The 70,870-nt window shown below is 38.8% G+C and overlaps 4 protein-coding genes across 4 annotated transcripts in view; 2 read left to right on the top strand and 2 right to left on the bottom strand.

The window, feature by feature from the left end:
* The window catches only part of LOC135480385 (putative protein-lysine deacylase ABHD14B), a 6,280-nt gene extending 519 nt beyond the window's left edge, over positions 1–5,761 (top strand). Inside the window, exons 2-4 of the mRNA XM_064760213.1 lie at positions 1,060–1,234; positions 3,298–3,506; positions 3,658–5,761. Of these exons, the coding sequence (XP_064616283.1) occupies positions 1,087–1,234; positions 3,298–3,506; positions 3,658–3,852 (552 nt within the window). The 5' untranslated portion in view covers positions 1,060–1,086 and the 3' untranslated portion in view covers positions 3,853–5,761. The remainder of the gene's footprint in view (positions 1–1,059; positions 1,235–3,297; positions 3,507–3,657) is intronic.
* A 14,147-nt stretch (positions 5,762–19,908) lies between these two features.
* LOC135480529 (NADPH-dependent diflavin oxidoreductase 1-like) lies at positions 19,909–44,810 on the top strand. The gene is given in 16 exon segments (XM_064760382.1): positions 19,909–19,939; positions 21,593–21,749; positions 22,581–22,658; positions 23,731–23,828; positions 24,658–24,756; positions 25,525–25,626; positions 25,882–26,109; positions 27,911–28,032; positions 29,413–29,585; positions 30,441–30,488; positions 37,198–37,320; positions 37,989–38,175; positions 39,222–39,266; positions 40,486–40,622; positions 41,098–41,192; positions 44,135–44,810. Coding segments are annotated over 15 exon segments (1,824 nt in total). The 5' UTR covers positions 19,909–19,939; positions 21,593–21,605; the 3' UTR covers positions 44,280–44,810.
* Positions 44,811–47,024: 2,214 nt separating this feature from the next.
* On the bottom strand, positions 47,025–54,422 carry LOC135480605 (uncharacterized). Its single transcript, XM_064760485.1, has 8 exons — positions 54,085–54,422; positions 53,267–53,370; positions 51,514–51,559; positions 50,685–50,836; positions 49,764–49,899; positions 48,172–48,296; positions 47,153–47,534; positions 47,025–47,111 (listed from the first exon to the last, which is right to left on the bottom strand). Exons 1-7 carry the CDS (start codon positions 54,392–54,394, stop codon positions 47,187–47,189), a joined length of 1,221 nt encoding a protein of 406 aa, XP_064616555.1. The 5' UTR covers positions 54,395–54,422; the 3' UTR covers positions 47,025–47,111; positions 47,153–47,186.
* A 662-nt stretch (positions 54,423–55,084) lies between these two features.
* Positions 55,085–63,709, bottom strand: LOC135480428 (uncharacterized). The gene is made up of 8 exons (XM_064760258.1): positions 63,452–63,709; positions 62,418–62,687; positions 60,665–61,844; positions 58,992–59,046; positions 57,832–57,964; positions 57,317–57,478; positions 55,453–55,557; positions 55,085–55,288 (listed from the first exon to the last, which is right to left on the bottom strand). Exons 1-8 carry the CDS (start codon positions 63,548–63,550, stop codon positions 55,085–55,087), a joined length of 2,208 nt encoding a protein of 735 aa, XP_064616328.1. The 5' UTR covers positions 63,551–63,709.
* Between the last annotated feature and the right edge of the window lie 7,161 nt (positions 63,710–70,870).

Below are 70,870 nucleotides of genomic sequence, written 5' to 3'. Positions count from 1 at the left end.
TTTCCTATCCAGTTGTATGTGGAAGGCCTGCCAGCAACCTATGGATGGTTGTGGGTTTCTTCCCACAATACATGTAATGGTGGTCACTGTTTCACAAATGAATAATTCTTGAGTATGGTGTACAAAAGTGATCAGATAAATAAATAAATAAATAAATATTTTAAATGAATTATTTTTGGAAATGACTTCAAAGCTCCTGTCCTTGAAGTGACAGGCACAGAAAGTGTTGGTTCAATTCCAGCTGCAAATTAAGAAATACTGATTATTTATCTAGTCATTGTTGTCATTTTAGTGCAGTAAATGTGGAAGAGTTGAAATGTTAATGTTTACATGAAGTTTGGTGAAGATCACTGAACCATTGCAAATACATTGACTTCATGTTGGAGATGAAAACATGCACGTGCAGGAAAGTTTATTATTTACTTGCCAAAGGCAGGTACTTTCCCCCCTAAGCACTTCCTACTCTCATGAAACTTGCCTCCAAGATGCATGACTCTCCAGTTGTACGTGGGAAGGTCTGGCAGCAACCTGCTGGTGGCGTGGGATTCCACTGGGCTGTGCCCTTTTTCCTCCCACCATATTGCTTATATAAGTGAAATATTCTAGAGTACGGCATAAAACACCAATCAAAGAAATAAAGAGATAAACTCAAGATGCATTGGTATGTAGAAATGTACTCTCAGAAGTACAAAAATCCTTAAAATGATACTATGTGCCAAGCCTTAAGTTTTTCTGATAAAAAGTGAATCAGGCTTCACAAAAAAGTGCCCCTACAAAATGGATGAATCAGTCAGAATCAAGCAATATGCTTTATTTGAAAACTGCTAAATTTTAGGTGAAATACAGTAATTAAAAATCAAAGTATGGTGTAATGCTTGCAATGAAAAGAAATTATATATATATATATTTTTTTTTTTTGTAGATGGAAACAATTTGGATGATATCCATGCCCAATAGTGTAAACTATAATCAGGTGTATGTCCCCTTCGTATACATGGAAACGGGGCCACCTTTGGACTCTTTGAGATTGTCAGTTAAGTAGCATAATATCTGTTACAGGAATTGGATGTCACTTACATTCAGGGTATGCCCACAACAAAGTCAAAACAAGATGTCCTTCTCTTGCACGGTGCCAGCTTTTCAGCTCAGAACTGGAAGGAAATCAAAACTCTGGAGACATTTGGGGCCTTGGGGTATAGAATGGTGGCCATAAACAGGCCTGACGAGTTAAAGGGTAAGCATATGAGGTGTGGCTTTCAACATTATATTATGTTGATAGTGATCTTCCGTCAACCAGATTACAAGGTTTATATCACTGGATGGTTTCCACAGACTGTCTGTTTTTTTCACTCTCTGTCTGGTTTTTTTGTTTCCTCACTTTCTGTCAGGCATGTCAGGTTTTTGTTACACTCTGCCTGGTGTTGATACCTTATTTCCTCAGACACAGTCTGGTTTCCTAAGTCTGCTTGATTTCTTCAGACTCATCAGTTCCAGTTACTCGGTGTCAGTCTGCATGTGATGTACAGTTGGTGTTTGCCAAATAAGCTGAGATGGGATATATGAGAAAGCCAGAAAGGAAGGATCATACTTGTGGGACTGGCTTCAGGTGCATGTTGTACAGGTGCATGTTGTACATGTCTTGTGCATGTTGTACATGTGCATGTTGTAAATGTCTTGTGCATGTTGTACATGTGCGTGTTGTAAATGTCTTGTGCATGTTGTACATATCTTGTGCATATGTTGTACATGTTTTGTGCGTGTTGTACATGTCTTGTGCATGTTGTAAATGTCTTGTGGATGTTGTAAATGTCTTGTGGATGTTGTACATGTCTTGTGGATGTTTTAAGTGTCTTGTGTTTGTTGTAAATGTCTTGTGCGTGTTGTACATGTCTTGAGCATGTTGTAGATGTGTTGAGCATGTTGGAAATGTCTTGTGGATGTTGTAAATGTCTTGTGGATGTTGTACATGTTTTGTGCATGTTATACATGTCTTGTGCGTGTTGTACATGTCTTGTGCGTGTTGTACATGTCTTGAGCATGTTGTAAATGTCTTGTGCATGTTGAAAATGTTGTAACTGTCTTGTGCATGTTGTACATGTCTTGTGAACCTTTGGGTGTCTGTGTTAGGAGACTACCAGCATCTCTCAGTGAACAGACACTCTTCATGTTTCCTGCCCTGTAGTACTTTAAAATGTTTGCAAACAATAGGGTCTGCATCACCATTACCAATACTACACTGTTACAATGATCTGTTCGAATCTCTCGATCTGATGCTCTGTCGAAACGCACCTGGTTTTCTGATACGATTTCTGACAGGAGTAATTGTGACATGTTGGGCAGACTGCGCACATACTAGTGCCAAAAAGAGCAGAGGAGGTGTGCTGTGGCCTCGGACCTGACACATCAGATTTGACCTCATCCGATTTACGGCTACAAAGTGGAGTGAGGAATGAGTAAAAGTGAATGTCAGGGTCTTTTATAAATTATTGAAGCGGTGAACATGGTACAGACCAGAGTGCTAAAGAAGTACATGTAAATATGCTGCCTGGTGCTGTTGTGTTAGTCCTAATGTTAATTGTACTGTACACTGACATGACTGATACTGATTTGTAAACGCCATGTTGCTTTGCTGGAAAACATACAGCATTCAAAGGTTGCCGAAAAATCTTCATTTTGGTATTTGAACCGTGTTATAAAGTGATGAAACTTTCAGCCTGTGGCCCAAAAGAAATTGGAGCATATTTTACTGCTTAATTTAAACTTCCATTTAATGTACATATCTATAGAATCATTTGTTGCGTATGTGGTAGTTCAGTGATTTGAACTTTTTTGGGTCATGATATGGAAATAGGGTCACAACCCGTTAGACCCGACTAAACAGGTTATCCATTTCTGCGGAGTCAAAGAAAGATTTATAAGAAAATCAGCTTACTCTCGTTTGACAAGCGACATCCATGCAGACAAGTATAAAGGAAAGCATTTAAATCCTGATCAGGGTTCTGCGTCTTTTCTTTTGTAAGTCAAACAACAGATACATACAATCTTGAAAGGTCAGACAGACATTTAGTTGATAGATGACACGTATAGCAACATCGCTTTTGGTACACACCAGTGATCTGGGCTTTAGATGGCCATATGGGGGAATGGCGTCGGTGTAAAAGAAATAGCAATCAATTGTAGGTCATTGTCTTCTGGTCAGAAGAGAGTAATTGCATGCTTGTAAAAGTACCTCTCTTTCAGGAGAAATTCAGCAGTGTGCGTTGGTTAATTGTACATGTATTGTTGTTACATTCACAGCATCTGTTAAAAAAACAATTGCACTGGAATTCCTGGTGAATCTGATCCAAGCCCTGAAGCTGGACAAGCCAATTGTGGTGAGCCCGTCTGCTAGTGGCGAATTGGCCATTCCTCTGCTGGGGATGGGAGAAGAACATATCCGAGGATTTGTATCATTGGCCCCGGTAACAACAGACCTATTCACTCCAGAACATTACAAGAATGTCAAGGTAAGAATTATGTATTTTGAGTTCATATACGAGACAGCATTCTCTTTAAATACAGCTGGCTCTGTTTTGGGTGGATATTGTGTCTAATAAAATCTATGAGTTTTATTTGTTTGTTTTATTAACTAATACTGATAAATATATCTGCTTGCAGGTGCCAATTTTGATTGTTTACGGTGAGAAGGACACAGGTTTGGGTCACCAATCACTGGAAAACCTGAAAAATATTCCCAACCACAAGACATATGTCATGAAGGACGGAGGCCATGCTGCTTACATCAGCAAACCAGATGTATTTCACCAGTGTTTGTACAGCTTTTTAGAAGACATCACTGCAAAGAACACCTGAGTTTATGTACCGGTACATGTGATATTTAGAGTGTGTGTCAGTTGTGTAGTCTGACTAATGTTTAGACTGCACCAACAGGTGTTTAGACTATGCACAAGTATTTAGACTGTAAACACAGGTGTTGAAGCCGGACATGCAAACAGACGTTTAGGGTATTTACCAGTGTTTAGACAGCACACACAAGTTTTTGCAGACGTTTGTGTTAGATGTCACAGACAGGTGTTTAGATGGTACAGACAGGTATTTAGACTGTACAGGTAGGTGTTTAGACTGTGCAAACAGGTTTTGAGAATGCACAAGCAAAGTGTTTACAGTGTACATACAGATGATTGGACTACACAGACAGACTACACAGGTGTTTTTAAATTTAAATTGAGAACTAATTTTATCTTCCACTAACAAGTGTGTAAATTGTCAATAAAAGAGGTGTGAAGGCTGTCGGAACAAACATATTTTACAGGCATTGAGAAGGCTGTAAAAAAAACAAGTGTTTATGGGGATGTGATGAGATAAATCGTCACTATCTCCTTGATGTATGCAATGTGAAATTGGTACATTTTTGTTTTCTTTTTTACTACTTTTAAATGTAGCTAAATATTCACAGAAAGTCTTTATTTTGTCAAACCCAGACCTATATTGTTAACTGTATCTTGTACAGTGATATCATACAGACATGTATACATTGCGTATGGTATAGACCCATTTTGGCAGTGAAACAAGAACGATATGTAAAAAGGTCTCACATTTAGAACAGTTTTCCAAGGATTTGTTTCTGTCAGTCATGTTATTTGGCATCAACATGCTGAGATTATTTCTTGGGACCTATGTTCTACAAATATTTAATCCTGCTTAAGAAATTGATACCTGTATAAAATGTCTTCTGGTGTAGAATGCAATTTGTCAGAAACAGAGGTCAGTATGGAACAAAGCAGTTAATTTTCTGCAGTTTCTAATGTTGTAGACTTTTATAGGCAAGAGTACAGACTGTGTCTGTAATTGTTCTCATTGAATGGGAAACTTTGCACGACAGTTTTTTTTTTGACAAATGTTTTATGGACTTATAGGTAAAAAGTTTTCCCAACATAAATTGTAGAATTATGGGCTGGAAAACAAAAGACAGACATCTGACACCATTGATCCTAATGTCATAATGGTCTATAAACCGAACTATGTGACTCAAACATCTCATTATGTTTGTGTGAAAATTAATTCCATGAGATTTTCTTCTCACTCATCCTTCAAGGATTCTGTCACAATCTTCTGAAAAGTGCGTCCAATTCACGGTACATTCTTACATTCTCATTCAGAGATGAATTCAGATGGGAATCATGTTTTTTTATGTGCAAGAGCTACATTAAATTTTCATGCTCTGCTTGTTTATATTTGTTGTGGTATTTAAAGTATCGGGGTATGTTTAGTACCTGTTGAATATTTTGTTGCATGCTTTTGCAGTGGTGGATGATTAATTTTTGTGCTTAGAACTTTGAGATTTGGGGCTTTTTGAGATTAGGGCATAACTTCAGCTTTATTGCTTAAAAATATGTGTTTTTTTTTTAAAGAAAAGCACACATTGTTGACAATTGAATATATTTTGAAGTCTCAAAGATCTTGTGCTACTTCGTGTGAAGCAAGGTAACTTTTGTTTTGTTTTTCCAAGTCTACACACTGTAGTCAAGTTACATTAATATTGGGACCTTGAGAGTTGTTGATTGTAGGAAACATTTCTATCGTGTTCTTACCACAAATGGTTAGCTGTGGATGGTGAGGAATAACTAGAAAAATCATTTTTTTGGAACATGAGGCTTAAATCCCAGTTTAAGTCATGTACTCGTGTGTCAAGTTTTTATTGTTGTCTAGTGTATGAATAAAGCCAGAAACTTTTCATGTTATGAGGACTGCCATTGTGTACACGTAAGGCAGGCTTAATGAAATGCCGTGAGTTCTAACTTTGTCCTCAAAGAACATAAGGTGACGGGTCTTTTTTTCCCCACAAACTCCTGCACTTAAACTTGTATCTGTTGGCCATGCCACTTCATGAGATATGTATTATAGGCTCTTATACACGGTGCTGTAAATCTTCAACCTTCTCAACCACTAAAATAAAATATGGAGGGTATGCATACAATTCTTTTGAAAATAATGGTAAAAATCATTGGTTTATGTCATTAAAGATGCAAGGTTCATAAAAATTGTCCAAATTATTTCTCTAAACCTCATAGTTCTCTTAGAATGTTTCAAAATATTGGTTGCAAAGGTGGTTGAAAAGATCAAAGAATTGGGGTATTAAAGTGGCCTAAGTTTTCACTGGTAACTAAGTTGTATATTTTCCTGATTCTGAGAGTTTTACTGATCTTAGATGTTTTGAGGATTGTGTGGAAGGAAGGGTGTTCTTCTTTTGGAAAATGTAATATTTTATGACAATAATTGGCCATTAGAATGGCTCATTTTTGGGGCAGATTTGGGTTATTTATCATGTACATCATAATAGCGTGAGAAATATTTGGATAGGGTTTTTGTGACAGACATAAGAATTTCATATTAATGTTTTAGGTGGGAAGACCACATCCTTTTCAGCATTTAGGCGATGATTTGTGGAGTATTGTCTAAGCTAATACAAGTTTTCCACTGACACTTCTTACGATGTTAAAAAAATCCATTAAATAACTGATATATATATGTAAAAAAAAAATCAATAAATACATCATAGCTAATATGCATGGAATATGTGAAAGAGCACTTTGGGGATAGACATGCGTGTTACAAATTTTATTTAGGGTATGACATGATCTCTGGTGTCCTTGTCTGAGCATTCCTGTTGTTTAGCATTATCAGTATTTGGACGTACTTTGGTGTTGCCTAAAGGCTGATTCAGAATGTTGGGTCTATTCTGAATATATATTCTGAATATCAGAATATAATAGGGTTTAGTAAGACAAATCTGTCTCTTTGAGTTGAAACATGAGCATGGTAAGTTGAACATTTTGCCCGATTCTGAGGTACATGTTTTGGGGCGAAATTTTAGGTCATTCCGCACAGGTGTTTGTTGAAGTTTAAAGGTATGGCTTGCTGTTAAAGCCCACTTTTTCTGTTCTGAACCCAGCCCCTGAAAACTGGCTCCCTAGCTTATGGGTAGTGAAATCTGAATCTGCTACCTGTGTTATATTCAAATGAGTATGAGCAACCAGTCCATCCTGTGTCTTCTTTCTTCTTTTGTACACATTCACGGCTCATACAAGTCAAGTACTTAGAATTGTGTTGCAGTGGGTTGAATCACGACAGATTGAGATCTGTAAGTTAAAACTTGGCATAAATAAGAGCTTTATAAGATGTGACTTAGATGCGTCAGTTGATCCAGGTCACTGATGCATGGCCATACAATTGTGGGTTGAACCAGAATATGCATGTAATGATTGGTGCAGGACTACAAATTTGGACAGAGCCGGAATACGCATGTAATGATTGGTGCAGGACAACAAATTTGGACTGAGCCGGAATACGCATGTAATGATGGTGCAGGACAACAAATTTGGACTGAGCCGGAATACGCATGTAATGATTGGTGCAGGACTACAACTTTGAACTGAGCCGGTATATGCATGTAATGATTGGTGCAGGACTACAACTTTGAACTGAGCCGGTACATGCATGTAATGATTGGTGCAGGACTACAACTTTGGACTGAGCCGGTATACACATGTAATGATTGGTGCAGGACCACAACGTTGGACTCAGCCGTCATACAATGTAATGATTGGTGCAAGACTACAACTTTGGACTGAGCTGGTATACACATATAATGATTGGTACAGGACTACAACTTTGGACTGAGCCGGCATACACATGTAATGATTGGTGCAGGACTAAAACTTTGGACTGAGCCGGCATACGATGTAATGATTGGTGCAACACAACAGCTTTGGACTGAGCCGGCATACGCATGTAATGATTGGTGCAGGACTACAACTTTGAACTGAGCCGGCATACGATGTAATGATTGGTGCAGGACCACAGCTTTGGACTGAGCTGGCATACAATGTAATGATTGGTGCAGGACTACAACTTTGGACTGAGTTCGGTATACACATGTAACGATTTGGACTGGGCCGGTACATGCGTATAATGATTGGTGCAGGACTACAACTTTGGACTGAACCGGCATTCGCATGTAATGATTGGTGCAGGACTACAACTTTGGACTGAGCCGGTATAACGCATGTAATGATTGGTGCAGGACTACAACTTTGGACTGGGCCGGTACATGCGTATAATGATTGGTGCAGGACATCGACTTGGGACTGAGCTGGCATATGATGTAATGATTGGTGCAGGACTACAACTTTGGACTGAGCCGGTATACACATGTAATGATTAGTGCAGGACTACAACTTTGGACTGAGCCGGCATACGCATATAGTGATTGGTGCAGGACTGGTCCAGTTGATTTGTATATTTGGTTGGAGTTTTATGCCGTAGTCAAGAATATTTTGCTTATTTGACAGCAGCCAGCATTATATGGTGATAGAAAACTGGGCAAAACCTCATGGGAATTACACAACCATCTGCAGGTTGCTGACAGACCTCTCCGCATACAACTGGACAGGAATTCAACATAAGCTATAAGCTTATGGGTCATTATGCTGCGCTCACTTGCTAGTGTCTTGAGCACCTGTGTATGCAGAGCATCAGACTGTGTAATCTCACATGTATGAACTTAGTATTGGTGTAATTGGTGCGTATTGTCCCTAGCTAACATATTGTTTGTTTATAGTTTTTGTTATGGTGTGTGTATATAATGTACATTTATTATGGTTGTTTGTTAGTATATTGGAGGCATTGTTTTTATTCTTCCAGCAAACTTACAGCTTTGTATGATGATGTAAACATGCTACCAGCCTGTGGCTAACAGTATGAAACCAGTGAATGATGCTACAGTTGTTCCTAAAGCTAAATATGCCATTTAATAGGCCTGCTGTGAATTATCTCCCTTGTTACACAACAGCGACTATAATGTAACGTGGATTAGTTACTGAGGCGTGAAGGTATGAGAAGTGGGACATGGTCTGTTAAAGCGTGCAGTATGTAGGTTATGCCATAACAATGACAAATATTTTCTGAGCAACAGGATGTAAACACACATTAAATCAGGCTTTAAGAGTTGCAGAAATGTCGGGACATCTTAAATGAAGTAAATGTTTTCCAGCTTAAGAGTTCACTGAAGCTGTTTATTGTATTCAACTAGGGCCAGAATTTTAAAATCATCTAAGAATTGGTTTAAAAAAATACATAATGTATATCCTAGGCTTTCCAAATAAGCTTACAAGATTAAAATCTGTCCAAAAGCTAGGTCTTCAAATAGCTTAGAGGTACAACCAAACCACAGCTTACTCCTAAAAAAAGGCACCTATTTAACGAGAGAGTGACATTAAGATAATTGAGTGCAGCCCTATTGATATTTCTGTCTGATGTCATGTTGGCGACATCATGAAATAGTGAGGCACTTCATAATTAGACTTCAGTCGAATGTACTTGGTCATCAGTCAACTAAATGCACTACTGTAATTCTTCAACCTGTTAACATGGAGGCAAGATGTTCATTCAAGCGTATTCTGCGGGCATTTTTGTGTGAAGCCAGTTGACTGGTACATCATCTGTATGAATAAACATCAGTGGAATGATCATAACAATTAACCGTCAAATAGACACCTATTTTGAGTCATCTTTAAATAAAAATGTTAGTGGAAGACTAGTACTGCTCACATGAGCCTTTCACTCGCCAGTTCCTACAGAAATATGCATACCTGGTTTTGGTGTAGGCAATGACTGACCATGTTCCATGAAATACATGCTTTTGGCTGAGCTATAAGGTGATTGATGCTGGACAGTGCAGAAGGCAGCTTATACATTCAGCTCACCAGAAGACACCAGACATAACACCCCATCCAACACAAGTCACCTGACATGAGACACTACCCAACGGAAGACACCTGACATGACCCCCTCACTCACAAGGCGACATGATCGGACATCCCACCTGCCAGAAAACAGCAGACATGACACTTATTTTGCCAAATGACATCACACAGAACACCTGTCGACCAGAATATTGCAGGCATGACATGCTGTCCACCTGAAGTCAACAGACTGCACACTCACCCATCATAAGACACCAGACATGACACCCAGCCCTTCAGAATATAGCAGATCTGATACTCATTCCACCTGAAATTATCTGGCATGAGATTCCACCCACAAGATAACACTCCACCCATCAGAAGACACCAGACATGACACCCAGCCCTTCAGAATATAGCAGACCTGATACCCAATCCACTGAAATTATCTGGCATGAGATTCCACCCACAAGATAACACTCCACCCATCAGAAAACACCAGACATGACACCCAGCCCTTCAGAATATAGCAGACCTGATACTCATTCCACCTGAAATTATCTGGCATGAGATTCCACCCACAAGATAACACTCCGCCCACCAGAAGACACCAGACATGACACCCAACCCTTCAGAATATAGCAGACCTGATACCCATTCCACCCTGAAATCATCTGGCATGAGATTCCACCCACAAGATAACACTCCACCCACCAGAAGACACCAGATATGATCCCCCTCATAAGGTGACCATGGACAGGACACCTCATCTACCAAATAGCACGGACCGCATCCACCAACTAGAAGGCATGTCCAATTCAGCAAGACACCAAACATGACACCTTGGCTATCAAATGGACACCTCGCCCACAACAGACAGACACTGCATAGACCAGTACTTGACTTCTTGACAGTCTCCTATGCTACTGAGCATTAGGCAAGAAGGAAAAATTACCGCAGTTTTTCATGAAGGTCCAACTAAGGTGGAACTACGCCAGGAGTTGATATGCTAATGAGATGGATACTTTAATGACCTAATATGTATGTAAGTACATGTGTACTTAGCATTTTACAATGTACTTAACAATTTTCCAGTCATACAACAACAAGGAATCATTAAGTATATGTACATATACTGTGTACAGGAGAGTCTACCTAAGTACTGCCCTCACTAAAGTATCATGCGGAAGACATCGACAGTCACATTATATGAACCAGTGAGAGTGCATTCTAGTCTGTAGATATAATACAAGGGGGTTTGTCAGCTATGTCTTGGTGAAGCACAATGGTTTACGCCAAGCAATTCCTCTACTCATAAGTCTGACTGCCAATACATGAATGTCCTGGTTTCCTCCCACCATATATAATAGTGGCTGCCACTGTATAAGTGAAATATTCTTGAGTACAGCATAAAACACCTATCAAACAAATAAATATATACCGACACTAATCACTAATCAAATCAAGCGACAAAACAAAAATTCCAAGTACAAGCACATGACAAAAAGAGACTTTATTCATGATCAAGGGAGGGAAAACCTCCCTGCCTCTTCATACCAAATGATTTAACATCGTCAATGCACATCTACCATTTCATATACCTACAACTGTACAAATGTGTATGTGAAAAAACTGCGGTAGAACTCTCCAGAAAACAAGCTCAGAGAACAGATCACCATTGCATGAATGATTTTTATGAACATTGAGATCAGTTGCGAGTTGCATTACGTGATGATACATGTATCTTAGATGAATAAAAATGAAGCTAGCTGTATATGATTTAAAATTTAATACACACATTTATACATACAAAGTACAAATACATTTTTACAGACTTCCTTTTCATGCATCTTTTACAACGCATTCACGCACACATATACATGAATGTATATAATATACCTACAGGGCAAAGCTAGAGCTGTTTTGCCTTTGGAAATGTTTTGACTTTGAACCGTCAGCATGGATTGACTTAAAAACTAATCAAGTTGCATTTACCCTAACAGGTGTTAAATTCAAAAGAAAATATAATGGTTTTAAACCCTAAAAAAAGTTTGTTCTAGGTCTGTTTGTATTGCGGGTAGCTGGGTAAGGATCAAGAGGTAGCGCGACAAAGTCGAGACCTTTATGTCTTAAAGGCAATGTGATGAGGACGAGTGGGAACTGATTTAAGTTGTGAAAAATTGTACTGTATGTAAACCACTGTTGTTATTTTGGATGATCATACAGAAACAATAGTTATCTGTCGTTTCCCATTTTTCCTGGTGCGAGGTCATGCAAGAAGGCTTGGTGATACCAACTCAGGGTTAGCTAGGAACAACATTGTTCTTTCATGGCCACGTATCATTCCAGCGTTTCAGCCTCACAACTGCAGGATTCATCTTCATGTAAGGAATGTCATCAGGTCATATCAGGAAAGTCACATGGCCAAACATTTTGTGTTTGAGGACTCCTCACTTTATACAGGTTTAATAGTGTTATCCTGCATAGATCTGTTTGAAGCATGGTGTTACCCGTGTTCCACAGGATATCTTTCATATCATGTCAAGATTTTTACCTGGTTTCTCTTGGGTCTGAGGTAGCACTTAAAGTGTTAGACTGTCAGTAAAGAGTCTGAGTGCAACAAACAGAAACATTGTTGAAGAAAAGATTCAGGGTCCCTGGTCAGTTATTAAGTCATGCTTATGCAATCTTGGTCAACAAAACATGTTTTTTTTTTATTCACAAGGCTGATAATGAAGCACAGATTCTTGACTTGACTAATACGTAAATCTAAGTAAACCTTGAACCAGATATTTCACCAATAGGTTAGCTGTGTAAAAATGCCCCATCTGAAGCAGCATTATGGTAAGGTGAAAGTGGGCAGAGCTCAGGGGTTTATGAATACACATGTAGATAAAATGTCTGACATATACATGTAGATCAACAGTTTGGAAATCTTTATTGGGAGTTGAAAGTTGAGGTATGGGGGCAATCAAAGTTACGGTGCAAATGTAGGCCAATTCACAATCACAACTACAGTCCACAGGAACCATTGGTTTGACATGGGTACAAATCTGGTCAGCCGTCATGTTGATTTGGTTTGTAAATACACGTACCTTCAGTCGCCATGATGTGAATCACGTGAAAATGATGTGAAATATGGCCGATGTGGCGTTCAGCCAGAATCCTCTAAATACCAGCAGCGTGTTCTTTTCCCAGTTATGTTCTGTTGTGATGTGAATCATGTGAAAATGTGGCGTTCAGCCAGAATCCTCTAAATACCAGCAGCGTGTTCTTTTCCCAGTAATGTTCTGTTATGATGGGCAAAAAATTCATACCGTACACTGTACATACATTTTAATTTTAATGAAGATGGTAAAGCATGATGTTGTAGAAAGTCTCTGACACACTGTCCTTCACCTAAACATGGGTATTTAAAATGCACTCTCAAAAGCGCATGAAGGCCGTAAAATGATACATTAGACGCCAACACTCAAATTTTTCTAATAAAACTCCTAAGTGGGACAAATCAATCAAAATCAAGCAAGTGTGTCACTTGAAAAAATGCCAACCTTAAGGTGAAATACAGCAAACCATAAATCATTCTTGAGAAAACACGAATGTGTAAATGAACAAAGCACAGAAAAAACAGAAGCAGAGTTTAACGGATAATCACATCTGAACACAGCTTAGAAACTACAGACTTTAGGACTGCATGTACATGTACCACAAGGCTGTGAAATCAGTTTAGAGTTTGGAGTTGTTCTCGAAGTTTGAACAGCAGGAATTTCACCTATATTCTCATTTGATGATTATCATGATTGTTGTCCTCATACATTTTGTTCAGTTCTTTCACAATCTAGTATACATCAAAATGAATCTACAATTACAGCACGCTCACATATTTTTATATGTACATGTACACATAAGCACAGAACATTCACATATTTATCCTATATTATGTACACACATTTGCAATATCCTCGCATATATATGCAGTCACATGAGTGTGATGTATGCTCACATATTTATATGCACATACATGTATGCCTATCAATTATGCTCAAATATGTATGTGCACACACATGAAGTATGATTACATATATATATATATATATATATGTGTGTGTGTGTGTGTGTGTGTGTGTGTGTGTATTTATATTAAATATACATAGTACATCCACATACAGATGCACCCAAAATCATGAACTAGCATAGACTAGGTGAACCGAAGCAAATATATTATTTTCTACTTATGAAATATAGCTGAGTATATTGAAATCTCTTCCTTAGGAATGGTGTATGCACGTAGCAGCATATGTCAAGAGTATCCGATGTAGCGTATACATACACATGGCAGTCTGTGTGATCTCAATATGCCCAGGCTCATGCATATAGTGACTCCAACTCTCCTTAATCTATCAACACAATAAAAGACAATTTCAGATGAAAACTCATCTTTGCCATCAGCCAAACTTTGTGAGTTGTCAAATCTCTGTGCTTAAACTAAAAATATACATCTATTCACATGTACATTAAAACATCATTTTATTTTTTTGTTATATATAAAATATGTACATGTAACAACATGTGCAGTAATTAATTACAGATGTAAAATGTGCAAAAAGGCTATCAGAACAAGGTATTAATAGAGTGCAAATAACCGTAGTCAGGTTAACAGTGGATACCATTTCACCCTGCTTGATTAATCTGACAAACCATCTGGGTACAACAAATCCTGCAAGAGCTGGATTTGAACCCAGCAACTCACTGGTTACAGACAAGTGCTTTGGTCTCAGTCTACCCGCTTCATCATTAAGGACTTCTGTACTTATGATTGATCAACTGCTTTACTGTTGTTGCCTTTGACAAATTTAGGGACTGTCACAGTGAAAAATGATTGTAAACTTAACTATGAGTTATCACAGACTAACTGTGGTCCTGAGACAGATCTGACCAACCACAAAACGTGTGCTAGTTTAACACACTCAAACACTTCATGAAAGGCCCCGATTCAACATGAGGAGGTACATGCATGTATGTAGTAAGTTTTTCTTCATTTCCCACATCTCAGGTGTGTGAAAATTTGCCTGAAATATCAATTTTCTTAAAATATGTACAGGTATCTTTTAAATAATGCTATGGTAAAAGGTGCATGTACTGAGGACAAAACCAAAACTTACATGTGCTTAGGTGATTAAGAAACGAAGGAAATAGAATATGTTTAATTTCCACAATTCCACAAGTAAATATATACCTTGGTCCAACAGAGGTTTGTGTGCAATTACAAAACTTAATACAGATTTACTACATGACTGGAAAACTTAATACAGATTTACTACATGACTGGAAAGTATTCATTACATTGTTATCATAATTAAAAACTCTAGTGTGCCAAAATTTTTTTTTTTCTTTTTCAGAAAATGTTTAAAAAGGCAAAATAGGCTTGTGACAAAAAAATTGAGATACCACTCTATCTATGCAGTCTTCGTCAGTAATCCTCTAATCACTTTCTATATGTCTGTTCAGATGGTAAAGCAAAATCAACACATGAAGGTGTATATCAACACGATATTATATGGTCTGACATGTCTGATGGTGTCACCTTACAACACTGAAGTAAATCAGTGCATTTTAAAATGGCCCCATACATATACAGCAATGAAAACTATCCACAAAATTTTCTAAAGAAAAGCTTATAACCTCCAAAATTGACCTCCTTGTATGACAGCCTAACATGTGCTAATACCAACAACTTGCGACCTGTAACCTTATCCATTGAATCGACATGGTTGAAAATCAGGGCCTAATCCAGCCCTTCTCAGCGTCAGATTACCGAACGCTGTCGTTCCCTCGAAGTGCCCTTTGCGTCATAAAAAAAAAGAAACAGCCTGAATTCATTTTAAGACTCGGATTATCTACAGTGATAGAAATGTATGAGAATGGAAATGTTCAACAATGAGGTTCCCTTCACCGATGGTTCCACCCCCTGTCTTTCTGGGGCAAGATTAGGCCCTGAAAATAGTCACAACAGTTTAAAATGATCTGGTGAAAGATTGTGTTTATAGTTTTTATTCTGGCATATTACATGTATGTTGTTTGTACATGTTCAAATGTACCATGTAAATTAATTGCGAGGAGAGCTATTCTAAGAGAGATAACTCTTTACTGATGGTATATATAGGCCTGTTTCACAGACAATAACTTTAATACAATCCATCACTAGGTATTCTCAGATTAGGCACAGATCTACCATTTCACAATACTAGGTTCATAAGAAATTATGAAATTTTACTCTCAGAATGGCTTAAGAATAAAGGAATGATTATGGCTTAGTGCTGGATTAGCAATATTTCACCCATATCGTGGCGAGAATGGCATAAGAAAGGAGTTCCTTACACACTTGACATTATTACAGGGTGGCAAGAATCTGTAACTCGACATGCAGAACTGTTGCTCCTGACTCAGCTCAGCTCAATACTCTGTGCCAAACACATACACGTATCATCAAAATACCGGTTACAGAATTGACTCTAGATAACAGTGAACTTTCAACCTTCGTCATACGTAAATAAATCTGTCATCAAGCACCTAAACTTCAGCTGTACATCCTCGGCATAGCCTGGACTTGCCTATCTCTCACACCACCCAATCAGTGACGACTCTGAATAAATTAAACATTTCCTGATGACCAACACACATGCAATCATTTAACCCCACCTCTGATGTACAGCCCACTACTGAATCTTCTTGTCTTATACTGAGACCATTACCTTGTCTGTGGTACAGTTCAATACTGAATCTCCTTGTCTTATACTGGGACCATTACATGTGGTGTGTGGTACAGCTCACTACTGAATCTCGTTGTCTTATACTGGGATCATCACATGTGGTGTGTGGTACAGCTCACTACTGAATCTCCTTGTCTTATACTGGGATCATTACATGTGGTGTGTGGTACAGTTCACTACTGAATCTCCTTGTCTTATACTGGAACCATTGCATGTGGTCTGTGGTACAGTTCACTACTGAATCTCCTTGTCTTACACTGGGATCATTGCATGTGGTGTGTGGTACAGCTCACTACTGAATCTCCTTGTCTTATACTGGGATCATTACATGTGGTGTGTGGTACAGCTCACTACTGAATCTCCTTGTCTTATACTGGGACCATTACATGTGGTGTGTGGTACAGCTCACTACTGAATCTCTTTGTCTTATACTGGGATCATTTCATGTGGTGTGTGGTACAGCTCACTACTGAATCTCCTTGTCTTATACTGGGACCATTACATGTGGTGTGTGGTACAGCTCACTGCTGAATCTCCTTGTCTTATACTGGGATCATTACATGCTCACTTCTGGATCTCCTTGTACATGTGGTGTGTGGTACAGCTCATAGACATCAACCTTAATTACCGTTTAACAGTAGTTAAGAGATTCAAAATACTGAATACAGAGTTTAAAAAACTCAAAAGTGTGCTATTTGGTACAGAAAAACTGAATATATTTTAGTAAAACTCAATTTGAAAAAGACACTTCCTGTGAAATATGTGAAGCACAGGACATCTCTAGTTTTATTTTGACTACGTGTTTGTGATACGTTCTCCCGCCCATGTGAAAGTCATCCCAAACTAATCTCTGCTGCCAGCCGTGCATCAGCTACAGTTTTCTTCTTACTTCTCTGTAATCTGGAGGAGACCACCCTCGGACGGATTTTCTTGTAATTAACATGAATATAGCTACCAAATGAAAGCACACCGTACTTGCCAATATGTCAAATTATTGCTCTCTTGGAGTTTGAATGGTGGTCGAGAATTTATATATACATGGTTTAGATTGACAGGCCATCGACCGCTTAGAATGGATGTATGAGATATTTTCAATCTGATATTTTCAGAATCTGAAAAACACAGATATTAATATAACTTTGTCTTTTTAAATTTAAAGGGTAGTTAGATATTTAAAACTCAAAATGGCTCTATTACAGGGCAGTTAGATCTGAAAAAATCTCAAAACGACGTTGGAAGAAACTCAATATTTCTGATAGGGTAGTTAACATTTTGAGGTGTATGAACCTCTGACACACATACATACATACATACATACATACATATGTATTACATGTAAATACGCATATTCATACACACACATGTACACTAGTGGCAATCTGGAATGAAACTCATCTGTCATTTTGCTGGGAATCAAACATCCCACCTAGAGCTGTTCCTTCGTGATATACTGGTCAGTGGAATTATCCTGCATTGGGTGAACGTACACAAGATCTATTTAAATGTGGCAAAAGTATAAAGTTATGACATATTTATCACAAATTTATGCTTCCCAATAAACTCGCTGTATGGGGGCAGCACACAGGCTCTAATCATGGAGTGTGTATAGAGTTAGGACTTATTCGTTCGAGTGGAATAATATTCTGACAAAATTTGCACCTGTTTGTACACTTGTCATGGTTGTAGCACATAATGGAATCTCACCAATCTTTATTCCATGATACACAGGGAACCTATTGACAAATGTCAACAACCTCAATGCACTCTGTGGCTGTATACATACTACTGTAGTAGGCACATCACAGTCTTCTCAGTAAATCTGCTGGCAAAATGACTTGAAGAGTAATGCATCTCCTTGTTGAACATATGGTTCTGACTGTAGCACACATGGAGATATTTTCAAACATTTTTCCCTCAGCCTGTTAAGAAACGTCGCTCGTTGGGCCTGTTTGCAATGCACATGCTTTGGTGCTGACACAAATGGGTATCTGTTCTTTCTCAGTAGGCATCTCAATAGGCCTGCTGTCAAATGTCAGCCTCTCAATGGGCCTGTTGACAAATGTAGAACTCACAGTTGACATTAAGCTTCTTAACGGGCCTACATCTAGGCCGACTTGTCATGAACAGATGCTATGGTTTTGGCACACATTGGAATCTCTCCTCCCATTCCTACCTTCAATGGACCTGCTGACATGCCCTAACCATAATGATCTGTAGCATAAGGAACATAGGGATCATTACTTCAGAATTGGACAGCTGCTTTCTGTCCGTCAGCTTCTGACAGATCAAGATCTTACTGGTGAACAGCATACTGATGCAAAGCATGGCCGCTAGAAAGCGCAAACCTGCTCGCCGGTATTCGCGTTCCCCATTCATTCGGATAAACACAATGACGCAGAAATAAGCGTTCAGTCCATCACAGATGAAGAGTGGGCTAAAGACGCCCCACCATGTGCCAGTACTGCACGTCGGGCACTCCACTTTAATCACCAACAGTATCGTGAACACCAACAGAGCGAGTAAGTGCAAGAACAGCTCAAATGCTGTCATCCAAAGCCAACGCACGATTTCTTTGAGTGTGAAAAACATGACAACAGCTTTCTCCCTATGGTTTCACAGACCTTTCAGCAGCTTAAAAAAATTAAAAACCTCTTACAAAAGCCTCAGAGAACACATTTCTGCGTCATTGATTACATCATCAGGAATCATGGACTTTGAACTGAGGATATATTGGTTGTGTTCTCAAGGCGATAGATCATGACACACATTCCTCTTCACCAACGACATCAAGGATGACATCTGAAAGAATGACACCTGAAAGAATGATGGATACAAGTCATCAAAACACGAAGATAATCCTGAGACAATGCATATGCATACTGAAAAAATAGATAAACACTCAGACAAGAAAGTTGCGACCATTATTATCATGTCGCCATATATCTTTTAGGAAAGATACGCAATTGGGTGAGTGGCGAATACTGAACCTTCTATAACACATTAATAACATGACAATATCCTATCCCCGTTTTAACGATTACTGATCTCAAGAACAACTGTAGTGCATAAAACCTGATATGCGTGAAACAATAATTAGAAAGTGACTTTACCTACAGAACCTCTGACAGAAGTGAGTATACATCGGATTCATCACACACTGTCGACGCCTGTGACTTCCGTTAAAATTAAAAGGTACATGTAAATTACAGCAAGCCGCATTAACGTAAACAATACGTCATTTACTTGCGCGTCTACTCACATGATGATGTTCACATAAACTTCACATGCCTCAACATAATTATTCCTGTATTGTTAACAGATTTTCATAGATTAACTTTAACATTAAGGAATACGTGGTGCGGCTAAACTTCATGTTTACTCGCGGTGAATGTCAAACGTGCGCAAAGAGCTTGGTCGAGAGATCGTGTAAGATGCTTTTAGACCTTTGACACATAAAAATTTTCGTTAGGCATTATAGTTAAGTACACTGTCTGCAATGATATAATTGCGCTGAAACTCAGGCTACGCGTAAACACAAACCTTGTCTTCACCACAGCCAACCAAAGCCGAGTTGCAAATTCACTCGATCGTTTAGATCCGGCGCTGACCTTTAGCATCCCAAATATACCAGCCTCAGGTGGGCCTAAATATCAGAAATTTTTGAAAGTGGACATCAACATTTAATTTATGTAATTGAACCCGTAAATAACCTGGAGCATTATCGGAGGCAAATAAATGTCCTGAGATATTACCTCTGGTGCTACAATTTTCAGCTTCCCAGCAGGATATCACCCAAACTTCCGAACACTTCTCAAAGCATTTTTCTAAAATCAGTAGAACGCCAAGAATCAGGAGAAATGAGAAATGAGAGTCATAGACAAAAACATACAGTAATGTCCACAGAGATTAGGAGATACCGTCATTTATTGTGCATTCTGCGATCTGCGGCTTTGAGCAGTCCTACTTGACCCCAGTATATCGCTTCAATAGTTTGAAGACACAGGATAAGTGCCTAAAGTGTGATGCGCAGAATTCCTAGCTAATGTAAGGCTCTGCTGTAGTCGCATCAAAATATCTGAGCTAGGGCGGCGTCAAGTAGGACTAGGCACAATTCAACACTGACACAGCTCAACATTAAAACTTTCTGCTGGTATGATTGATGGTACAGCTCCTCCCATGAAAACCATCCTGATTTATCACAGAATCTCAAGACTTTGTAACTGTCTTGCGGCAAGATGATGTTGATGTGCGTTTGAGTGTGATGTTACACCAGAGGTTTGGTGAAAACTGCTTACAGTTTCCACCAGTGTTTTATAATAAACCAAGTCGGCATTTCAGGAATCTCATGGGTTCATGCAGGTTGAGAGGAGACAGGGCGGGGGCTCTCGCAAACTAACACAACTAATAGGCATACTTTTATGGCAGCTGCTAACGCCGCCATTAAGGTGTCACCCGGCTGTCAGTGTAGTAAGTGTGGTAAAATCTCGCCTTTTGGCTGCGTGATTTTGCGAGAAACCACACCCTGTTTCGTCCATAACTGCGTGAACTTACTGGACTAATGAAATGCCAACTTGGCTTATTGGTATAGGACAGACCCTTTGTGTTACTTTCTCCCAGTAAACTGACTGCCAACTGAGTGCGTCTTCATTTAGCAATCAAGTAAATAAAAGTATCCACAGAAGAGCATGCATTTATTAATATTAATATTAATATTGTAGCATGTTAATCGCATGAATAGTCATCAGTAGATTTTTCTTGCGTTAGATTATTCCAGTCTGACAGTGAAATAACATTGTTGACTGGTGATAAATTGGTCTTCAGGCTTAGTTATTTGTATGGTTGAATTCATGAATTATTTATCAGGTTTAATTAAAAGTCGTATAAAAAGTCATGGATTTTTATTCTGAAAAAATTGTGGTAATTAGGCCCGATAAGTTGTTAGTATAGAGAAGAATAAGAAAATCAGTTGCCGTATTCTGTGATGGTCTTCAACTGATTGAATCACTTTTTTCTGTTTGTGATTATGTGACCCATGTGGCATGTGGTTCCATAGTCTTCATTTTTTTCTTCCGCGTGCAGTCTGAAGAGTATAATGCAGGGAGAGGAAGTTCGCAGACTGCTGGTTTTGTATGGGAGTCAAACTGGGACAGCTCAAGATGTAGCAGAGAGAATCAGACGAGAGGCCAAGTGTCGACACTTTGTCTGCTCAGTGCAGGCCCTCGACTCCTACCCTGTGGTACGTATTTCATGTATATATACCCTAATTCTTCAACATTTCAACAAATGAAAGGTCAGCTTTAAATGCATCTTTTTAGTTTGATTTTTATGGGTAAGGCTACTGTTGGTGAGTTGGTTAGCCTAATAGCTTTAAAACTGTAAATTTCATTAGTATAGACGTGGTAATGCTGGAAGAATGTACCCAAATAAGCACCAAGTACAAAAGGTTGAAGAGTTAAAGTACATACACATAAACATATAGGTTAGGTACACTGGTATGATGCCATGTCTAACATGTTCTCGTTCATGAGAAGGCCTGCAGCAACCTGCGGATGGTCGTTTCCATATAGCCCCATATACAAAGTAGATTACATTGTTATCAAATGTTACTGTACATGTATCTTCTCTCATCATTGCTGAGCCTCCAGCAACTTGCGGATGGTCGTGGGTTTCCCCTAGGGCTCTGCTTGGTTTCCTTTCACCTCAATGCTGGCCGCCATCATATAAGTGAAATATTCTTGAGTACGGCAATGAAAACCAATGGAATAAACAAAATAATATATTCTGGGTTGGGTATAACTTGACGCTTTTGAAAAAAAAAAAAAAATACTTGGGTGGGTTGGTAGGGAAATTTTTCAGTATCCAAGTGAATAAAAGAAAATTAATATTTTAAGGGGAAAAAATCCTATCAAAGTCTGAACAAAAACCTTACAGTATGGAACTCTGTCCAGTGAACTTAGATGTGCACATGTATTTTTATTGATGACCTGATGTGAATGTTATGCTGATGTGAATTCCAATCAACTGCATTTTTTGTTTATATGATACAAAGAAAGCTTTTGTTTTTCAGTCATGTCTGATAGAGGAGGAATTGGTGGTGTTTGTTTGTTCAACCACAGGACAAGGGGACCCTCCAGATAACATGAAAGTTTGTTCACATCTGTTATAAGTTCAGTACAGTGCAATGCATGAGTAGTGTAACTCTGGAAAATGAAAGACTCATTTTGACTCAGTATTTTGGCACTTTATTTTGTCATCATCAGGAGAACTAAATTTTGTGGTGAGCATTGCAATATATACGGATATGCAGACAAAGCCACAAAATGCAGACTACCTTAAATGACCTAAAATTTTGCCCACAAAGAGCCTTTTTAGAGGCAAATAAATGGCAGACAATATTATTTTTGGTGTTGAAACTTACAATTTTCCAGTAGAATATCATCTCATGTTCCAAACAAACCTCACAATACCTTTCTAAAATTAATAAAACTCTCAGAATCAGGAAAAATGGGCAGGAAATTTATGGTCATATGGGATAGGTGTTAAATCATCATAGTGTATAGATGATGGTAGTATTAGGTGCCAAAATGGTGGCTATGAATCTGCTGTGTTCCAACATGTAATTCAGGTCACAGTTTTAATAGGGACAATGTAAATATTTTATCCAAAGAGCCCCATTGGTTTGAGAGAGGGGTTAAGGAAGCCATTTTCCTAAAGGTTAAAAATCCCACTCTCTATTGCAATGGGGACTCAGACTTAACCTATCACACACCTCGGACACAGTGTTGAAAAAATGTTAATTAGCTTGTGCAAAATGTACCTCAACATGGTAAAATTAGTTCACTCATGTAAAACTGTATTATATTCAAATGCAGTCTTTATATACCAGCTCCTGTTGTCTCATTGTATTAAATTGTATCGACCCATTGTATACTTCAGCCGTGAACGTGAACTGTGTTCACCATGAAATTTGTACCTACTGATTTGTTCATTTTGTTTTTGTATGTAACTTCAGTATAAATAGAAATTCTTTTTGTTTAGCTCCTTACTCTGTTGAAGACGATAGGTTGTCACCGCAACATCTGTAAATAATATACATTGTCCAGTAGAACAGTTTTATAATGTTATCTTTTATAATATACTATCCGAGATGTCTAAAATCTACATTCCTATACAGTTATGACAGTTAAGCTCAGTTTTGTGTACTTTTTTTCTTGTAGAAGTTTTGGCGATTTATCTTGAGGAAGAATCTTCCCAGTCAGTCTCTATGTAAGATGATGTATGCTGTGGTAGGGCTTGGAGACTCGTCCTATCTCAAGTAAGCAAATCATACACACAAGTCACATATATAAGTCACATACACAAATAACATACACAAGTCACATGCACAAGTCGGGGCCTCCGTGGCTCAGTCGGTTAGCGCGCTAGCGCAGCGTAATGACCCAGGAGCCTCTCACCAATGCGGTCGCTGTGAGTTCAAGTCCAGCTCATGCTGGCTTTCTCTCCGGCCGTAAGTGGGAAGGTCTGCAGCAACCTGCGGATAGTCGTGGGTTTCCCCCGGGCTGTGCCCGGTTTCCACCCACCATAATGCTGGCCGCCGTCGTATAAGTGAAATATTCTTGAGTACGGCGTAAAACACCAATCAAAAAAAAAAAAAAAAAAAAAAAAAAAACATGCACAAGTCACATACACAAGTCACATATATAAGTCACATACACAAATAACATACACAAGTCACACACACATGTTTCACCCACAAGTCACACCCACAAGTCACACCCACAAGTTGCACGCACAAGTCACACCCACAAGTTGCACGCACAAGTCACACCCACAAGTTGCACGCACAAGTCTCATGCACAAGTCTCATACACAAGCCACAAACACAGGTCACATATAGGTCATATACTACCTGTCTTGTTACATGTACAATGAGTAGATTTTGGTGTTTAAAAAACTATTATTATTATTATTCTCAAACATTTTTGACTAAATGGATGTTGGCTTGTTTTCTATTGCCACCTCTAAGCCACATATACGCTACATGTATGTGTGTGTCTGCTGAAAATAAACCTAGGTGAAGGTCCAGTAAAGCTGCTGTAGTATTTAATGATGTTTTTTTCATGTTATTCAATGTCTTTTTAAAGGTTTAATGTCATCGCCAAGAAGCTTTTTAAGAGGTTTCAGCAACTGGGAGGTCAGCCATTGTTGCCGGTTGCCCTAGGTGATGATCAGCATGATTTAGGGTAGGTTATACCCTGGTAGTCACCACTACCATATTTGGTTGGTGGGTGGGTGGGTGGGTGGGGTGGGGGGTGGGGGTTGGAGGCAGGTGCTGAAACTGTTTTCAAGTGTACATGTACCTGTAGTTATTTATTGATTGGTGTTTTATGCCATACTCAAGAATGGTTAACTAATATGACAGCAACCAGTAACATGGTGTGAGGAAACTGGGCAGAGTGATGGGGAAACCCATGACCATCCGCAGGATGTTGACAGACCATGGGAAATGTTCATTCATACCCCTGCAACAGCTGTCAGTTTTAAGGTTGGCGTGAACCTGGAGTAAACCACCAGCGTTTAGCACTAACTGAAGAACTTTCCCATGTGTGAACTACAGAACTGTACCATATTAGTGGAAGGCAAATGATCTCAAACAAATTTCATGCAGGACTAACTAATCAGTCCAGTAATTGATTTTAACGGCTTTTTGCCACTAATTGGTGGCATGAGAATCTCAGGTTCTGTGTTCAAGGGCGGAGTAATGATTTGGGTATAGCCTAATCCTTCAACCGTTTCATTCTCCTCTATGACCAGTATTTTGAATCAGTCTGAGAGAACTATGGGCTGTCAAGAAATAATTTACACAGTTTTATGAAGCTTGCGTCTTTATTGACACAAACAAGTCATTTATTCGTAATAGTTGTATGCATAAATTCCTCTGAAAAAAGTGCATTACATGTTGAAAAGGTCGAAGATTTACAGTAGTCAAATAATGTCTGACCTTTCTCCAGTCCAGATGCTGTCCTTGACCCCTGGCTGAACTTGTTTTGGGAGAAAGCCTTACAGGTTAAACCCCTACCCCCTGGCAAGGAGATCATTAGTGCGGACATCCTGTAAGTGGTTTATCAATACCTGTATCCTCGTGTTTTGTCTCCTTTCTCTGGGAGGAAACCGGGCACAGCCCGAGGGAAACCAACAGTCATCCACAGCTGAAAGCTTTGTGGTTCATTAGGCTACCCCAAACTTATGCAGCTGTGTCCTTCACCCATGCTTTCCATCCAATTTTCGTCTTCCATTTTATCCTGTCTCAAAACTTTGATGACACTGTAATGATGCGCACTTCTTTCTAATCTCTTCATTATTCCCAGGTCACCCCCGCGGTACAACGTCACTCTGTTGCCATTGACAACCCCACCAGTTGACCTATCAAGATGGAGGCCGGTTCCCTTGCCGTCCACAACCTCTGAAGGGAGAACACCTTACTCACAGGATAATCCTTATTATGCTAAGCTGATCTCCAATCAGAGAGTTACCTCACCTGATCATTTCCAAGATGTCCGCTTGGTTACCTTTGATATATCAGTATCAAATTTAAGGTAAATTATTAATTTTCCTATCATTTCTGAGTTACACATATTCCTAAATATGACTGATAGAGAAAAAGTGCAGAACCCTTGTACATGTACATATATTACACTTAAATTTCAAACAAGGTCCAAATATGAGATCTGTCTGAAGATTTTCAGTTGGCAAATTTCACATCATTTTCCTTCATTATTTACAATGATTCATTTCTGAGATTTTTGAAATTTGCAAGTTTCAAGTTATTTGTGCATCATTTTTTACACATATAGTGTGGTGTTCTGTAATTACAGTTATTGTGTGCTGTATTCCAGTAATTACAGTTATTATTTGGCTGTATTTCAGTAACTACAGGTATTGTGTGCTATATTTCTGTAATTACAGTTATTGTGTGTTGTATTTCAGCTATTTCAGCTATTGTGTGCTGTGTTTCAGTTATTATAGTTGTTGTGTGTTGCATTTCTGGAACTACAATTGTTGTGTGCTGCATTTCAGTTATTACTGTTGTTGTGTGCTGCATTTCAGTTATTACTGTTGTTGTGTGCTCTTTTTCAGTAACTACAGTTATTCTGTGCTGTTTTTCAGTATTCACACTTATAATGAGCTTTATTTCTGTAATGACAGTTATTGGGCACTGTTTTTCAGTATTTATAGTTATTCTGTGCTGTATCTGAGGAATGACAGTTATTGGGCACTGTATTTCAGTATTTACAGTTATTCTGTGCTGTATCTGAGGAATGACAGTTGTTGGGCACTGTATTTCAGTATTTACAGTTATTCTGTGCTGTATTTGAGTAATGACAGTTATTGGGCACTGTATTTCAGTATTTACAGTTATTCTGTGCTGTATCTGAGGAATGACTGTTATTGGGCACTGTATTTCAGTATTTACAGTTATTCTGTGCTGTATCTGAGGAATGACAGTTATTGGGCACTGTATTTCAGTATTTACAGTTATTCTGTGCTGTATTTGAGTAATGACAGTTATTGGGCACTGTATTTCAGTATTTACAGTTATTCTGTGCTGTATTTGAGTAATGACAGTTATTGGGCACTGTATTTCAGTATTTACAGTTATTCAGTTCTGTATCTGAGGAATGACAGTTATTGGGCACTGTATTTCAGTATTTACAGTTATTCTGTGCTGTATCTGAGGAATGACAGTTATTGGGCACTGTATTTCAGTATTTACAGTTATTCTGTGCTGTATTTGAGTAATGACAGTTATTGGGCACTGTATTTCAGTATTTACAGTTATTCAGTTCTGTATCTGAGGAATGACAGTTATTGGGCACTGTATTTCAGTATTTACAGTTATTCTGTGCTGTATCTGAGGAATGACAGTTATTGGGCACTGTATTTCAGTATTTACAGTTATTCTGTGCTGTATCTGAGGAGTGACAGTTATTGGGCACTGTATTTCAGTATTTACAGTTATTCTGTGCTGTATCTGAGGAATGACAGTTATTGGGCACTGTATTTCAGTATTTACAGTTATTCTGTGCTGTATCTGAGGAATGACAGTTATTGGGCACTGTATTTCAGTATTTACAGTTATTCTGTGCTGTATCTGAGGAATGACAGTTATTGGGCACTGTATTTCAGTATTTACAGTTATTCTGTGCTGTATCTGAGGAATGACAGTTATTGGGCACTGTATTTCAGTATTTACAGTTATTCTGTGCTGTATTTGAGTAATGACAGTTATTGGGCACTGTATTTCAGTATTTACAGTTATTCGTTGCTGTATCTGAGGAATGACAGTTATTGGGCACTGTATTTCAGTATTTACAGTTAATCTGTGCTGCATTTCAGCCATGCAGAAGGAGAGGTGCTGATGGTGCAGCCAGACAACATGGAGGACACTGTTAAGGATTTTGTCAAACTGTTAAATCTCAACCCTGAGCAGATGTTTACTCTAGAGTCAACAGAACCAGGTACAAGCATGGTCAAACACATTGGTATTGCTATTCAAGTTTAGCCCATGGGGACTGTTTTACAAAGTTGTCTCAAATCACACCTTATTCTAGAACACGGTGTGTAAAACACCAATGAAATAAATAAACAAATCAACAAAATAAACAAAGTTACAAATGTGCTTGACACAGCATTGTAACAGATTTGTAAAATGGCCCCAAGTTGTTCTTTCTGACTTCATGCGCATGTATAACCAGTACAGTGATCTTCAGTGATTGATTGATTGATTGATTGATTTATCTGATTGGTGTTCTATGCCATACTCAAGACTATTTCAGTTATACATAGGTTGCAAGCATTATCATGATTATGGTAAGAGGAAACCAGGTAGAGCCTGGGAGGAAAGCCATGACCATCTGCAGGCTGCTGGCAGACTTGAGAGGAAGTCAACATCAGCTGCCTTTGAACTCACAGCAGTCGCATTGGTGAGTGGTGGTGCTCTGGCATGCTAACAAGAAGGCTACGAAGGATCTCTCAGTGATTGAGCACTCTAGGTGTGGGACAGTTGATACGTCAAATCGTTGGCTAATGAAAATGCCGCTAGGCTTTTGGTGGGCACTGTTCATGTACACTGTACTTAGCCAGAGCCAATATGTACATATAGCTTCCTCCACTTTCTGCTGTATTTCCATAGCGTCTTAATCTGTCTGTGCAAATGTCGTTTTGAGATGTGCCTTCTTGATCCTCTGACATGTAGGACAGTGTCCTAATACTAGTGGATTTTGTTTTAATCAACATGTAATCACATTATTGAATCACTGTTCAGCTAACACTAGAGGTGGTCATTTTGAAAAGAGAAACACTAGGCCAAAAATTCCATTTACTGTTTTATATGGCTGTATCATATTTTCATAGTGGACCTCTGTGGTGGAGGGGGTTAGCACACCAGCACAGCACGGTGACCCAGGGGCCTCAGTGGCTGAGGGGGTTAGCACGCCTGCACGGGGCAGTGACCCAGGGGCGTCCGTGGTGGAGGAGGTTACCACGCCAATGCGGCGCAGTGACCCAGGAGCTTCCTGCCAATGCCTTCGTCATGAGTTCGTCCAGCTCATGCTTGCTTCATCTCCACCAATACCTGGGAAGGTCTGCCAGCAACCTGGAGATGGGTTTCCCCTGGGTTGTGCCTGATTTCCTCGCACCATAAGTCTTGAGTAAGACATGAAACATCAATCAGATAAATAAATAAATATTATCATATTGTTATCAGCATTACATGCACTTTCTTGGAGTTCATGTATTTCCTTGCCCTGTAGAGAGTGTCCCCAAAAGCACTGTGGTGTTGAGCAGCAGATCCAAGTGGTTTGTGCTGAGCACAAATTTATGACACTTTTTGTTTTCAGACCTTCCTGTACCAGCCACCTTACCTGTGCCATGTACTGTGGATTACCTGGTCAGACATTACCTGGACATCAACTCTGTGCCCAGACGTTACTTCTTCCAGCTGTTGTCTTACTTCACGGACAGTGAATTGGAACAGGAGAAGCTGCAAGAGTTCAGCTCTGCTGAGGGTCAGGTATTAAGACAAACTGTTTTAGTATCTCAGGAACCATATATCTTAATAGTATTGCAGGAACTATATTTCTCAATAGTATCTCAGGAACCATATCTCAATAGTATCTCAGGAACCATATTTCTTAATAGTATCTTGGGAACCATATCTCAGTAGTATCTCAGGAACCATATATGTCAATAGTATCTCAGGAACCATATATCTCAATAGTATCTCGGGAACCATATCTCAGTAGTATCTCAGGAACATATGTCTCAGTAGTATCTCAGAAACCATATATCTCAATATTATCTTGGAACCATATATCTCAGTAGTATCTCAGGAACTATATCTCAGTAGTATCTCAGGAACCATATATCTCAGTAGTATCTCAGAAACCATATATCTCAATAGTATCTCAGGAACCATATATCTCAATAGTATCTCAGGAACCATATATCTCAATAGTATCTCAGGAACCATATATCTCAATAGTATCTCAGGAACCATATCTCAGTAGTATCTCGGGAACCATATATCTCAATACCCTGGCTTTGCCTTCTTGGGGATTATATTTATAAAGCATTGGTCATTTGTACATGTAATTTTTAAATTGGCTTTTTATTTAAAAGAAAAGGCAACAGATAATACAATGAGGGTGAAAACAGACCTAAACATTTCATTGATATATTTATACATTTAGTCTTAGTGTTGTTTTTAAATTCGTATACATGAAGTTACATGAGCATAAATGGATATGGCAGGTCCATACCCAAGACAGAGAAAGTTTAACATTACTGAGTATTTATTTTTCTTAATTCACTTTGAAGATAATATTTAATACACCAGTAATCATGACATAATTTCTGTGTTTTTCAGCAAGAGTTGTTTACTTATTGTAACAGGGTGAAGCGGTCAATATTGGAGGTGAGCTAAATTCATACCTTACACATTGATGTAGTGATCATTCCCATTGTCACGTACCAGGTATTCATACAAGATTACATAGTAGTGATCATTCCCATTGTCAAATACCAGGCATTCATACAAGATTACATAGTAGTGATCATTCCCATTGTCAAGTACCAGGTATTCATACAAGATTACATAGTAGTGATCATTCCCATTGTCACGTACCAGGTATTCATACAAGATTACATAGTAGTGATCATTCAGATTGTCTCGTACCAGGTATTCATACAAGATTACACAGTAGTGATCATTCCCATTGTCACGTACCAGGTATTCATACAAGATTACACAGTAGTGATCATTCCCATTGTCAAATACCAGGCATTCATACAAGATTACACAGTAGTGATCATTCCCATTGTCACGTACCAGGTATTCATACAAGATTACATAGTAGTGATCATTCCCATTGTCAAATACCAGGCATTCATACAAGATTACACAGTAGTGATCATTCCCATTGTCACGTACCAAGTATTCATACAAGATTACATAGTAGTGATCATTCCCATTGTCACGTACCAGATATTCATACAAGATTACACAGTAGTGATCATTCCCATTGTCACGTACCAGGTATTCATACAAGATTACACAGTAGTGATCATTCCCATTGTCACGTACCAGGTATTCATACAAGATTACACAGTAGTGATCATTCCCATTGTCAAATACCAGGCATTCATACAAGATTACACAGTAGTGATCATTCCCATTGTCACGTACCAGGTATTCCTACAAGATTACATAGTAGTGATCATTCCCATTGTCAAATACCAGGCATTCATACAAGATTACACAGTAGTGATCATTCCCATTGTCAAATACCAGGCATTCATACAAGATTACACAGTAGTGATCATTCCCATTGTCACGTACCAGGTATTCCTACAAGATTACATAGCAGTGATCATTCCCATTGTCACATACCAGGCATTCATACAAGATTACACAGTAGTGATCATTCCCATTGTCACGTACCAGGTATTCATACAAGATTACATGGTAGTGATCATTCAGTTTGTCACGTACCAGGTATTCATACAAGATTACATAGTAGTGATCATTCAGATTGTCATGTACCAGGTATTCCTACAAGATTACATAGTAGTGATCATTCCCATTGTCAAATACCAGGCATTCATACAAGATTACACAGTAGTGATCATTCCCATTGTCACGTACCAGGTATTCATACAAGATTACATAGTAGTGATCATTCCCATTGTCAAATACCAGGCATTCATACAAGATTACACAGTAGTGATCATTGCCATTGTCACGTACCAGGTATTCATACAAGATTACACAGTAGTGATCATTCCCATTGTCAAATACCAGGCATTCATACAAGATTACATAGTAGTGATCATTCCCATTGTCACGTACCAGGTATTCCTACAAGATTACATAGTAGTGATCATTCAGTTTGTCACGCACCAGGTATTCATACAAGATTACATAGTAGTGATCATTCAGTTTGTCACGTACCAGGTATTCATACAAGATTACATAGTAGTGATCATTCAGTTTGTCATGTACCAGGTATTCCTACAAGATTACATAGTAGTGATCATTCAGTTTGTCACGTACCAGGTATTCATACAAGATTACATAGTAGTGATCATTCCCATTGTCACGTACCAGGTATTCATACAAGATTACACAGTAGTGATCATTCAGTTTGTCATGTACCAGGTATTCCTACAAGATTACATAGTAGTGATCATTCAGTTTGTCACGTACCAGGTATTCATACAAGATTACATAGTAGTGATCATTCCCATTGTCACGTACCAGGTATTCATACAAGATTACACAGTAGTGATCATTCCCATTGTCACGTACCAGGTATTCATACAAGATTACATAGTAGTGATCATTCAGTTTGTCATGTACCAGGTATTCCTACAAGATTACATAGTAGTGATCATTCAGTTTGTCACGTACCAGGTATTCATACAAGATTACATAGTAGTGATCATTCCCATTGTCACGTACCAGGTATTCATACAAGATTACACAGTAGTGATCATTCCCATTGTCACGTACCAGATATTCCTACAAGATTACATAGTAGTGATCATTCAGTTTGTCACGTACCAGGTATTCATACAAGATTACATAGTAGTGATCATTCAGATTGTCATGTACCAGGTATTCCTACAAGATTACATAGTAGTGATCATTCCCATTGTCAAATACCAGGCATTCATACAAGATTACACAGTAGTGATCATTCAGATTGTCACGTACCAGGTATTCCCACAAGATTACATAGTAGTGATCATTCCCATTGTCACGTACCAGATATTCATACAAGATTACATAGCAGTGATCATTCCCATTGTCACATACCAGGCATTCATACAAGATTACACAGTAGTGATCATTCCCATTGTCACGTACCAGGTATTCCTACAAGATTACATAGTAGTGATCATTCCCATTGTCAAATACCAGGTATTCCTACAAGATTACATAGTAGTGATCATTCCCATTGTCAAATACCAGGCATTCCTACAAGATTACATAGTAGTGATCATTCCCATTGTCAAGTACCAGGTATTCATACAAGATTACATAGTAGTGATCATTCCCATTGTCACGTACCAGGTATTCATACAAGATTACATAGTAGTGATCATTCCCATTGTCAAATACCAGGCATTCCTACAAGATTACATAGTAGTGATCATTCAGTTTGTCACGTACCAGGTATTCATACAAGATTACATGGTAGTGATCATTCCCATTGTCACGTACCAGGTATTCATACAAGATTACACAGTAGTGATCATTCCCATTGTCACGAACCAGATATTCCTACAAGATTACGTAGTAGTGATCATTCCCATTGTCACGTACCAGGTATTCATACAAGATTACATAGTAGTGATCATTCCCATTGTCACGAACCAGATATTCCTACAAGATTACGTAGTAGTGATCATTCAGTTTGTCACGTACCAGGTATTCATACAAGATTACATAGTAGTGATCATTCCCATTGTCACGTACCAGGTATTCATACAAGATTACATAGTAGTGATCATTCAGATTGTCACGTACCAGGTATTCCTACAAGATTACATAGTAGTGATCATTCCCATTGTCAAATACCAGGAATTCATACAAGATTACATAGTAGTGATCATTCCCATTGTCACGTACCAGGTATTCCTACAAGATTACATAGTAGTGATCATTCCCATTGTCAAATACCAGGTATTCCCACAAGATTACATAGTAGTGATCACTCCCATTGTCACGTACCAGGTATTCATACAAGATTACATACTAGTGATCATTCCCATTGTCAAATACCAGGCATTCATACAAGATTACATAGTAGTGATCATTCAGATTGTCACGTACCAGGTATTCCTACAAGATTACATAGTAGTGATCATTCCCATTGTCACGTACCAGGTATTCATACAAGATTACATACTAGTGATCATTCCCATTGTCAAATACCAGGTATTCCTACAAGATTACATAGTAGTGATCATTCCCATTGTCACGTACCAGGTATTCCTACAAGATTACATAGTAGTGATCATTCCCATTGTCACGTACCAGGTATTCATACAAGATTACATAGTAGTGATCATTCCCATTGTCAAATACCAGGTATTCCTACAAGATTACATAGTAGTGATCATTCCCATTGTCAAATACCAGGCATTCATACAAGATTACATGGTAGTGATCATTCCCATTGTCACGTACCAGGTATTCCTGCAAGATTACATAGCAGTGATCATTCCCATTGTCACGAACCAGATATTTCTACAAGATTACATAGTAGTGATCATTCAGATTGTCACGTACCAGGTATTCATACAAGGTTACATAGTAGTGATCATTCCCATTGTCACGTACCAGGTATTCATACAAGATTACATAGTAGTGATCATTCCCATTGTCACGTACCAGGTATTCATACAAGATTACATAGTAGTGATCATTCAGATTGTCAAATACCAGGTATTCATACAAGATTACATAGTAGTGATCATTCAGATTGTCACGTACCAGGTATTCCTACAAGATTACATAGTAGTGATCATTCAGATTGTCACGTACCAGGTATTCATACAAGATTACATAGTAGTGATCATTCCCATTGTCACGTACCAGATATTCATACAAGATTACATGGTAGTGATCATTCCCATTGTCACATACCGGGCATTCCTACAAGATTACACAGTAGTGATCATTCCCATTGTCACGTACCAGGTATTCCTACAAGATTACATAGTAGTGATCATTCCCATTGTCAAATACCAGGCATTCATACAAGATTACACAGTAGTGATCATTCCCATTGTCAAATACCAGGTATTCATACAAGATTACACAGTAGTGATCATTCCCATTGTCAAATACCAGGTATTCATACAAGATTACATAGTAGTGATCATTCCCATTGTCACATACCAGGTATTCATACAAGATTACATAGTAGTGATCATTCCCATTGTCAAATACCAGGCATTCATACAAGATTACATAGTAGTGATCATTCCCATTGTCACGTACCAGATATTCATACAAGATTACATAGTAGTGATCATTCAGATTGTCAAATACCAGGCATTCATACAAGATTACATAGCAGTGATCATTCCCATTGTCACATACCGGGCATTCCTACAAGATTACACAGTAGTGATCATTCCCATTGTCACATACCAGGTATTCATACAAGATTACATGGTAGTGATCATTCCTATTGTCAAATACCAGGCATTCATACAAGATTACACAGTAGTGATCATTCCCATTGTCACGTACCAGGTATTCCTACAAGATTACATAGTAGTGATCATTCCCATTGTCACATACCAGGCATTCATACAAGATTACATAGTAGTGATCATTCAGATTGTCACATACCAGGTATTCATACAAAATTACATAGCAGTGATCATTCCCATTGTCACATACCAGGTATTCATACAAGATTACATAGTAGTGATCACTCCCATTGTCACGTACCAGGTATTCATACAAGATTACATAGCAGTGATCATTCCCATTGTCACGTACCAGGTATTCATACAAGATTACATAGTAGTGATCATTCCCATTGTCACGTACCAGGTATTCATACAAGATTACATGGTAGTGATCATTCCCATTGTCAAATACCAGGTATTCATACAAGATTACATAGCAGTGATCATTCAGATTGTCACGTACCAGGTATTCCTACAAGATTACATAGTAGTGATCATTCCCATTGTCACGTACCAGGTATTCATACAAGATTACATGGTAGTGATCATTCCCATTGTCAAATACCAGGCATTCAGACAAGATTACATAGTAGTGATCATTCAGATTGTCACGTACCAGGTATTCCTACAAGATTACATAGTAGTGATCATTCCCATTGTCACGTACCAGGTATTCATACAAGATTACATAGTAGTGATCATTCCCATTGTCACATACCAGATATTCATACAAGATTACATAGCAGTGATCATTCAGATTGTCACATACCGGGCATTCCTACAAGATTACACAGTAGTGATCATTCCCATTGTCACGTACCAGGTATTCATACAAGATTACACAGTAGTGATCATTCCCATTGTCAAATACCAGGTATTCATACAAGATTACATAGTAGTGATCATTCAGATTGTCACGTACCAGGTATTCATACAAGATTACATAGTAGTGATCATTCCCATTGTCACGTACCAGGCATTCATACAAGATTACACAGTAGTGATCATTCCCATTGTCACGAACCAGATATTCCTACAAGATTACATAGTAGTGATCATTCCCATTGTCAAATTTCAGGTATTCCTACAAGATTACCTGTATACTTATTCATACAAGATTATACTTATTCGTACAAGATTGTAATTATTCATACAAGATTATTAAAATTCATACAAGATTATACAAGATTATACTTATTCATATGAAATTATACTCAGTTATACTTACTAATACAAGATTATACTTATTCACACAAGATTATACTTATTCACCCATACACACAGTAAAGAGCTGTGCAAAATTCCACGAAGAGAACAAGAGTAGCTTACCCTGGAATTGTCATTCAGAAAAGGAAAAAAAGTCTGACATGTTTTGCTTGTAGTAACATGCATTCCACTTGTCGCTATGAAGGTAAAGAAATTCTCAGAATTGTTGCAGCAATATTTGCAAATGCCCACAAAGCTGTTTATATCTGGAGTATTTATTTATTTATTTCTGTGATTGGTGTTTTACACCTTCCTCAAGAATATTTCACCTGTACAACATCAGCCAGCATTATGGTGGGAGGAAACTGGACACAGCCCGGCAGAAACCCACGACCATCCGCAGGTTGTTGACAGACCTTCCAACATACTATATCTGGAGTAAAGGATGATGAAAATTAATCATATGATAATTAATAAGAATATAGTATTTTGATATTTTGACAAGGCTTGAATGGTAGAACAGAGGTTCACGTATTAAATATCTTGCTTATCGTCACCCACCATTGCTTCTTTCACGATTAGTTTCCGCTGTTACATGCCAAAATGTGCTTACATTATAACACTACAGACAGTTGTGACAAATTTTGCAGAATCATAACACAAATTCCACAACATTTACTGATTCATCTTATTTTGGCATTCCCCAGGTTTTGCAGGACTTCCCCCACGCCACGGCTAACGTCCCATTTTCATACCTGTTTGATCTTATCCCGCCTCTACAGCCCAGAGCATTTAGTATATGCATCATCGTTGAAGGTGAGCCAGATCTGGTAGTGTTCAATAGTCCTATTTTATTTCATTGGTGTTTTACGCCTCAGGAATATTTCACTTATATGACGGCTGTGAGCATTATGGAAGGAGGAGAGTAGTCTTATGATTGATTCTAGTCAGTCAGTCAGTCAGTCAGTCAGATGATGGTTCTGTCAGTAAGATAATGGGAAAAGAAAACATGTAATTCATAAGGCAACCATCTTGCAGACCACTGAAAACACAATTCCACTCCTCTTTGTGGTATTTTTTTATTTAAAAGCGGGGTTCATGGATCAGTATTACAATGACGTTTGATGTGATGGATTTTGTTTTCTTTCAAACTTTTATGTTGGAGCTGCTTTTTGCATGTGTGAGTAGCATAGGTAAAATGCCAAAAAATTCTTTGTTTCTGCAAATGTAAGAGAAATATAACACTATTAGTTTGGTTCATTAAAGCCTGCCATACAACCTAACTGTGGCTATTTAGTTTGCTGACACACATTCCAGACCAACTGAATCAAAACAAATGGATAGCCAGTTGAAATACGTATTGTAAAATAAAGATATAAAAATATGATCCTACCAGATCAAAGAGAGGTGTCGTTGATAAATAATTAAGTTTGAAGAGTCAGTAGTGTGTGTATCTTGATCTGCCTCTGGTGATTTGCCTCAGGCTCAGGAGAACAAGATTCAGATTCTGATGGCAGTTGTGGAGTACAGGACTAAGCTGCAGCGTCCCCGTCGTGGTGTGTGCTCTACCTGGCTGGCCAGTCTGGAACCCTGACTTCAGCCAGGTGTTTGTACCTGTGTGGGTAAAGCCTGCACAATCAGCTTCCCTTCTGATCCCAGCACACCTGTAATTATGGTGGGTCCGGGTAAGTAAAAGTCCTGCGTGTCATAAGCCAGATGAAATGCCCCCCCTGCTGTCACTAAAGTTGAAAAGTCACAGCTGTATAGGGTAAAAAATGCCGATGAAGTGAAATCAAGCAGTGAGTGACAAAAAAAAAAAAAATTGAATGATTAATGCAACTCCACAGAATGTTGTGCTGTTTCCACAGCTTATGTTCCCCTCACCATTGAGGTCATGGGTTCAAATCCAGCTTTTGCTGTTTTAGCTGTGGCTTTAAGTCAGAAGGTTTGTAAGGTGTGTGTACGTGTAGCTGGTGGAGGATGGTGATTTTTCCAGGACTCCAGGTTTGGTGGGTTTCATTATCTTAATACTGCAGTCATATAAGAGAAAATTCTTCAATCCTACATTAAACACCAGTCAAATAAGTAAGTAAACATACAAAGTTTACATAAGAATATTTGTCAGCTTCTTGTGTTAGTGTCATGCAAAAGTCTGTCTTTGTTATCTGTCATGTTCATCTAAATTGCCCATTGGGAAATCATGTAATCTGAACTTGAAAAAGCGAAGAACTAAGTGTGAAATAAATGGAGCATATTGCATGGTGAAGGTTGAATTACCATAAATATTTTTTGGTGAGGAGTGAAAACGATAAGCCCACAAGACGCGACTTTCAGTAACCTTTTTATTATTTATGTTTTTACAATATCATGATTATGTGTATCTGAACAACATGAGCTGTGTTTTTGGCTGTATAACAGTGCGGGTTACACAGATGTTTATATAGCGTGATTTGGCTTGTGATGTGTTGTACAACATGGTAGAAAATATAAATCGTAGAAATGAGTGGTTGAAGATGTATTACGACCTCATCCCACTGAGCTCAGATCCGAACGTCATGAAAAAAAAATCTTTTTCGATGTCAGAGCGTCTGGTATTGAGTGATATCTGAGTGAAATATTACCTTTATTAGTGAAGGAAATCTGGCTTTTTACCTTACAAATAATAATAAAAAAGAAAGGGGAAGAAATGAATGATTTTGTGCAGGAACAGATTTATGTTTTTGTTTTTCAGGCACAGGCTGTGCTCCATTCCGTGGGTTTCTACAGGCAAGGTCTGGTCTGTTCAAGCCATCGGTGGTAAGTGAATGAGGATGTGGTAAAGACATCCCAAAATATCACCCTAATTTTGACGGGATTTTGTTAGTTTTGTTCATCTCAGAAAAGTATTGGAGGTTTGTTTGGAAGGTAGGAGATGTAACCAAGTTTGCCTCCAAAAGTAATGTTTATGAAAATTTTTTGCTTTTAGAATAAAATTTCTAGACAGAGCATGATTTAGTGTAGAAACTGACAAGAAATTTATCTGTATTTTTGTTCCTCTTTGTCCATGCACACTGAGCATACACGCTACCAAACCTCAAACTGCACACTGAGCATTGCACGCTAACCAAACCTCAAACTGCACACTGAGCATTGCATGCTAACCAAACCTCAGACTGCACACTGAGCATTGCACGCTAACCAAACCTCAAACTGCACACTTTGCATTGCACGCTAACCAAACTTCAAAATGCACACTTTGCATTGCACGCTAACCAAACCTCAAACTGCACATCGTGCATTGCACGCTAACCAAACCTCAAACTGCACACTGAGCATTGCACGCTAACCAAACCTCAAACTGCACACTGAGCATTGCACGTTAACCAAACCTCAAACTGCACACTGAGCATTGCACATTAACCAAACCTCAAACTGTTTTTCAAGTCTCTCATACTATCACACTGTTGATTCAGTGCCTATTGGCTGAGCACAGCACGTTAACCAAGCCTCACAATGCACACTGAGCATTGCCTGCTAACCAAACCTCAAACTGCACACTGAGCATTGCACGTTAAACAAACGTATTCTACATGTAACTTTTTGAATAGCCCAATTTTTTTAACCTTTTCCACCACCACTGCAATGTATATTTTGAAGCATTCAGAGAAAACTATGGGATGTAGAGAAATTTCATGATAATTAAATGCATAAATTCCACTGAAAAAAGTGCTTTAGTGGTGGAAAATGTTGAAGATATACATTAATAGCATTTTCTATCAGCTACGACCTCTTTCTGTGATAATAATTCTTTGTATGCTAAAAAAAACAAAACATGTTTTATATATTACTAAAGTGGTAAGCATGTTAGAGCAGCACAATGGCCAAGTAACCTCTCTTCAGTTTGATTGCTGCGACTTCTAGTCCAGCTCATGATAGCTTTATCCGGTTATATGTGATAAGGTTTCCCAACAACCTGGGATTCCTCAGGTTCTATCAACCTCTGTTTACAACCTCAGGAATTTTTCCCTTTCCAGGAAATGTGTTATTTTTTGGGTGTAGAAGCCGGGAGAAGGATTTCTTCTGTAAAGAGGAATGGCAGAGTCAGGTTGACAAGGGTCTTCTGCAGCTCTTTACAGCTTTCTCCAGAGATCAGGTTAGTGTGTAGCTTGTGTTAACTTTTGACCAGTTTTACAATCACATGAGAGACGTGTGTGCGGGCTGTGCATTGAGATTGGTAGAGTTAACTGTTGATCACTTTGCAAACATTCAGTTCTTATAAAGAGAACAAAATGTAAATCTTCAATCTTCTCAATGACTAAAGTACTTTCTTCAGTGGAATTTTTACATATAATTATGATGAAAACGACGCTAAAAATGATTTGCAAGTCACTAAAGCTTCATAGAACTGTGCAAATTATTTCTGTACATCCCCGTAGCCCACAGTTCTCTCAGAATGTTAAAAATATTGGTTGCATAAAGGGTTGAAAACATTGACGAATTAGTTTATTCTGTAGAAGAATGAACTCTTGGAGTTACAAGTTTGCACAGGAATTTTGTCGTAAAGATTGTGTGGCAACTTTTTCTTGTTGGTAATATAGAGTGAGGGATTTTTCCCGCTGTAATTTCAGGAAGACAAGGTGTATGTGCAGCATCGGCTGAAGGAGCAGAGTGCTCTGGTGTGGAGATTAATCCATGGAGAGAAAGCTTGGTTTTATATTGCAGGGTGAGACTGGTGGCTTGATTGTTTTCCTTGACATACCTTTTTAAAATGAATACTGTGTGATATCTATATGAAGTTATCTTGGAAAGACAGTCAGTTTTGCATGACTGAAATTTCATGCTAAAGTCTTGACACAGGCACCCCACCCAGTCACACATACAGACACCTGAGGCATCCCACCCAGTCACACATACAGACACCTGACAGGCACCCTACCCAGTCACACATGCAGACACCTGACGGGCACCCCACCCAGTAACACATGCAGACACCACCCAGTCACACATACAGACATTTAACAGGCATCCCACCCAGTCACACATGCACACGTACAGACATTTAACAGGCACCCAGTCACACGTACAGACATTTAACAGGCATCCCATCCAGTCACACATGCAGACACCACCCAGTCACACGTACAGACGCCAGACAGGCACCCCATTCAGTCACATATACAGACACCAGGCATAACACCACACCTAGTACAGACAGCAGACATGGCACCCCATACAGTCACATTTAGAGACACCAGACATGGAACGACAACTAGTCACATGTACAGACATCAGACATGACAACACCACCCAACCACTTTGGTGGCCTGATGGTTGGAGTGTCCGCCTCAAAGTCAGGAGATCAAACCTGGGGCAGGTCATTCGAAAGACTTTAAAAATGGTACTTGCTTCCTCCCTTGGAGCTCAGCAGTGGGAGCTTAGAGCAAGGAAACATGACTGGTTGGCCCGGTGTCAATATAATGTGACTGGATGAGGTGTCATGTCAGGTGTCTTCGGCATGATGCTTCAGTGGCGACAGTTCTTTGGCGGTAATGAAGCATCCTGCAACAAGAAGACAATATATGTACAAACACCTAATGACTTCTTGTCGTCATATGACTGGAAAATTGTTAAGTATGACGTTCAAACCCAAAGAATAGAGACATACATAAAACCCCACCCAGTTTCAGAGTACTGACAACAGACATCACATCCGACCTAGTTGCATATATTGACAACAGACATCACCCCCCAGCTAATCACATGTACTCGACAAGAGACATGACATCCCTCCTGTTCACATGTGCTGACAACAGAGATCACACCTCACCTAGTCACATAAACTGACAATAGACACCACACCCCTCCTAGTCACATGTACTAACAACAGACATCACACCCCTCCTAGTCACATGTACTAACAACAGATATCACACCCCTCCTAGTCATGTGTACTGACAACAGACATCACACCTCACCTATTCACATATACTGACAACAGACATCACACCCCTCCTAGTCACAATTACAGACAACAGACATCACACCCCTCCTGTTCACATATGCTGACAACAGAGATCACACCTCACCTAGTCACATAAACTGACAATAGACACCACACCCCTCCTAGTCACATGTACTAACAACAGACATCACACCTCTCCTAGTCACATGTACTGACAACAGACATCACACCCCTCCTAGTCACATGTACTAACAACAGACATCACACCTCACCTATTCACATATACTGACAACAGACATCACACCCCTCCTAGTCACATGTACAGACAACAGACATCACACCCCTCCTAGTCACATGTACTGACAACGGACATCACACCTCACCTATTCACATATACTGACAACAGACATCACACCCCTCCTAGTCACATGTACAGACAACAGACATCACACCCCTCCTAGTCACATGTACTGACGACAGACATCACATCCCTCCTAGTCACATGTACTGACAACGGACATCACACCTCACCTATTCACATATACTGACAACAGACATCACACCCCTCCTAGTCACATGTACAGACAACAGACATCACACCCCTCCTAGTCACATGTACTGACGACAGACATCACACCCCTCCTAGTCACATGTACTGACAACGGACATCACACCTCACCTATTCACATATACTGACAACAGACATCACACCCCTCCTAGTCACATGTACAGACAACAGACATCACACCCCTCCTAGTCACATGTACTGACGACAGACATCACACCCCTCCTAGTCACATGTACTAACAACAGACATCACACCCCTCCTAGTCACATGTACTGACGACAGACATCACATCCCTCCTAGTCACATGTACTGACAACAGACATCACACCCCTCCTAGTCACATGTACAGACAACAGACATCACACCTCACCTAGTCACATGTACTGACGACAGACATCACATCCCTCCTAGTCACATTTACAGACAACAGACATCACACCCCTCCTAGTCACATGTACTGACGACAGACATCACATCCTACCCTTTCACATGACACTGACACCACACATGACACACCAACTCAGCATACTGGACTTAATCAAATGAGTTTCCTCAACTCGTAAAACTGACCACCATCTTATGAATGATAAATGAATGAGTAAAACTGTTGTGTAACAACACATGCCACTGTTCAAGGAGTCTCTCACCAATGCAGTCGCTGTGAGTTGAAGTCCAGCTCATGTTGGCATCCTCTCCGGCCGTAAGTGGGAAGGTCTGTCAGCAACCTGCGGATGGTCGTGGGTTTCCCCTGGGCTGTGCCTGGTTTCATCCCACCATAATGCTGACCGCCGTCGTATAAGTGAAATATTCTTGAGTACGGCGTAAAACACCAATCAAATAAATAAATGCTCTTAATATTATCTGTAACTTTCTAGAAGGAAAAAGGCCTTGTATTCATTACAGTGTTAGTTCTATTCACTCTCCGTGACTTAAGTGTTCGTGGAATGGTGATGAAAACTTTCGGTTTGATTGTGAGAAATGAATAATTGTAGGAAATCAAGATTTTTGTCCAGCAGTTACGATACTAAATATCTCCCTCATCGAACTAAAGTGTACTTTTAAATATTGATCTGAACATCGTTAAGGTCTTAGCCTAGAAATGATTTATATTGGTACTAATTGTGATGTGTTCAAGAAATGCCAAGCAAATGCCGGAGGATGTGAAGAGTGCTCTAAGGGAGATAATCATGAACGAAGGAGAGCTGGACTCTGAGCAGGCAGATCATTACATCAAAGACATGGAGAGGACTAAGCGATTTCAGGTGGAAGCCTGGTCATGACACTGGAAATCACCTGCATTCTTACAATAAACAATGTAATATTTAAGAATGTCTTTTAAATTTTCTCAGGGGTGTGTGTTTTTTATCCATCTTGATGACAATTTTAAATTTATTTGTTTCCATGATATGACTACATTTCAAATGTCCTGGAAAGATTTATTGCATTAAAGGTGAGAAATTGTACGTTTAATAGAATAACATTTATCTGATATTTTGGTGATGAAGCACTGGAAATGCTTTGTTAACACAGTATCGATGTTAAAGAATTTGAAAATAGCAATGAAGTACCTGAAGCAGGCATTTTTACTTTACTGACAAGTATCTCAGAAAGCAAAATACAGAATTTCCATACATACAGACAACTGAAAACTGTGCATAAAAATACTTTCATTTATTCTTTCAGGTTTTTTATTTTAAGAGTGTTGGCAGGCATTCAAATATTTGAATATCATGGTGGGCTTTAGGAACCATACTGACTGAACTCTGAGGTCACATCACCTTTTTTGCCTGATGTTCACCAGAAGAAATGAATTTTTTTATTCATGGGTAAAAAAGAGTTATTCCAACATTCAGTGTCATGATTAGAGTTGGAAAAACGTCAGTGTGACTTCAGAGTTCCTAACCTCGGATAGTATAGTTCATAAAGCTCACCTTAGAATTCAAATGTTTGAATGCTTTAACTGTTTTCACAAAAAATCTAAAAACGTAAACGAAAGTATACTTATGCATGGTTTAAAGTGGTATTTTTGGTGATGCCTACTTCGATTTTTTGAAGGTCTTTTTCTTCAATGTCTACATTTTAAGTGTTCCCCTTTGTGTAATTAGAGACATTGTACATTTTAATTATCCCAAACATTCACCTGTCAGGGACAGGGCTGGAGAATTTACCATCACCAGCATTTAAAACAGTGTGCTCTTTGAATGACAGAACTTCATGCTGCTTCAGCAGTATTGCAGCCACATCCTATTGTGGTGATATATTTTGTGAAGAACAAATGTATTAATGTATGAGGGCAAATTGACACATTCATTATTTCATCACATCACATATTGACACGTTCATTATTTCATCACATCGTATATTGTTACATTTTTTTCAAACTTCAGTTGATCATTGCAATTGTATCACAGTTAAATACAATATGCCATGATTGTTTGATTTCCTAATGAAAGTATCTCTGAAACTCTTGCATATTTTCCCATAAGATTTCAAATCACCAATAGCTCTCACAACCTGGCATAATAGGGAATTTAGTCATGGACAGAATTTTGAGTTGTGTATCTGATAAAGGGTGCTGGGTTTCCTCTGGGCTGTGCCATTGTTCCCTCTGGGCTGTGCCATTGTTTCTTCTGGGCTGTGTCTGGTTTCCTCCAAGCCCTGCCCTGGTTTCCTCCGAGCTCTGCCCTGGTTTCCTCCAAGCTCTGCTCTGGTTTCCTCCAAGCTCTGCCCTGATTTTCTCCATCCATAACTCTGATCATTGTGTTACAATTGAAACTTTCTTGAGTACAGGGTCAAACAATTGTCAGGTACATGTAAATTCCCTGGACCAGGATTCATGAAAATGCACGGCTTTGTAACTCCCGTTCCAAAGTATATTTCTGTAACACACTATGCAAGATGTTTCAAGAAATACTTTTTGAAACTTTGAACTTGAGGAAGGACAATTTATTGGTATGATGGTATGGGGAATTTTGCCTGCCTAAAAGTGGCTAACTCTGTTGTTATTTTCTGTTATATGCCACGGTTTCTGTACAGTTGCTTGTAAATCATGGACGTAGTTTACAGGCATTGCAGTCTAACAGCAGAGAATGCAGAGTGTTTTTACACAGTTTGAAGCCAGCTTGTGTAGGCCTGAAATACTGAGCAATGATGCTAATTCATTGATTGACCAATATTTTTACCTGTTCACACCATTTTATAATTTTACATTGTAAAGGAGCCCATTCTTGTGCCAAAGACCCAAAACATTTCATAATTCAAGGAAGAAACCTGGCCAAGTCATGTACCAATTTACATGTGCAGATTAACAGAAAAATGAAATACAGAATAAAAAACCTTTGAAATACTATATGCACTCTTGTGTTTTATTTCTTTTCGGGCTTAACATGAAGTTGCCATGCTTATCTGTCTTTAAATACATCCCATCTACCTGTATGCATGTTAATGACCTTGTGCAAGACATAAATCTAAGAAACTGACCTCTGACATCTTCTACAGTGAGACAGGAACAATGGAGCTGTATTAAATGAAATATCCTTCAAGCAGACAAAAATAAGATATCTGTATATTAAAGGGAATAAAATTACATGTGTTTCTATTTTTTGTTTGTATACATTTTGTTCTTCATGCTTGCTGGTTGGGGGGAGTACAATTTCTTTGTTGGTTTCGCGCCAATAAAAGAACGCTAGAATTATCTTGGAATGTCTTCAATCACCATCAGGCTTGGAACTTGATCCATGAAGTGGCTTTAGTTTCGCTGTATCCCATGAATCTAGACTAAGAATTGATCATCTCTACTTCTATTAAGACAATAATCAGTTAAAATTCTCTGCTGGTTTTTGTATCCATAGAGGATTGCTAGAATTTGAAATTTGTTTTAGTATTTGGTATTAGTTTTGCTGTATTGGGACTGAGAATTTTTAATCTCTAGTTCTATGAAGACAATAATTAGTCAGTCTTGGTTAGTTCTGAATATCCCTGCTTGGTATAAAACTACAGAAGTCACACCAAATTGTATATGATATGATAAAACTGTATCTATTGTGCCTCTAGGGTCTTACAGGGTACCATGTCTCCATGACACAATGGTTAAACACTGACATATCCATGGCCTCACTATAAATGGGCAGACACCCAAACTAAAATTCATGGCCTCACTATAAATGGGCAGACACCCAAACTAAAATTCAGATACCACGGTTTATCTCAAGGATTTCCTCCATCTGTCTCTCAAGGTTTGACTTTTCTGTCATTTCCTCCTTCACATAGCGCTTCAGTACATCAAGCATGCTCATCTCCAGGTTCTGACAGATGTAAAAGTACGCTCGCCAATCCCCAGGTGAGCTGGATGTTCTACACTGCATCTTCACTCCTTTGTAAATGTTGAGGGTTTGCAGCATTACCAAGTACACATGGTCACAGGCCTGCAGAGGGAGGACGCTCATCACATGGCACATCTGGCAGAAGATCTGAGCCAGTAGATATGTGCGAGAGTTCACACTGTCCTCCAGCTTTGGATCAACCAAACAAATTTCCTGAAAAGCAGAATTAAGTAAAATCTGTAATAATACTCTGAATTACAGTGTCTGCTCGCTCGCACGTCAGTTTTACACGGAGAAGTATGTTATACTGTACAAACATGCCATGTGAACTGCACGCGTTAGACCACCAGTACTGTCAAAATTGGGAAAAAAATCAAACTTTGATCAAATACAATAAAAATGTAAAATTTTGGAAACTTCCCACATTTTTGGTATGGCACACATATGTTTTATATTACACTGTGATAAGTAGCAAATAGAAAATTTCAGAACATCATGCAGGACCACTGTGTGATCTATAAGATCACTACATGGGTAGCCCAGGGGGTAATTTCACTAAGTAATTTCAGATTTTAGCCTAACCCAAATTAAAGTCTGCAAATTATTGTCCAAACTGATAAAATTTTGATCACTGATTCATTGCTGTTGTCATACAATATTAGCCAAGTTTCAGTAAAAGGCATCAAATATTTTGCACAAAAATTTAGCGCAAAATAGCATTGTGAAACACACTCCTCGAACAGCTACATGTACTAAGATGAACATGTAGGAGTAGACTGTGAAAGACACCAGTTACATTGTCAGCCAGGAAATGGGCACTGTTTTACAAACCCAGTATCTTCACACTTACCCTGATGACTGTAGCCAATCCCTGTGCTACAAACACCCAGGCAGTATCTGTCAAGGTTTTTGATTGGTTCCACACCATACAAGCATCAGTCAATAGTTGTGCAACACCTAATGGGACTTTAATATCTGTAAATTGAAGAGATGATAATTTGTACTAAACCTTGTTATGCTGGATCTGGCTTCACAACTGACGCTAGATACATTTTAATCGTTACTCATAGGTTAGCTATAAGTTTAAAGGGCTCTTGAGTGAGTGAGTGAGTGCTCAGGGCTTAATGTTGTACTTAACAAGTTGTTCACAAACAGTCATCACCTGTAGTCATTCCCAGTGTACTTTACCTGTCCGGTTAACACAAGGACTGGAAGTTATGTAGGTAAATGGGTGGGTGAGGAGAATCAACCTGCTGGAGGTCAGTAGATGTTCACAGACAGTCATCACCTGTAGTCATTCCCAGAGTACTTTACCTGTCAGGTTAACACAAGGACTGGAGGTTATGTAGGTAGATGGGTGTGTGAGGCGGATCAACCTGCTGGAGGTCAGTAGATGTTCACAGACAGTCATCACCTGTAGTCATTCCCAGAGTACTTTACCTGTCAGGTTAACACAAGGACTGGAGGTTACGTAGGTAGATGGGTGCGTGAGGCGGATCAACCTGCTGGAGGTCAGTAGATGTTCACAAACACTCATCACCTGTAGCCATTCCCAGTGTACTTACCTGTCAGGTTAACACAATGGCTGGAGGTTATGTAGGTAGATGGGTGGGTGAGCAGGGTCAACCTGCTAGAGGTCAGTAGATGTTCACAAACAATCATCACCTGTAGCCATTCACAGTGTACTTACCTGTCAGGTTAACACAAGAACTGGAGGTTATGTAAGTAGATGGGTGGGTGAGGAGGGTCAACCTGCTAGAGGTCAGTAGATGTTCACAAACAATCATCACCTGTAGTCATTCCCAGTGTACTTACCCGTCAGGTTAACACAAGGGCTGGAGGTTATGTAGGTAGATGGGTGGGTGAGGAGGGTCAACCTGCTAGAGGTCAGTAGATGTTCACAAACAGTCAACACCCGTAGGCATTCCCAGTGTACTTACCTGTCAGGTTAACACAAGGACTGGAGGTTGTGTAGGTAGAGGTGTGGGTGAGGGGAATCTCACCTGCTGGAGGTCAGTAGATGTTCACAAACAGTCAACACCTGTAGGCATTCCCAGTGTACTTAATTGTCAGGTTAACACAAGGACTGGAGGTTGTGTAGGTAGAGGTGTGGGTGAGGAGAATCTCACCTGCTGGAGGTCAGTAGATGTTCACAAACAGTCATCACCTGTAGTCATTCCCAGTGTACTTACCTGTCAGGTTAACACAAGGACTGGAGGTTGTGTAGGTAGATGGGTGGGTGAGGATGGTCAACCTGCTGGAGGTCAGTAGATGTTCACAAACAGTCATCACCTGTAGTCATTCCCAGTGTACTTACCTGTCAGGTTAACACAAGGACTGGAGGTTATGTAGGTAGATGGGTGGGTGAGGAGGGTCAACCTGCTGGAGGTCAGTAGATGTTCACAAACAGTCAACACCTGTAAGCATTCCCAGTGTACTTACCTGTCAGGTTAACACAAGGACTGGAGGTTGTGTAGGTAGAGGTGTGGGTGAGGAGAATCAACCTGCTGGAGGTGAGTAGATGTTCACAAACTGTCATCACATGTAGCCATTCGCTGTGCAACAAGTCTGGTAATACCTGAAGAGACAAGTAATTATTAAAGCCAGCCCAGTCCAGTTCAGTTCACTGATTTATCCTTTCTAGTGGAATCAAATACAGTGTGCTTTACTTTGCAAGCCCTTTTAAGTGCATGTGAGGCAAATACCAGAAAGAGGCCAATGAGGATAAAGCTTCTCTTGCGGCATACAACTAGTACATTAGTAACACACTTGTATTTATTGATTTCACTGAAATTTTACGTCATACTGAAGAATATCTCACCTATATGACAGCAACCAGCATTATAGTGGGAGGAAACTGGGCTGAGAAACCCACGATCAGCCGCAGGTTGCTGGCAGAGGAAGCCAGTAAGAGCTGGACCCAGTGACCACATTGGTGGGATGCTCTGGGGTCATTGTGCCGTGCTGGCAAGCTACCCCCTCGGCCACGGATACCCCTCAGAACACTTTTGGCAGACTTCTAGATTAGTTTTGGTCTATATGTAAACATTCTCAAGCAAATGTTCTATTTTAACAGAAAACATTTCCTCATTGAATTGAGAAGGAATTCACTTAACTTTCAGTAGCAGACAGGGTAAAGGCCAACTACTAGCCTGCCACTTGTTTGACAGTGATGCATCACTGAAAAACATACCGCTTGTCACCACAGGCTGCATTGCCACTGACAACGTTAATCTGTTTGGTATTGTTATATGAAAACAAGATGTCTGAAAGTATAATGTGAACAATTAACAGCAACAAAAGGGTTTTATGTTATGTCTATTCAGGCAGATTTATTTAAAATAGCAAGTGTTACAGATTTACCTGAGCTAAGGATGCCACAATCTCGTTCCAGTCAAACGTGAAGTGTCTCGCATTCTGTGATATGGCATGCAGGGAGAACTGGAGACAGCCATCGTCAATAGCAGAGAACTCAAATGCTGATCTGTACTGGTTATCTCCTTTTGTCTCTGCAACTAGAACATCAGCAGATTTTTCTACATACATGTAGGACTAACGTTTTTCTTAAATTATTTCAAAATTTTCAATATTACTTCACATTATATACCTATCAGAAGAAAAAATGGACTACAACTAGATATACTAAAAAAAGTATCTATTAGTGAACTCTGGATGGGCACCAAAAAGGGAACACAAAGCGAACAAGAAGGCACATGACTGGCAAGCAGGTACAGCAATGAACCACAACATACCCCAATTCTTCAACCTTTTCACATTTGAAAGAGCAACTTTCAGTGCAATATATGCACATTTTCAATTTTAACAACTTGCGAATAGAAGAAGAAGAATTACAGTATGTGTTTTAAGTAGATATTCTTGCAGTGTGAGGCTGATTTATTACTTTACATGTATCTATTTGGAGATTGCCCCACTCCAGAATATTTCACTTATAAAACAACAGCCATGGAGGCCGCTTTTTCATTTTGAAGGGATGATTTAAATAAGGCTTATGGACACTAGGGCAATGCTACAGCCATATCATGACAATTATGCACTTTGATAATGTAATAATCAACAATGAAATATGAACACCTAAAGTTAAGAAGACCTCATCTGACACTATCAAACTCTATATCTGCATTCCTGTCAGTTTCTCCTCAGAAGAACTGTACACAGCAAACAGAACACTCACCTGTGCCCTCTATCTGCTCCCCTACCCACAACTGAGTCGCTATCACCTGAAACAGAAACAGTCCAAAGTTTGTCTTAATAATTCATTCATTTATTACTTAATGCTGTACAGAATATTACTTCCCTCATAAAAAATCCTACTCATGACATTTATTTTTATTTGATTGAAATTTTAAGCCATAGTGAAGAATATTTCACTTATACGACTGTGGCCAGCGTTATGATAAGAGGAAAATGGGCAGAGTTCAGGGGAAACCCACAATCATCTGCAGACTGCTGGCAGACCATTCCACGCACAGCCAGACAGGAAGCCAGCATGAGCTGGACTTGAAATCACAGCTTCCTCATTGGTGGGAGGCTCCTGGATCATTGCACAGTTAATGAAAGATCTTCACTTTAAAACAAATCAGGTAAATCGTGTAGCACAACAGATGTTTGTCACCATAAACACCTAGGCCCAGTTGTTCAAAACTGTTTCAGGGTTTAATACCAGATCTAACTTTACACAACCCAAGCAAAGTGTGTAACACAACAGATGTTTGTCACCATGAACACCTAGGCCCCAGTTGTTCAAAACTGTTTCAGGGTTTAATACCAGATCTAACTTTACACAACCCAAGCAAAGTGTGTAACACAACAGATGTTTGTCACCATAAACACCTAGGCCCAGTTGTTCAAAACTGTTTCAGTGTTTAATACCAGATCTAACTTTACACAACCCAAGCAAAGTGTGTAACACAACAGATGTTTGTCACCATAAACACCTAGGTCCAGTTGTTCAAAACTGTTTCAGTGTTTAATACCAGATCTAACTTTACACAACCCAAGCAAAGTGTGTAACACAACAGATGTTTGTCACCATGAACACCTAGGTCCAGTTGTTCAAAACTGTTTCAGGGTTTAATACCAGATCTAACTTTACACAACCCAAGCAAAGTGTGTAACACAACAGATGTTTGTCACCATAAACACCTAGGCCCAGTTGTTCAAAACTGTTTCAGGGTTTAATACCAGATCTAACTTTACACAACCCAAGCAAAGTGTGTAACACAACAGATGTTTGTCACCATAAACACCTAGGCCCAGTTGTTCAAAACTGTTTCAGGGTTTAATACCAGATCTAACTTTACACAGCCCAAGCAAAGTGTGTAACACAACAGATGTTTGTCACCATAAACACCTAGGCCCAGTTGTTCAAAACTGTTTCAGGGTTTAATACCAGATCTAACTTTACACAACCCAAGCAAAGTGTGTAACACAACAGATGTTTGTCACCATAAACACCTAGGCCCCAGTTGTTCAAAACTGTTTCAGGGCTTAATACCAGATCTAACTTTACACAACCCAAGCAAAGTGTGTAACAGTGTATTAAATGTGAACTAAATCTGCCGCTTTTATACTCTGACTTTGTACAACTCTATTGGCTGCTGATTTTGGCTAGAATTTTAAATATAAAATAGGACCTAATACCAGTATTAGCTATAATACACCTTCAAACACCTGGGCCCTGTAAAACACAAGAGCTGTTTGTAAACACAACACACCTGTAACACAAGAGGTGTTTGTAAACACAAAATACCTGCAACACAAGTGGTGTTTGTAAACACAACATACCTGCAACACAACAAGTGTTTGTGAACACAACATACCTGCAACACAACAGGTGTTTGTAAACACAACATACCTGCAACACAACAGGTGTTTGTAAACACATCATACATGTAACACAAGGGGTGTTTGTAAACACAACATACCTGTAAACATTGGTCATCATCCATTCCAAGCACCGTCCTCAACCTTAAAACCACAGGTAAGTCAAAGTTGGACAGGTGATGTTTGAACCATACCAATGCAGGATCTGGGAAAGAGAAAGAGGAAAGTTTCACTGTCAATAAGAGTTTTGTAATTTACAGTAACTGATGTGCACAAAGGGCATGACAATAAACACCTGAGCCCAAGACACGCAGACCTCTTGAAGAAATCACCCTTAACATTTATTATAACCTAGCTTTCAATGACAATGGATGCCAACAATCAGGGCATGACAATTAAGATGACATTTCAAGAACAAAGTGCAACAGTGGCTGTGTTTTTAGTTATTTATTTATTTATTTATTTATTTGACTGGTGTTTCACACTGTACTCAAAAATATTTCACTTATACAATGGCAGCCAGCTTTAGGGTGGGAGGAAACCGGCAACAGTGTTCTTAACCCCTCTTGAAATTATTTTCACATCCACAGGCATCTGAAATGAAATAGTGAAGGTACAAAACATGATGCCCCACCCAGTTATGTTATATTGAGATTGGACGTACCAATACCTGAACAGTTGTCTCTTATAAGCCACAACATCACATAGTTTCTACATGGATAACAACTTCTCATTTTTTTCTTTGTTATTCAAACGCAAACTGTGTGATGTTTTCTCTTATCATCTAAACATCTCTAAAAGAATTTAAAACCCACAAGCAAGGAAGTACAAAGATTGAACATAATAATTATGTTATGTTATCTGTAAAGTATTAATAAATTATGACAAATTGTCAATCTTCTCGAGCGAGACTACAAACCTTTAGCAGTCAGAGGATCATCCAAGGGCAGGTAACCCATGGCCGTTATGATGTCCTGCTTCATACAATCCTTTCTACACTCACGGTCCCAAAAATGTTCACACTCTTGTAACATCTCACAGAGGCACAACAAAATGACGAAGGGATGAGAAATATTTTCACAACACCTCTGCTGACCCAGACAGTTAAACATTTTCAGAGCCAGCTTTGCTGTGATTGGTTGTTTCCGTGTGATCATATTCTCACGATTAAGGTAAGGTACAGCAACCAGTAAGAGGAATTCTTCTGCATCCAGAATGGAGGATTCCATAAACCTAACCTTAGACACGGAGGAATTTTCAAATGTCTGGAAAGAAAAAAGACAGCAACTGGCCTTGATAAACTTACATTTAGTATACAGTACTCCTTAAAAACATACAATTTATGGTGGACAAGTGACGAAAATTTCATATTAACGTATTCAAGGTTAAAATATGTATCGCGATGTTAAACCGAGGAAGGGGTGATCTTCAAATATATGTGAATAATTAACATAGAACTCAATAAATCAACCACAGCAAAGTGATAAAATTCAAGATAAACTCATGCCATTAAATCTGAATAAGATAACACCAGTAAAAAGTACAGGGAAGACGCTCAAAGTTTCAGTAGTTAATTATAACCAGACAAACTGCTATAAAATGTGTGTAGACTCAAGAGTCCATGAATCTTCCTATCTTCCCTAATTCTTCAATAACCTCTGTGGATAGTATTCTGAAACATTCTAAGACAACTATGGAGTGTACAGAAATAATTTGAAGTTGGATTTTTAGTGACACCATGAAATCATTTTTAGCATCATTTTCATAACAATTGTATGCATAAATTCCACTGAAAAAAGTGATCTAGAGGTCAATAAGGTTAAAGATTTACAGTACGCCTTTGTGGGAGTCCCACAAGTGCAGAAAATCCTTGCAGAGCATGCATGACCGTCAGGTTTAGAGTGTGTATTTGTCTGACATCAGACTTTAAACAGTACTTCAATTTCTTTGTTTAGTATTAGCCCTACCTGTACGGCTAGAGTGAGAAATTCCATCAAGTTTTCTTCTCCTGGTGAGCTCAGAGAATTGGTGGCTAAGAATCTAGAGACAGCTCTGCACAGAAGAGTGTTTCCAGAATCCTCCTGTAACCTGCACTGACAGACTGATGGAAATGCCTGCAAAATCTGCGAATCAAAATTTGAATAGAATAAAATGGAATAAGAATTTGTTTGTCACTGCCAATTTTACAAAAAGGTCTTTTACTTACAAATGTACAGGTACACAAAACCCCTGAACTAGTGCACATTTGTATACCGACACCACAGACAGACACTGACAGTTGACTGACCTTGGCAATGACCTTGGGCTGGTGTTTGTTTCGCACAGCAACGGTGACAGCTTTGTGAAGCGTGGCTTCAGCATTCTGATAGACCAGACTAAGTACATCAATCACCTGGGAATAAGAACCAAAATGAACAACCATCAGGGAAAGGAATAGCGCAGTAATATTGACAAACAACAGCATCAACCTATGATGTATACATGTAGGTAAAACAAATCAATATGAACCGGCTGATTGTGGAGAAAGGATTTCCTGGTTTAAACCCTATAGCTGCTATAAGCTTGAAAGAAATGTACCCTACCTAAAATTCAGCTTTGGCATAGTGTATTCCTCACACCAGCCAATCAGCCAAAACAATTCTGTACTGCTTAAACACATACTGAGAAAAGAACATTACATTTACAATTTTGTATAGTTGCATATTGTATTACACCAAATTGTAATACAAATAATTTCTCGCAAACAGCCTCGTATAGACAGATCTGTTGCCCAACGAGTAATAATTGAATGAATGAATGCTTGAGGTTTGACAACTTTTCAGTCATATGACGATGAGGTGTCATTATGTGTGTGCACATATACTGTGCCGTCTGGTGGCAAAACGCATCCATGCTGCCAGAGTGCCGCCACCACTGAAGAATCATGCCGGAGACACCAGACATGACATCGCACCCAGTCACAATACATTGACACCAGGCCAACCAGTGCCTGAGCGCCAAACAAAGGTGGCAACAAGTCCCATTTTTGAAGTCTTTGGTATGACCTGACCCGGGTTTGATCCCGACTTCATGGTGGACGCTCTAACCATTAGGTCACTGCAGTTATCAAAAAAGTCATAAATGCTGTGTACTAAAGTACTGTGAAGTACTTAATTTTTCACGGATTTCGCGGTCAATAATTTACCGTGAAAAATTATTCTGGCGAAAAAAAATATCCAATATTGAATCATATACTACAGGTAGGCCTAGTAGTAATAATGAAGTGAAATCTTTGCCAGGGTGACCAAAGTTGCACTAAGAAAGCCTGACAGGTCAGCTAAAATTTTTAAGAGCAGGGAAGGGAAATTATGGTTTAAATATATACAAACTTTGGTGTGGGTATACAACAAAGCGGTAGTTTATTTGTCTTTAGTTTGATCAATCTTAGCTATGCCCGTAAAGTGAAAGAAAAGTAAATACCAGCATGTGCTGGATTCTGATGAATGTCGCTCTGATACACGCGATCCCATTGGCTCTGTCTCTCCTGTGGTCCAATGAGTGAGCTTCTGACAAACTATGAAGTGTGTACAACAACACAATGGCTGTTTGACCACTACGGCAATGTTAGGACAATTAAAACTGAAAACAATGTAAAACTTATCGCACTGCTTGATAAAGAATGAGTGATTGGCGCTGATAATACTGAATTCATATGTTTTGTATTGAACTGCTCAAAAGGTGACATGTCACTTTGCAGGGTGTTTAATACTGCTCATCAATGATTTGAAAAGAAGTGACACCTGCGGCCACTGAAGTATCATGCCCACGACACCAGAAACAATATCCCACCCAGTCACATTACACTTTAAATACGCAGAAATTCATTCCCGTGAACATATTTTTGGAGAAAATCCGCAAAAATAAATTCCAGTGAATATTAAGTGCTTTACAGTACTACTTAATACATGCACTAGAGAAAGGTGCATGCTATCATCCGTCATCACCTAATTTATGTACCTGTTTGACCGAAGAGTGGCAGAAACCTGACAGAACACTGGAAAACACCACCCTTTTTGCCACGTACCTGACAGACCTTCTGACTCAAAGCTGCAGTTTAACCTGCTGGAGCCACATGTAGCTGGGACTAACATGATCATGCAAGTATGACTGACCTCTGAGTGACCGCCATCCACCAGCCGGTTAAACACAGCAGTCAATGACCCTCTGAAGTATTCGTCTGACTCTGAGATGACAGTGTAGCCCCCCCTGTACCACGAAGACAACAGGTGGTCCTGTATAAGGATAGGGAGAGAGGAACAGGAAGCCAGCAACACCTGTAACATGAAAACACCTGTAACATGACACCTGTAACATGAACACACCTGTAACATGAACACACCTGGAACATGAACACACCTGTAACATGAAAAGACAGGTAACAGGAGAAATCCACGACCATCTGCAGATGCAACACGTATAACATAACAGCACCTGCAGCAAATCAACACCTGCAACATAAAAACACCTGCAGCAAATCAACACCTGTAACATATCACCTGCAGCAAATCAACACCTGTAACATAACACCTGCAGCAAATCACTAACAAATCACTGGACATTAATTAGTGTCCATTTGATTACAAGAGGTCCAGGTATTAAAGTCAAAGGTAAAATGATGTGAACTCACACTCCAGAGTTGCCGAACTACTTCTTGTGGGGTAGTTGTTTGCTTCTGCAGCCTCCGCACCAGTTTGAACAGACTAATCACTCTGGCTTCTGTACTCAGTATGTTAATATTGTCCTCCAGCACATTCAACACCCTGCCAACCACAAGATTAGCACCATGAACAACTGAACCACTAAGATAACCTATTTACAGGTACATGATAATTGATAGTCTAACACAAGCCAAGCCAGAAAATATAGATCAGTACAAAAGTTTTTTTTTTTCTGGATCAAGAAAAAGATCAGGGTTTTAACGCAATTAACACTGTGAGTAAAATAAAAATATAACTGGTGTTGTGGTTGACTTATTGTAGGAATTAAACCGGATTAAAACAGGACATAGCCACTCACTGAACTGCTACATTCATATTTCCTTGCAACAACAACATTACAGTCTTGCCACTACTCAGGATGTAAATGGGTTGGATATAAAACTCTCACTTTGACAACAGCTGGATACTACCAAAACTTTCATCTAAATCCCAATAAAAACACTGGTGGGTCAGCCTGCTTACAGTCAAGTAACATATTTTTAATGATGGCCTCGGATGGCTGTGATCTTCAGGGTTAAAAATCAGATCAGTTTCTTTAAACACCAACAAATTTCTGCTTAATTTCAGTACCAGCATATGAGGAAACCCACGACCATCCGCAGATTGCTTATGTATGGCCATAGCTAGATTTTAGTCTGTATCTACCCTAAATGACCTAAAATTTCGTCCACGACCAAGTTGCTCATTTTTCCAGATTCTGAGAGTTCTTTTGATTTTAGACAGGTGCTTCGAAAGATGTTTGAAATGTAGGATGATATCATACTGCGAAAATGTAAATTTTAGCACCAGAAGTAATATCTCGTGACATTTATTTGCCTCCCAAAATGCTTTCAGTGGTCAAATTTTTAGGCCATTTAGAGTAATCTTGTATTCAGTTTACAATTTTCAATATACATCTGGGGGCGGATCAGCTGTGTGGAGGACGGCACTTTAGTGGAATAAGCTGATAAGTCAGACCGCCATCAGTATGTGCTGTACACCTCAACTCTCCAGAACACCTCAAGTGGAAATACCAGTAAAATTTAACCAAAAAATTGCCATATTTCATCCACCAGAGTTTGTAGCAAACCTTTCTATGTTTGACAGAAGCAAAGTATCTTTTTCTAGTAGCACGTCCAGGCATTCTGTGAACAGAAAAACACAACCTTTCATTGGACCTCTTGAAGTCTCAGTCAGTTATAAAGCTATGACGGGTATGAAAATGAAAGTTCATTCGACTTTAAATAAACCTTCCACAAGGATCCAATAAATAGGGTTTGTTAAAATTTAAAGCAGTGAAATACCACATTTCATCTGAAGTTTACCAGTTTTTAAGAAGTTTTTCTTTAACTTTGACCGATTCATCCAAATTATAGGACCACTTATAAAGATTACTTAAGTTAAGTGTTGTCATTAAAAAATTCTAAAATTTTCACTTAGCTTCTTATCAGAAAAAACTTAAGTGTTGCCATCAAAAATATTATGTTAAGGCCTTTAGTGCTTTTGAACGTGAATTTTCACTTAGTTTCTTATCAAAAAAAATTAGGTTTTGCCATCAAAAATTTCATGTTAAGGCCTTTAGTGCTTTTGAAAGGGAATTTTACTTAGTTTCTTATCAAAAAAAAATTATGTATTGCCATCAAAAATATCATGTTAAGGCCTTTAGTGCTTTTGAAAGTGAATTTTATTTAGTTTCTTATCAGAAAAAAATTATGTATTACCATCAAAAATTTCATGTTAAGGCCTTTAGTGCTTTTGAAAGGGAATTTTCACTTAGTTTCTTATCAAAAAAAAATTATGTATTGCCATCAAAAATATCATGTTAAGGCCTTTAGTGCTTTTGAAAGGGAATTTTCACTTAGTTTCTTATCAAAAAAAAATTATGTATTGCCATCAAAAATATCATGTTAAGGCCTTTAGTGCTTTTGAAAGTGAATTGTATTTAGTTTCTTATCAGAAAAAAATTATGTATTACCATCAAAAATTTCATGTTAAGGCCTTTAGTGCTTTTGAAAGTGAATTGTATTTAGTTTCTTATCAGAAAAAAAATATGTATTACCATCAAAAATTTCATGTTAAGGCCTTCAGTGCTTTTGAAAGGGAATTTTCACTTAGTTTCTTATCAGAAAAAAGTTAGGTATTGCGATCAAAAAGATCATTTTCAGACCTTTAGTGCTTTTGAAAGTGATTTTTTGCACACCAACCCTTAGGTCACTAACATATATACAATAAATAAAGAAACATGAAACTTTTCTTGTTTAAGCGACTTTGGCAGAATTTCAGCCATGTACCGGCATGGTAACATGGGCCTTACAGACATATCATTTCGTCTCCTAATCTGCGGAGTTTACTCCACACACAGTCCGCCACGGACCATGAGAAATACTTTAAGCAAAGCAAAACACCAAAGAAATAGCTATATATTTCTTCGAAGTACATGTATACATACAGGCTTGAATTGTTATTCTAACTGTACTAATACATGTAGCTAGCACCATCTGTAACAAAATCCTTAGTTGGTAGTAACCAAATCCTATCATGAAAAATAGGGTAGAAAAGGGATTTTTTCCTAGCTTATAAAAAAGATGGGCATTTTAAAGAAATTAAAACTGAGCGAAACAAGAAAAACAGAAATATCACTGAAATCCCAATAAAAAAGTAAAGTCTGCATGGCTCTTTTTAGAATGGTCAGTTAGATTACCTCCAACAGACATATTTTTAATGATGGCCTTGTTTATTTGGATTTTTATTCAATAAAGTTACCTTCCCATCGTGATGATTTTTCATGTATTCTCGTCAGTATGTCACTCAAAGGCAAGCTACTAACATCGTCTGTTGATTTCCTCATTTTCACTTGTGATAATTTGTCCAGAAAACCCTGAGATTCATTGATCAATGGTTGCAAAAGAGTGTGAAGACGCTGGTAAACGTTTGCTGAAATGCTTCCACGAGCTCTCCTAGATCCCATTGCAAAAGGCATTTCCAAATGAACCTGCTGTATGTTCTCATTGGCCACAAATGTATCTGTTGTCGTGGTGATTTGGCTGTCCCCACCAAAGGTTCTCACATTTTTTATGGCAGAAGTATCACCACTTTTCCACAGTTCTTCCAACAAAATGAAGAGAGACTGCAGATTGATATCCATGGTAACCAGTGTGACATCACATTCAGAGCTATCATCGCCTTCCCAGAATCCCACTGATTTACTCAAGGCTTCCATCCACTGGCTGTAACCAAGGACTTCTTCCAAGAGCACTCTCCACTGATTGGTTGGAAAATAGCTGCTGGGTTTCAGATTGAGAAATTCTGCGCCTTCAGATTGGTTACTCTTACTTTGATAACTGCTCAAAATCTGATAACCAGCTTCTAAGGTTTGAAAATTTCCTGACTTCAGTTTGGCCAGCAAATCATGAAAAGAACGTGAACTGGAATTAATATTTTCTTCATTTCCGAATCTATTTCTTTTCACAAAGACTTTTGTCCACTTTTGTGATATTTCCATAAGTTGCCTTTGGTCCGGCTGTAGAAAAGTTCCACCCAGAGCAATAATGGAGCACATCAAATCAAAACCTCTTGAGAGAGATGCTCTTGTCAGAGTGCCTAACGTATTCAAAATGGTGTCTGAGCAGAGAAGCTTTTTGGTATAAAACAGAAAATTCTGCAAAAATGAAGAATGTCTTTCTGACAAATTTGCATCATCAGGCTCAGGTTTGATGGAAGGAACTTTTCCCATAAACAAGTACACACCAGAAATCTTTCTGGATCGAGCAGTGTCTTTGGTGGAGTCTGTTGGAGGGTCTAGTCTCCACACCAAATACACCTCAACCATTGCCAAGAGAAGCTCACTATTTTCATGGCTATCCACAGCGATACAATGACAACAGAAGGATAAAGTGTCCTCCAAAAACAGGAGACACACATCTTCTTTCATGAACAGCAAGCACTGAAACATAACATGAAAAAATGTTCAGAATGCAAGATTTCAGTATCATTTACAAAAGAGCAAACACATTTTCTTACACTGGAGGAGAGATGATTCAAAATTCAAAACCTTTCAAAAAATAGCATCATTTATGTGCATGGATGGCTATTTCTGTCAGAGCTGTTTTATGTCTTTTATTTTTGTCTTTTCCATTCTTTCCTTTACTGTCCAACTTTCAACAGCTGCAATTTTTCGAACACACTTCCATATTCCTTACACTTCTGGACCCAGGGACACTCTCTTTTGACTTTTTTCCACGCTCAGCTTTCAAGCTACTGTATTCCACCTGAAGTGTAGCCTATATTAAGTCACACATGTTGCTTGATTCTCATTGATTCACACATCTTACACATGTACATGTCATAGGGCCACTTGAGACTTTTTAGTGAAGATTGATGAATTCCTTATTAGAGAAAAATATTCTTATTTGATGATGAAGAAGGCTAAGACAGATATAATCTTGTGTGTATAATCAGCAAGATGTCTATCTGTAATAACATTTTGTGATAGATCAACTGACTGCTGAAAACCAACCTCAACCAGATGTCCTCTCCATTGGAACACTTTAACAAGTTCAAAATAAACCTCTTCAGGGAATGGAGGTAAAATTGTCAACACATGGGTCAGACATCCCCAGTCAGCCTCATCACTCAGGCTGTGTTTGCGCAGAAATGACCTCAGGGTACAGCTGAACATAATGGCATGGAGTTTGTAATCCCATAATTTTCTCTGGTTGTCTGAGCTGTCAGATTCCAAACCGTTCAGGATTTCTTCCACAGCTATCTTCCATATGTCAATCTGTTTCTGTAAAGGTCAAAACAACAGAATTCACCTCAGATACATGTAGTTCTATTCACTGTATAAATATCTAGCTCCTATTGTGAGCAAAATCCAACTAATAAGCGTGGGAAAGTCTTTCATGAAAGTATAACACAAACAAAGTCACAAGTTTAAATGTCTTCTGTCCCTCAGAAATTAACATAGGGAGAGAAAAAAGAAAAGAAAAACTGAATTTCATCAGAAGCCCTATATAATTTTTAGAATAAGCTTAGGTTATACCAAACAATAAAAGGCATATTGTTTAATGATGGCCTAACTTCAACAAAAGCTGAACAATAATATTTATTTATTTATTGACGGGTGTTTTTTGCCATACTCAAGAATATTTCACTTATATGACTGCAGCCAACATTACGAGAGGAAACTGGGCAGAGCCTAGAGGAAACCCACAACCATCCGCAGGTTGCTGGAGGCTCAACAATGATAAGAGAAGATACATGTACAGTAACATTTGATAATATGTAATCTACATTGTATATGGGGCTATATGGAAACGACCATCCACAGGTTGCTGTCAGACCTTTTCACGTTTGAGAATATGTTAGGGATAGAATATGGGGCTTTGAACCACAACTTTATTTAGTATTTATATTTATTCATTTCATCGGTGTTTTACATTGTTCTCAAGAATAAACCTCATCTACATATACACTGTATACATACAGATAAATATGTACCACTGTATTACATTCAACATGTTCAAACAAAACATCAGTAGTATATGTCACCTGAATAGGCGTGTCTTGTTGACAAGCTAGTTGACCAGCAGATACAAGCACTGCCACTTCTGGGCAGAACTCCATGACATCTCCATTCCAGGCACCCATTTTGCATTGTACACTGCTCAATACTTCCTAAGTCTCTCACTGACCATGCACAGGTCTCTGGCCTGCCAGTAAGAACATGTTACAGACATGACAGAAAGTAAAAACATCTCTGTCCCTGCACGCAAAAATGTTTCCTGGAGCACAAATAAAAAGACAAAGACTTGCATCAAACTTATGTGCAATAGTTATGTGTCATCCGTGATTACCCTAATTTTTCAAGCTTTTCTACCACTTCTGTAACCAACATTCTGAAACATTCTGAGAGAGATATGGTGAGGAGAAAAAACAATTTGCACAGTTTCATGAAGCTTGCATCTTTAGTGACACAAAACAAATTATTTTTAATAATAACTGTATGCATAAATACCACACAAAAAAGTATTTTAATGGTTGAAAAGGCTGAAGATTTACAGAAGTTAAACATTTTGCCTGATTCCAAGAGTTCTGAATATTTTTGGCACTTTGCAGTTTTAGAGGGTAGTCCATCTGGATGAACAGAGTGTGCTATTTTAAAATTCTGACATTCACCATAACACTAAGTCCCTCCCTGTCTCTCAAAACAATCGCTGCAGATTTCCTTCCGAATTCCAACTCAGTGGAACCAATCTCAATGAGGTCTGCACTGATACAACCCATACTTATATGCCCTTAGTTCTTTTTACTGGCTTTCTGGGTTGAATTATGAAGATTCAAGTTGTGTCAGCAGACAGGAAATGGAAATATAACAGGTTTTCTGGAGGATTTCACAGTCAAAACTCAGTTAAACTTCAAACCCAGAAAGACACTTCAAATTGTCTGACGACGCCGAGGCAGTCTGTACCACTGCCGTTCGAGCAGTCAATGTGACCACATGGGAGCGAATTAATTAGCTTCACTTATGACGATAGTAAATTAAGAGAACAGTAATCAAAATTTCACCTGAAAATTACATAGAAATGAGTAGAGGTGACTTAGGTTACCACGAGTGGGCAGGAGATGAGAGTTCAGAAATGTGCGGTGATTTTTTTTATAATGTACGAATTTTAAAATCTAGATGGACCAATATACACAACAGACAAAAAGATGGATAATTGGAAAGTTAGACTGATTCCCTACTGGAAAAATGTAAGCCCTAGCACCAACAGTAATATTTTATGGCATTTATTTGTTTTTATAAACATGCTCTTTATAAACATCCAGCAATGGCATACCGAATTTGACTCAAAATCCTCACAGAAGCATTTATTTCCTTTATTTATTTGACTAAATAAACCTGCCAGGTTAAAGGATAGTGAGTTAGACCATACAACATGTTCTACAAGCGTGAACTTGATCCAGTGTGCCATGGATAACACTGTCAAATTTTCACTTTTATCAGTTTCTGGCATTGAAATGGAATCTGAAAGTGTTAGCTGTTGGTCCAGCCGAGAAATCCTGGCGGTGATGATTTTGTATTTTAGATTTGTTGTCTTCTTTGTCGGTCACGTTAACTGTTAAACAGCGATTGTCCTCAAAATAACTTTACAGCAACGATGTTTCACAAGGCTTACATGTAAACTCAATATTTCACGTGTTTCTGTTTCTACGTCTTTCGCTACCTCCCAACAAGAAGACTGCGGTAGCTGATTAGTCAGGGGGAATAACCACAACTTACAGAAGTGACTGTAAGGCAAAACCAGTCGCTTCTGTGTTCACAAGAGCTGCCAGCAGAGCTTTCACTATTTACTAATTAGACTAAGCAATCAAACAAACATTACCTGAATAAATAAAGGCAGACAAAAATTATTATTTATGCTACGCCTATTCGACCTTGATCTACGATCATTAATTTATTCATTTGTCTACATATAGGCTACTGTGTCTTCTTGTGTCAGGGCGAGTCCATGCTGCCAAAGTGTTGCCTCCACGATGAAGACACCAGACATGACATCCCAACCAGCCCTGATCCTTGCTCTAACCTATCAGTGCTGAGCACCAAACGAGGCAGCAACAACTACGGTTTTAAAGTCGTAAGCCTGGTGTTACCCTAACCGGGTTTGGTCCCAGATCGCACGACTTCGAGGCGGACGTTCTGATCACTAGGCCACCTCAGCGGTTTCATCTGTGTAGGCGTTAAGACATGCGGTAAAGGGCCTACCGGTATTAAAGAATGTTGATACATTTGCCAGTTTTAATTTCAAGCGCCCAAAAATAAACTTTAAAAAGGTTTTTCAAATTTTGACTCGGAAATGACTTTGTGGAATCGGCCTCTACTGGTCCGGTGATTTAATTGATAAATCACATCAGGACTGTTAGGCCGTGCAGGCTTACACGTAACTCTACTGGATTGACCAAAATTCCACTGCGCTCGGACCAGCGGACAAGTTAACTCATTTCGCCGCATGCAATTTTATTTGAATTTTTTTTATTATTGATTATTATTTATTAGATTTGTGCTTTACGCCGTACTCAAGGATATTTCACTTATACGACAGCGGTCATGTAGCATTATAGTGGGGCGGGGTGGGGACCCATGACCATCCGCAGGTTGCTGGAAAACCTTCCCACGAACGTTGAATTTTTTGGTATGTTTTCAATATTTACACCACGTATGCCTGTTTGCACTGTGTTTTATCAAACACTGAATAAAAAAAATGGTAATAAGTTTTGCATATAAAATATTTTTTATATAAAATTTATTTGTTTCAAAAGACAATTATTTGTTTACGAAGAAAAGAATTTGTTCACGAAGAAATTATTTGTTTACAAAGGAAATTATTTGTTTACAAGAAATTATCTATTTAAAGATAAAACTATTTGTTTACAAAAAAATATTTTTCACTTATTTCTGAACGATTTTTTGTCTTTGGAAAAACATTTAAAACCCTCGGTTGAAATATTTAGATCATGCTGACTGATATAGTTGACATTGCATGCCAGAAATAAGCCACCATAAGAAGCAGAAAGCAGAGGTCAAGTGTCTGAATTTAGATGAAAGAATGAATTTAATCAGCTTGGTGAGAAGATAACACAGGAGAAAAGTGAGGAACAAACAAATGGAAGGAGAAAAGTATGGATGAATAGACACCCAAAAACTTATTTCAGTGAGAAAGTAGTATTGTTCCGTATATAAATTCAAAAATAAAAGTAATATATAATGACGAAAAGTAAAAGGAAGTATTCTTGGAAGGAGGGAATCGTGTAGGGCTATACGTCATGAGCTATACGTCATGGGCAATACGTCATGAGCTATACGTCATGGGCTATACGTCATGAGCTATACGTCATGGGCTATACGTCATGAGCTATACGTCATGGGCTATACGTCATGGGCTATACGTCATGGGCTATACGTCATGAGCTATACGTCATGGGCAATACACCATGGGCTATACGTCATGAGCTATACGTCATGAGCTATATGTCATTAGCTATACGTCATGAGCTATATGCCATGAGCTATACGTCATGAGCTATACGTCATGGGCTATACGTCATGGGCTATACGTCATTAGCAATGCATATATATGTATATGTACGATGTCTGAAACGGTTTCACCCAGGATGTGTTATTCGCCGCTTTCATGGCCTAATGGTTAAAGCATCCGCCTTGAAGTGCGAAGACCCCGGGAACACACCCGGTGTGGGTCGTTTCAAATACTTTAAAAATGGTACTGGCTGCTGCTGTTGCTTGGCGCTCAGCACTGAAAGGTTAGGCGGTAAACAGGCCCGTTGTCAGTATAATATGAGTGGGCGGGGTGACACATACACGCACATAATGACTCGTCGTGGTCATAAAAGTACGACGTAGGACTCCAAGCATACAAAGGATTTGCTACCTCATCTGATATCCTATATATTTTCATATATATGAATCAATTGTTTTCTTCTTTGACATGCCTGAAGAAAAAGGCAGCACCCAGATGCGATCGCGATTATCTTCATGTACATCAGAGACTATACAAAGACGTGGGTTCAATTCAGTGTGCGGCACTTACGAAACAGCTACTTACATATTTGGCTCTGTGCTCAAACTCACAAAAAACCAACTTGCTGATCGAATGAAAGGAATTAAACGAAACTGGTTCAGTTTTATAACAATCAAGGACATGTATGTTAGTATTATGTATCTTATCTGCTATCAGTATATGCAAATAGAGTTAAAAGACATGACTTTCACATAGCTTAACTTATCTCTTTCTTCTCAGCTGATATAAGTGGGATTTTTATTATTTCTGTTTTTTTTGACACAATTTAAAAGCTGGTTGACAAGCACAAAAGATTCACGGACATGTCACGCGCTCTATAATTTATTCTGGTATGTTCCTTGTATGGATACTGTTAATACATCAAATACAGGGCCAAATAATAGCATCACGTTTTTTTTTTGTTGTTGTCTCATGTCATTCTTTCATAAAAGCTAAGTTAGCCATTATGTATTGTCTAGATTAAGTAGACTAAACAGGCTTTTTTTAGCCATGCTTCAGTTGTTATACAGTTAGGTTTTGTCTAACCAATGTTATCCTCAGATTACATACGATCCTAATCAAGATTTTTGAACCTGACCAGAGGTATACTTAAAAGGGAAGAAAACTTAAAAACATGACACTATAGAGAACATTTATTTCTATCTGGAGGTGCCTGCTGCATAATTTTGCGATTTTTCCTCGCCATACACGTAAAACCTGAATACAGCAAAGCTGACAAAAAATCGCCATCGCGCCCTCCGTCTTTAACACCCTGTAATTTGTGCTGGGGGTGTGTTGTCTCTCAGCCAATGAGAGTCGTTAAAACTGCCGGCTTGTTCGTGTAAACTCGGAACCTACGTCCAACATTCCGGTTTCCCGATCGTCAAGCGGAAAACGAACTGTACTGTTCGCTACCATCTGGGAAGAAGAGTTCTACCGGAAATGTACGAACTGCACTTCGACGGTTTCCGACGGCAATTCTTCTCCCAACACAGAAGGCTTCAGGACTAGTTCTTAGGCAAAATGGAGTCGCCCACAGCGGATTTTGGCGCGGACTTTATTTATAATTTTTCACATTGAGGTACATGCTAGAATTTTTTTATGGCATGCACCTGCGAGGAAATGCATACTCTTTTCAGTGGTATTTGATTGATATTTAAATTTTCTTCTCCTGTAAGACATTTTACTTTATTAGGTGGAGGTCATGTGTATGGAAGAAAGAAACCGGAGGGTATGTCTAGAGTATAAAAAACACCTCTTGCCAGGCACCTCCAAAACAAATAAATCAATTGCATTCGCGCCCACGTCCTGACCATGTAGGGATTAGTCGGTTGCTGTGAGAATAGCACTTATGACTGACCGTCCCAATAAATAGATAAATAAACAAATAAATAAATAAATTATTAATAATAAAATTAAAAACAATGGAAAAAATAAATTGAGAAAAAGGGTCCAAAGTATTAAAGAAAAGCCAATACACGAACAGTTTTACAATTCCAAAATAAAGAAATGCCTTCCATTCATTGGGCTTGGTGTGTAAAGTAGTCACGGGTGATTCGATGAAAAGACAACAAGTTTTTCCTGCCAGAAGCTGAGTGCCGGTACTTGCTGTGATTGCGTGATTAACAAGTCTATGTACTCTCATTTATTTCGCCCTGCAGCTCTGGAGTATATCGACCAATGCGGTTCTGAGTTCAAATCCAACTCACGCATTGTCAGCTCCGAATTTACGTCAGGAATTAAGATTGTTAGGTATCTGCATGACCCAGTGCAATGGTTTCTTCTAGTGTTCTGTACGATTCAGAGCATGAGCTTGATTGACTGATTATTTGTTTTTTATATACATTTCATATACATATATCTCAAGAATTTTTCAATTATATGATGGCGTCAGGTTTGAGGAAGCACATGAAGATCCGAAACACTACCTGGTGACAATCCATTAAACGATAGAAAAAAAATAACTGTCAAGCTTGGAATCTGGACATATTGACAAAATATTGAACGATTTAAATGTTTCGGTTCTGTAGTAGAATAAAACCTCGTGACATGTTGTTTGTTTGTTTCTCCCTTTTGGGGAGTTTTTGCTTTACGTAGTATCTGGGTCACATCACTTCGGTGTCTTCTTATAGCAGGACAGAGCGTGTCGCAGCTGTGTAGTTAAAGTACATTTATGTCTTATTACAATGGTCACAAGAAATGTGAGCTCAAAACCATTTTCGATCGCGGAAAGGAAAGTTACAAGACAGGTTACCCTAGCTCGTTTCCGTTGTCCTCGGTTCCTTTTAAACGACAACCAACCACGTGTCAGCCAGCGGTTGGTGGTTTACTCTGGGCACTCAGGTTTCCCTCCTCTCATATGGTGTACTGTCCGCCATAGTATAAACAGACTTTTTTCACCATGGCATTGAACAACAATAAACAAAATCCATGTCTGTAGCCTCAGAGGGACCCATTCCGAAGACACCAGGTATGAGATCTGATCCAGTCACAAAACGAAATGCTACAGCATAGATAGTAAAACCAGAGCAGAACGACAATGTGATTCTAACTGTTCATGTAAATGACTAAATACTAGCGAGTTACAAGCCCCCTGGCACTATAGCTTCAGCAGAATTAGGCAACAAAAATGTGCACTCATATCAATTGCAGTATATCCTATCGTAACTGGAAAGGTCTATCAGCAACTTGCGAATGTTCGTGGGGTTTTCCTCTGACTCTGTCCGGTTTCCTTCTACCATAATGCTGGCTATCATCGTATGCGGCTTAAAATTCCAGTGCTGAGTGAGGAAATAGGAAACTTTTATTCCATGTATTTATGTATTTATTTTTTTTAATTGATGTCATACTCCAGAATATTTCACTTATACAATGACGGTAAGTGTTATGAGTGAAGGAAACTGTAGTGTCCGGGTTAAACTACAGACCTTTGACAAGCTATTGACGAACTGTTCCAGCTGTGAGGTATGGATATACAACCACTAGTAAAATACATACAGCTCGTGAAACGCGCCATAAAACTTACATGTGGTCCACACCCACGTATTGCTTTTACTCTGTTTGAGAAACGATACCCATATGCACACCACATTGATGGAACAACGATCGTTAAACACTACACGAGCCTTGTTATCCTCTTATTATCAACAAGGTCACACGTACAATAGCAAACTTTTAATTTCTCGGGCATAACGTGATCTGTTATTAAAGATTCGCGTGATTCGCATGTATACATGGGATGTACAAAATGAAGCAAATTGGAGTAATTGCAGACATATAATTATATTGGAATAATAGTCACGCAATTAGAGATGGATTCACAGTCAACTAAGGCTATAACTGACAACATCATCTTTTTTCATCCTGAATTTCCGCTTATAAAGTAATTGTAGTC

This window comes from Liolophura sinensis, chromosome 13, assembly GCF_032854445.1.
Source record: "Liolophura sinensis isolate JHLJ2023 chromosome 13, CUHK_Ljap_v2, whole genome shotgun sequence".
In the NCBI taxonomy this organism is placed as follows: Eukaryota; Metazoa; Mollusca; class Polyplacophora; order Chitonida; family Chitonidae; genus Liolophura; species Liolophura sinensis.
The sequence above is the reverse complement of the archived record's forward strand: the minus strand, read 5'-3'. Positions and strand labels throughout refer to the sequence as shown.

Coding starts and splice junctions, on each gene's coding strand:
- LOC135480428 (XM_064760258.1), bottom strand. CDS start 63,550: ATGGGTGCCTGGAATGGAGATGTCATGGAGTTCTGCCCAGAAGTGGCA. Junction 57,965..58,991: donor CTTCTGTCAAACATAGAAAG/GTTTGCTACAAA, acceptor TGTGGTTGGCAG/GGTGTTGAATGTGCTGGAGG. Junction 55,558..57,316: donor TGGATGGCGGTCACTCAGAG/GTCAGTCATACT, acceptor TCTTATTCCCAG/GTGATTGATGTACTTAGTCT.
- LOC135480605 (XM_064760485.1), bottom strand. CDS start 54,394: ATGGAATCCTCCATTCTGGATGCAGAAGAATTCCTCTTACTGGTTGCT. Junction 53,371..54,084: donor TGATCCTCTGACTGCTAAAG/GTTTGTAGTCTC, acceptor TCTCTTTCCCAG/ATCCTGCATTGGTATGGTTC. Junction 47,535..48,171: donor GATTGGCTACAGTCATCAGG/GTAAGTGTGAAG, acceptor TCTGCTTTTCAG/GAAATTTGTTTGGTTGATCC.